The sequence below is a fragment of the Empidonax traillii genome, unplaced genomic scaffold, assembly GCF_003031625.1.
Source record: "Empidonax traillii isolate 1590-97213 ecotype Southwest subspecies unplaced genomic scaffold, ASM303162v1 scaffold9:size3134949, whole genome shotgun sequence".
Lineage (NCBI taxonomy): Eukaryota > Metazoa > Chordata > Aves > Passeriformes > Tyrannidae > Empidonax > Empidonax traillii.
In genome coordinates this window covers 2306779-2378867 of record NW_020955202.1, presented here as the reverse complement: position 1 = coordinate 2378867, position 72089 = coordinate 2306779, and the positions used below count along the sequence as shown (strand labels likewise).

At 40.4% G+C, this 72089-nt stretch overlaps 2 protein-coding genes across 4 annotated transcripts in view; one reads left to right on the top strand and one right to left on the bottom strand.

Annotated features, from left to right (window-relative positions):
* Nucleotides 1-12872: 12872 nt before the first annotated feature.
* CRYL1 (crystallin lambda 1) lies at nucleotides 12873-61317 on the bottom strand. Its single transcript, XM_027884517.1, has 8 exons — nucleotides 61230-61317; nucleotides 58713-58820; nucleotides 49841-49967; nucleotides 37763-37924; nucleotides 33459-33653; nucleotides 25015-25120; nucleotides 16056-16162; nucleotides 12873-14491 (listed from the first exon to the last, which is right to left on the bottom strand). Exons 1-8 carry the CDS (start codon nucleotides 61259-61261, stop codon nucleotides 14378-14380), a joined length of 951 nt encoding a protein of 316 aa, XP_027740318.1. The 5' UTR covers nucleotides 61262-61317; the 3' UTR covers nucleotides 12873-14377.
* A 6553-nt stretch (nucleotides 61318-67870) lies between these two features.
* The window catches only part of IFT88 (intraflagellar transport 88), a 43194-nt gene continuing 38975 nt past the window's right edge, over nucleotides 67871-72089 (top strand). The window contains exons 1-7 of one of the 3 annotated variants that reach the window (XM_027884495.1): nucleotides 67871-67911; nucleotides 68629-68722; nucleotides 69681-69743; nucleotides 70234-70290; nucleotides 71219-71272; nucleotides 71564-71633; nucleotides 71710-71779. In XM_027884495.1, coding sequence (XP_027740296.1) covers nucleotides 68633-68722; nucleotides 69681-69743; nucleotides 70234-70290; nucleotides 71219-71272; nucleotides 71564-71633; nucleotides 71710-71779 — 404 coding nt within the window. In that variant the 5' untranslated portion in view covers nucleotides 67871-67911; nucleotides 68629-68632. Of the gene's footprint in view, nucleotides 67912-67936; nucleotides 68522-68628; nucleotides 68723-69680; nucleotides 69744-70233; nucleotides 70291-71218; nucleotides 71273-71563; nucleotides 71634-71709; nucleotides 71780-72089 lie in introns of those variants that run through there. The other 2 variants (XM_027884479.1, XM_027884488.1) reach the window with 2 other exon arrangements.

Below are 72089 nucleotides of genomic sequence, written 5' to 3'. Positions count from 1 at the left end.
TGTCATGCCATTTCCTTGAGTCCTGTCACTGGTCATAGAGTAAAGAGATCTGTACCTGCCCCTCTACTTCCCCTTGTGAAGATGTTGTAGACTGTGATGAGGCGTCTCCCCTCAATCTCCTCTCTCCAGGCTGAACAAACCAAGTGACCCCAGGCACTCCTCATAAGGCTTTTCCTCCAGACCCTTCACCATCCTTGTGGCTCTCCTTTGGATGCTGTCTAATAGCTTAATGTCTTTTTTGTATCGTGGTGCCCAACAGTGCACACAGGACTTGAGGTGAGGCCGCACCAGTGCAGAGTAGAGCAGGACAGTCCCCTCCTTTGAGGTGCTGCAGCATGAGAAATGGCACTTCTTGCGTAGTACCTTCATACAGAACTATATAAAAATTATTTAGAAATGCTAAACAAAGCCAAAGGCACAGCCATGAAATGCTGGTCATGGTATTGCCAGATTTTACAATTGTTGGCTGATGATAGTTTGATTCCCTCTTTGAAAAGCCAGGGCTGCTTGGGTCGTCTGGAGTGCGCAAAGATCTCTGCAAACAACACAGGCAAAGAGAAATGCATTTTCCGTCCTGCAGATTGTGGAAAGAAGAAACAAAAAGTAGTCTTAAAGTAGCCAAGTGCTCTCATACAAAAAGCTAATCAAAAAACCCTCGCAAACTAATGATAGCAAATAAAAAGTGCTCTTGACAATGAAAGCCAGGCCTCTGACAGGCTGATGCTCTGGAGCTGGCAGTACTAAAGTGGTGCCAGGTGTGTGCACCCACTTACCAATCACATGGCTCCTCCCTTGCAGCCCGGGCAAGGTCTGTCCTGCCCCACCACAGCTGGAGTGTGGACAGGCAATGATGGAGAGCATCTCCCAGTATATAGCTTGTGAGTTTGAGAGGCTCAGGTGTTAGAGGGGACTCCCAATGGAAAGCTATGGCCAGAAACATGTTATTTCTAATGCTTAAAAGCTATCTAATGTTTAATTCCTCAGTTCAGTTCTCCCTTTAGGTCTGTGCCTCTGGCATTAATGCAGCTATTGTTAAAGTATTTGAACTTTCCTCGCTATTAATCAGTTCAGGAACTGCACCTTTCTGCGGGTTTGTAAATGCCCATGTCCAGACCTGTACTGCCTTACTCTCCATCAAGTATTAAAATGTCATGAGATAATTGCTGTTTTTCTTCAGACTTTTGGACCCATTTTTAATGTTCAAATTCTTTATGGCTAGACTGTTGATTGGGCCATGCTGCAGAGAAGCAGCAGGCATCTGCTGCCAGCAGTGACACAGAGGAGTGCACACGGGAGTCTCATCTGCCAGAGAAACAGGAAGGGAGCGCTGCTCTAAATGGGGCCATGTTTGTGCCACAGCAGTGGATATGTGCAGCAAGAGAGAATTCTTTTCCCTACATGAGTGGGGGCTTGGCCATAACTTGCAGTCGGCAGGGAACGTGCAGCTCCTGGCTCAGGGAGGAAGCGGGAGTGGAGGATGACTCACAGCCCAGCCCTGTCCTCCCTCCCTGGCAGCCACAAGTGCCGGGCAGCAGATTTCAGGGAGGAAGAGGAGGACAAAGCATTCATCATCCACTCCGTGTCCTCTGCTGATTCGCTCTCTGCTCATCTAGACAGGGCTGAAAATAACAGCGTGCAAGAGGAAGGGCAATAGGTGCAGGCTGAGTGGGAGGTCGGAGCTTGCCAGAGTTTGAATGGGATCACCACTGAGCCTGATGTGGGTTGCCCAGGCACAGCTGCAAATCAGTTTGAGAACTGGGAGAAGATAAGCATTACCTTTACTCCTCACAGTGTGAGCATCAGTTTGATGTGATTTGACATACGCTATGAATCTTTGAGTGAATTAACTGGAGTGCCGGGTCCTGGTCTGGGCATGGCGCTTGCAGACCTGGACAAAGTGAGAAGCATTCAAGGAGCACAAGGATTAGGAGAAATATACACCAAGGGATTCAAAAGGAAAAACTTGGGAACTTGGGTCATTTAGTCCAAGAAAAGAATATTAGGAACAGAGATGGAAACAATCCTCTAACACATAAGACCTTCTTGATCATTCTACATTATCTGTGTAGACAAAGACATGAAGAAATCAGTTTTCCTTCTGCAACAAAGAGTGCTTTGACAGCCTACTAGGGAACATTTCCAAGATGTACAAGGCATGGATTGTAGGGAGAGGTTGGAGAATCCCTTTCCAGAAAGTTTTTTCAGAAGTCCTTAGACAAACCTCCCTGTGATATTTCCCAGTGGTGTGGTGGGGGTCTGGCAGGGCTGCCTTGCAGGGGGGTGTCTCAGTGCAGAGGGGGGACCCAGCAGTCCCAACAGGTTTCTTCCTGGTTTACATTTTGTTGCCTCAAATGTGGCATTAAGTATTCTTGGCAAGAGTTGTGACTTGGCTTAAACAAGCATTTGATAAGATCCATAAAGTTAAACACAGCTCACTGCTCTATAAGAAAGTGTTGAACACCAAATATGCCCCACTTTCTATGATCTAAACCGTGTCAATTCTCTGGGTGCAATTCATAACATATCTGGAGCCAACTATTTCCATCTACTTACAGACAGTGTTAAGTGAAATACTATTTTAACTTTGCTGAGCTAGACAGAGATAATACCCCCAGGAAACAGTTTAAGTCTGTAAAAAATAAAAGGGAAAGCATTGGTTGCTATGTGATAATGATTTGCAAAACATAAATACTTACACAAAGGAACTGATTAATTCAGGACATTCTTTACATATCATCTTTATAATCTTTTCAGCTGCAGATCATTATGTACCTTTATCTCACAGCATACTCACTTTGTCTTACAGCCAATCCCTTTAATCTTTGTTCAAACTTACATCTCTAATTTACCCAGCCTTCTGCCTGCTGCAGCCATCCTCACTCCATGGAATGACACTTGTGGACTCAGGATTGGACATATTTGCACTTCAACATCAAAGTGAAGTTCAAAGAATGGTTCCATGCACCAGTGTCTGTTCAAGATGGGTGGATGAGCCACATCTCCTTTTGTTGTCACCATGGAGGAATTAGCAGTGTGGAGTCTGGCTCCTATTAAATGGTATCCATCTGTTCTTTATTATCTCCTGCTGGGCATGGCAACATTTTGCCCTTTGTCTTAGATGAAGACACTGGACATGAGAGCCCATAAATCTTAGATGGAAAAACTAGTGTTTGCAGGACAGTGGAGAGTGCTCTCAGCAATTTAAACATGTCAGTTATTTTTACTGCCTTACATGCAGTGACCAAGGAACAGCATTCAGATCTTCCACAGGAATATCTTTCCCAGACTCTGAATGCCAAATCATTGCTCATGGAAAGGAGAAGCACTGAAGCTCCACAACTCCTTGACTGCCATTAGCACTTCACCTCAGACAAAGGCCTAAAGGTTTGCTAATTCTTGGAAAACCGCAATCTTGTTTAAAACTGCATTTTGTTTTATGACAGGGTTGTCATGTGAGAGTCTTATTGTTTTCCCGGTAAAGTGCTGCCTCCTAAAGCAGATGCCTCCTGGAAGGAATGAGCATGACCAGCCCACGTCATTCCCAGCTCCCAGACCAGCTGTTGGGGTTGACTTGCTCTTCCTTGCTCACTGCTGCCTTTAAAATTATGTGAATCCACTGACAGCAACTTTCACCAAGGCTGCTTCCAATACTGACTCCCCTTGCATCCCTAGGGAAGCATTGAGGTGACCCTCCACAAAATCAGGAAAGGGCGATAAAACCTGCCAGTTAGTACCACTTTGCACTTTCCTGGTTTTGGAGATATTTTCTGATGTTCCAGTGGCCTTTCCCCACTAGTTTCACATCCATGTCCTCCTCAGAAGCTGTTTCCCTCTTCTTTTTCCTCATCTGTCACAGCCTCAGTGTTGACATTGATTCCTGATTATTTCAATACCCCTGTGTCTTGACTTTGTTTCCTGTTTCTTTCAGGACTTCCCCTTTCTAAAAGTTCACTCTTGGTGATTTCTTCATTACTTTGTGCAATGGTGATGTCTCAGCAGCCCTGGCTTATTCACACCCTTACGGAAATTGCCGTGTTGTGTACTGTTTGTGTAGCTTTACCATGCTTCCGTGATGTCCACCACCACTATTTTTTCACAATGACCTAAAATGCTCCCAAAATATCCCTTTGGGAACCACCTTCTCAGAGCTTGCGTGTACTTACTGTGATCAAGTGTCACCCCGCCTTTTCCTTCATCTTCCGCTTTGTCTCTTTAGATAAACTAATTTGTGGCTGTATGAGCATTGGGTGTACGCTTATATTAGGCATTAGGCAATGTTGTAAATTGTAATTGTTTTTAATTTGCATGTTTATAGGGATGAAGGATCTCTGGTTTGTACTAACTGTATCTGCATCATCTTCAAGAGATGTGTATCTAATCCTTCCTAAAAGAACTCAAAGACCTCTGCAACTGTTCCAAATAGCTTGTTCAGTTGCTTAACTTACCCTTAGGAAGACTTTTTAAAAAAAAATCTAAGCCGTGGATCAAACTCTCTTGGTACGTTTATCTTCATCTATGGTGAACTTTGTACAACCTTGGAAATGCTTGAAAAACAGTTTTTAATCTATTTCATAGATGCAGTTGAGCAGTGAGCGGGCTACTGGGAAATGAGGGAAACTGTAAGGGACCTCCAAACAGGCATGGATTAAAAAAAATTTAAAAATTGGGGTACTAGGGCAGGAACTGCATAAAGACACAAATTGGGGAGAAAAAAAAGGTCTGCTAGGAGAAAGCTCACTGTCTATGAACAAATGGCAGAAAGAAACAGAATGGACCGGGAACATTGCCCGTCTTCCCAGGCAGTGAAGGGAGATGCTCACACGAATCCAAGGATGACCCACTGCAGCCTCCCTGTGTCCAGGCTATGCTCAGGGTGTTATTTCACTCCCTGCTATCTGTTATGCTGCTTATTAGATTATTGCCAAGGGTGAAAATGTACTGTCATAAGATTCTCCCTAATAAATTCGCCTTCATTAAGTCAGCTGGCATTTTAATTGTGGAGACTATACTTTCTCCACCCAGCTACTGTGGTTTTCCCAGGTATGCAAGCTGGGGATTTTAGCCAAGGATGGAGTTTGTGTGAACTATTAGTGGTTCTGTATCCAAACTGAGAAAAGTTATCACAAAAGTACAAGCATGTATTGAGCATTTCATAATTTCCCTACAAAAGGGATAAAAAAGAGGGAGAGGTGTCACAGATTTGCTAAAGTTTTCTCCTAGGGCGATTGTAGGATATACCAAAAAAAAAAAAAAAGTGAAAATAATATTTGAAGTAAAAAATGAGTAAAGACTCCTTGAGAAAACCATGAGTGGAAGGAGAATATTTGCTAAACAGGCCTGGAAACCAACAAAAATGTACCCCATGGCTGGAAAATATAAAGATTATGAAGTGAGAGCTAGAGGGAATGAGGGCTCAGAAAAGCTGTGCCAGTGAGCACTGGTATGTCTATCACACATCACATCTGTGGGGTCTCTGCTTCTCAAAGAGGATGTAAGGAGTTGAAAAGGCAATAGGCAAGAGCCAGGAGTTGGAAGTACTGCTCTGGGAGGCTAAAAATGGGATATGCTGTCCCCTATTACAGGGACTGTGCTGACCACAAGGGTCCTGCTTCTACTGCCCTGTGCCTTCTAGGTCCAAACATGAACTCCCCTTTGTATAAAAAGCCCTTCTGTCAATAACTTTGTTTGAAAGCTCACAGAGCAGCTGATCGCCAATCATCTCAGCAGGCACCAATTCCACAAATAAATACTGAGTCAGCCATAAAATAGGGAGCAGCTTCATCTTCGAACCTGTCATGAGATTAAATCAGACAAGTCAAACATATCACCGTCAACAGAGAGGATTAGGAAAAGGCTGTGTTTGGCACTCCAGCACCTTCAGCACAGAGCACTCTCCTGGAGGAATGAGTCAGATGGGCAGCTGTGCTGTGCCTATGGAACTGCCATGTGCTGCTGGGAACGACCAACACAGGCCCTTGTGACATCAGCCATGATTAAGCAGAGTCCAGACAGCCAGAGACTGGAATTTGGATCCCATCTACTGAGTAAAAAAAAATCAATAGTCACCACAAAGAGTTTGCTTGTAGAGGTTGGAGAGGGAGGTTGGTACAACATCTGGGTAGCAATTAATCCCCATGTGTACCTTTGAAATCAAAGACGATCATCTGAGCAGCTGAGACCCATCAGAAGAAACGGAGTAGAAACAGAGGTGAATGGTAAATGGTGAATGGACAATTCAAAAGGAGGTTTAAAAAAAAGGAAAAAGAACTATAACATAAAGAACTATAACCATATGGCTACATGAGCTTGGAAATCATGCAAAGGATCATATATTTAAAAAGGGCTGGAAAATACAAGTTCCTCCCTCAGAGAAACTTCTTGAGTAAATGTAGCCAAAAAGGAGGAGTTATGAGAAGAAACCAGAGTAATGCTGTTCCAGTGCCACCATTGAAAATAAGCTCACTGAGCATTACTGAAAGTAAGGAACAGCTATAGACTTGAAACAAATCAGTCTTCCCATGGTAGGGGAGTTTTATTCAGCTCTGGTCTTTGTGCTTTCCTACTATAAACAAAGTGATTATGTGTTGTTCTAGAAGTCTCTCAACACTGCCCTAATTTGGCAGCTTCCAAATAATCTCTGTCGTTTTATGCCGTATTATCCAGAAATCATAACCATGGTCATATTCAAAGCTGTTCTTGTAGGCTCTAACATCCAGTGGTGATCACCTCTGCCTTTTAATGTAAGTTTCAGAACCTCTGATATGACCACCAGAGGAAGGTCCTACAACTATACAAGACTTGACAAAAGAGCCCCATGCTGCCGATAGATCTGTCTCATGGCAAGTTCTCAAGCTTTCCTCACACTGAAGAAATGCCATCAGGTGGGTGGCAGCTGGTGGTAACCTGTGTAAGGGGAAACTAGAAAAGCTGCAGCAGGTATCATGGAACAGAGAGCCTGGGCAAGCACAGCGATGGGGCACATGGACCTCACTTTGCTTTTACAGGTAAACTGTCTATTATAGGTGAATAGTCCAAGCTTCTTAGCCTGGAAAACGTGTGAATGAGGATGAGCTGTTAACATCCATTTCTAACTATGCAACAGGCTGTGGCTGGCCTTCCTATGAGCTGGGCAGACTGGCCTGTTTAGGCAGTACAAGCAAAACTCCTTTGCTACAGAAACAGGGCAGCAAGCCATGCTGGAGGCCAACACAGACGGATCTGGCCTAGGAAATGGAACAAACCCCAGGGTTGTGGGCAAGGCCACCCAGGTTGCCTGATCACTGAAACTGCATCAGCGCGGCCAGGAGTGAGGTGTTGGAGCAAAGTCCTTTTAGTGACATTCAAGAAACTCATTGGCAGATTACAGGGGAGGTGGCAGCTGGAAATTACACTTCCTTTTGCTCTTCACGGGCATGGGGACAGGACTGCCAACAGGGTGGACATGGTAGTAACTACTTGAGGCTACAATCAGCAGCCACTGTCTGGACAGTTGTCACAAGAAATTTTATGGCAGTAAGTGCAATGAGTTGGTCAGGTAGTGCTTCACTGAGGCAGCACTCTCCAGAGAAGTCTGGACTGTAATTTTTGTAAATGGAGACTTGAAACCAAAAGCTATATGCAGATGCAGTAAGCACTGTTCAGACAATGTAACAAGCACATACCTCACTTACACCAATGATTAAATATGATTGCATTAATCCCTATCTAATGGTTTCCTTATAACAAACTATTAAGATACTACAATCAGATTAAAACATAAGATCAGGTTACTATTTAATTAAATCTGATTTTATTTGTAATAGTATAAATAACACCTGCATCTTGATAAGAAAATTTATATTTTCTATTTTTCTCTGCAGTCATATCCTTATTTTCAATGGTTTTTGTTTTGTAAACAACAGACTAGAGTAGTGTGAGATGCTGTCTCTTTCAGCAATTGAAGCTATATTCAGACTTCTGTAATCACCCTTTAATATGCACTAGATTTTGATAGAAGGGAGATGTAGTTTCTAATTAACTTTTCTTCCCCAAAAAAAGAAAACCAAAAGCAAGCACAAGGAACGTTTCTGGTTTACAGAATTACACAATGTTACTTGGTGCTACTCCATAAGCTTCTGTATGACATGGACCAGGCACAGGCACTGCTCATTCCGTTAAATCGCCTGGTTTCTCAGTTTGCTGTCCCCACTAGCCCACGTTTGAAATGGCACAGTTACATATTTCCATTACTGCATGGCTTTGGAATCACATTGTTGAGTCAAATCAGAAAATCTGTTTTTGTGCTTGCAAGGTGCTCTGGAATGTGGAAAGCTACACACTTCTGTGATTGCTGCCTCTGTGTTATAGTGGCAATTCCAATTATATCTTTTAACAGGAATACTTCCTATTTTACTACTAAAAACTCAGTAGGCAGATTGAAGCCCATTAAATTTTTAAGTAGGGCTAAAAAAAACCCAACCAACAAGTTCTACAGCAACACAATTTGGAATAAAGCTGACTGGTAAACGACAATCTCATTTCTTCAGTAACATCAGAGTGACAGTGAGGATTTTCTAGCCTCATCACCTTCTCCTTGGGCTGCCAAAAGTGCCCCCTTAGGATCATTATCTTATTAAGCATACTAAGAGCAAGAAACAGTGGCTTTGTGTGGAAACTATATACCATTAAGGTATTGGAAAAATTAGTGCAAGACCTAAAGTTAAATTTTAAACACATCACAACTGCAAAGGAAGGTTTTCACAATGTTTTAAGTTACAGAGGCTTTTTAATGTTCTCTGTTGGAAAACATCTCCATGCTGTGATGACACGGAGATGTTGGATCCTTATGGAGACCTTGGGCAGTATGTTAAAAATATAACGGTAGTCATCATCTAGGCTTAAGCTAAACAGATCAAACATCCAACTGAGGACAAATTTACAGCTCTATTTTATATAAAATCTTCTAAAAAGTAAGTTCAGCTTCTGCACAAAGCTTTCCTACACCCACGTGAAAGTATGGACTCTTAACCTTTCCATGTTAGATTGTATTTTACTCATAGATAAAGGAAAACAAGTTTATGGATGATTCTGCATCTTACACGTCCCTGCTTGCAAAAAGAGGTCTGAAATCCAAGTTGCTGGAAGAAGTCTACAAAGCCACACGTTAGAATCTCCATTTCACACTCCGGTTCAAGAAGAAATCTCATGCATGTTAAGTGCTGTTTTATTCCAACTGTCCCTCCATTTCAGTGTTTGGTGAAGAGCAATCCATCCTCACTGAAGGAATAAAAATTATCAGAGAGGGAAGAGAAAATACTGAGGGACATGTAAGCCCATGGAGCACTTTTTCAAATAAATGTTAAGAAAATAAGTCAAGCTGTTCCCTAGCAAACTAGAAAATTTCTAGTTTCTTTTATGACCTCCCATTTACAGCAGAAGCAAGTAGCCTTTCTAGAGAAGAAAATTCTACCTGAAAAATGAACTGTCCATGGGTAACCCCCTGTAAGCAATGTGCTCTAAGCTGCATCACTGCTTAACTTTGAATAACAGGCTGAAGGGAAGAATTCCTTTCTGTGTCTGAAATCACAGAAAAGAACAGAAAGAAATCCTTGGCTGCTGGCTTGATACATGCAGAGCCTTACCAAATCAAATGTGAGTTTTCCCCTGTGGTCAGTTTTTGTCTTTCCACTCTGACTGATCTGCAATAGCATCCACACATGCACACACACACACATGCTCTGAAGCTCGAGGGAACGGGAGCAGATAAGCAGGCAGCTAGAGCAAACATATTCATTTACCCTTTTTTAACTAGATCTAAATTAATTTGTGAAACACTCCCTTTGGGCCTGGTAGACTGTGGAAAGCAAAAGGCTTTTTTTTTTTTCCTACTTACAGTAATTGCTAGGTTCACATCTGCTCACCTCCTCTTCTCACGGAAGACTCCTGTCCTCCGTATCTCCATCTCTGCAAGGGCACCAGTTACATATTCGCAAAGATCTTTTTGTAACTCCATACTGTGGCATTGCAATCCTGACACGTAACTAAATAGGCACCGGCAGCAGATCTCACCTTTTGACCGAGACTGACAATGACATAGTTTTGTCTCAAAATTAATTTTTCTCTTTTTTTGTAACAAGCACCACAAGCATTTATCCTGGTTCAGTAATGAAGCACAGTTCAGTCTTTGCCTAAAAGATAGGATGGATAGGATAACACAGTTTCTTAATACCGTCCAATTAGATAATAGGGCAATCAGAAAATGCTTACATTTTAACTTTCAAACTATTATCATGACTAGAAAAATAACTTCAGAATAGGGAAAGTAAATTCACATGGCTGCTTTGCAAGCTGCAAACTTCTCCCATTACATTCAAGGATTTAGGAAAAACAGAGGTATTGGACTTCCCTTAGTGAAGGAGGTATTTTCCTGCATCTGTCCGTTCTTTCTTATTTTACACGATTTGGTTTGGTTTCCAACAGCATTAAGTCAAAGGCTTTGGTATGAACACATTGGACTCTGCTTCCAATAAGCAGCAGTAACTTATAGTAAAGTACACATAATAAGGAAATATCAACTTGGTAAAACAGAGAAAAATACAGTGCAACAAAGACTTAGAAAATTCCATCTTCCATCACAAGAAGTTTATTGCATTTGAGAAGAAAAGTAATGGGATAAAAGGAGTAAGACAAATTTGAAGAAAAAATTAAAGCAATTAATTCAACACAATTGGAATTTTAAGTACATTAACACCATCCTCAATTTCATTTATGATTTGGGTAAAAGAAGTCCTCTCATCACATGTGACAATTCGAACTAATCTATCTACATTCTTTGGGGTTAACTGAACTTAAGACAGAGCAACATTTCTGATGCAAAATAGTCCAAAAACAAATAAAACTTGGAATCAGGCAAATGCAGGCTGGGATGGACCTCAGACGTCTGTGCTGTAACCTCCTGCTCACAACAGGTGAGCTCTAAGGTCAAACCAGGTTGCTCAGGGCTTCACCCAGTTGGGACTTGAAAACCTCCAAGTACAGGGATTACACCACCTCTGTGGACAACCTGTGCCCCTGCCTGACTATTTTCATGGGGCAAAGTGTCTTCTTACATCCAGACTGAAACTCCTCTCTTTCAATTTACATCCATTGTCTCTACCTTCTCCCCCAGCCCAAATTTAGAGTCTGACTCAGTCTCCTTGATGACCTCCCTACAGGCACTGGGGGCAGCTGGTAGGTCCTCCCAAAGCCACCATCTCTGCTCCAGGCCAGACAAGTCCAGCTCCCCCAGCCTCTCCTTGCAGGACCAGCCTCACCATCTTGGGGGCCTCCCCTACCCCATGTCCCTGTACAAGATATCTCCCATGTCTTTCTTGTACTGGGAGCCCCAAGCTGGGTGCAGGATTCAGACACCATCTAGCGACTATGAGTAAAGGGGATTAATTGTGAACAGGGTACAGGTCCCTGGGATGAGGACAGCCCATTTCATTCTTTTAGCTACCTTTTTCTAATGCTTTCCAGTTGTTACATTTACTGACTAATAATTGTGTGTGCTTCAAATCCTATGCAAATGTCAGCTAAGACACACTTTTTGTCAAGAATCTTCCCTCACCTTCAACTTGTAGCTGTGAACTTGTGTGGGAACTGATGCTCCAAGGTGAGCTTTGCTGTATGCTAGACCCTGTGGAGGAGCTGCTCACAACACAGAAGTGTTCTGGCTCTCTTCAGAGAGCTTTTCCCCCCACAGAAAACCATTCCCTCACAGCAGAGCCTCGTGTCTGCAGCAACTGGTTGACAACACATAAAGTATAGGAGAGTGTGCATTATTTTTTGTCTATTTTCTCCCACTGACTTCCACAAGTTATTCTACCAGGACACTGGTTTCCAAAGACCTGTATGTGTGTGTGTGTGTGTGTGTGTGTGTGTGTGTTGGCCAGTCTTCACGAACGAAGAACCGGGGAAGGTCTTTCCACCTTCCAGCCTGCGCATTGGATTTTTTAGGTGAGACACAGTGTGCGCGGAACTGAGCCCACCCTTTAATCCTGAGGTTCATCTGCCGGGGCCAAGCGAGCTTGGACGGTGGCAGCAAGGTCCTCAGGACGTAGATGGATTGCCTTACAGGGCTAACGAGCTCCATCTGCCCGGGGAGGGGCCCTGACCAGGAATCGAACCCTCGGTGGTGACAGCGCTGCGTCCTTAACCACTTCACCACCAGGGGCTCCCAACTAAAGCATCAATCACACTGGAGCACAGAAATTAATACCTTCCTCATTAAAATATTTTATTAATAAGCAAATAATAAAAACGGTGGCAAATCTTTCATGACATGATTCAGTTTTAAAATATCTCAGAACAAAATGAAGCAATGCAAGCTAATTAATTATGACAATGTCATATGCCCATAAGAAAAACAAGTCAAATCTTGAAAGTAATCAGAGCCTTCTCTGGCCCTGTCTGAAGTGCACAAAATGAGGAAATCAGCCTAATAATTAATTTACTATTGTTTCATAAGGCCTCAGGAGTGAGGATTGACCTCTCCAACTTCAGATATCTAAATGCAGGTTGAGCCAGTCGCTGTGGCAGTAAAAAACAATAAGAGAAACCTGACAATTTTAAGTCTATATTGGAATAAAATAATTTGAGCTTACAAATTTTCCTTTCTCTTGGCTGATTATACAGAAGCACAGGACAATCAATCTCTGCACTATGCCTCCCATCCTATGTTTCGCATCCAGAAATGTGTTCTTGGCCCACCATTTGTGTCAAGCAATACAACTTATCCTAATTTTCTTGTACTGTGACCTAAGCAGAAATAAATGGTATTGGTATGTTCATGCAGACATTTCCGCTGTTCAGCTCAAAATGGTAACTAATAAAACTTCAACAGCTTGTTTGTGTCCTCTATAAAAAAACATGAGAATTAGCAAAACGACAGCTTAAAACTTCTGCACCTGTGCTGTGACTGAAGTTACATGACCAGTTAGCACAAATTCAGAAACGCATAACTCAAGAAGGGTGGGTGCAATGCACTGTTTCAAGTTATTCTTACTATTTGCATAACAATAATGCCCCAAGGTTCCAGTTAAGATCAAAGTCCAACCATATTACAGGGTTCAGACATTCATAATAACACTTTGCTGTGGAAGAAAACCTGCCACGGTAGCACCTGAGGTTGATATTAATTCCAGGTGTATCCTGCGTCCTTGCCTGTGGAGGAGATGTTATGTCTCCCAAAGGGAAGGGCATCAGTAAAGCCGAAATGCTACATTTAAGTCACTGTATCTTTCCCTCTGCAGGGGAGCAAAATAGCAGATCACGGAACCAAAGAATGGCTTGGGTTGGAAGGGAACTTAAAGACCATCTAATTCCAACCCAGATCCCTGAGGTCCCTTCAGCTGCAGCTGTTACACTCACTACAGCTGAGTCCTAAAGAAGCAGATCTTGCTTCAGCTAATGGATAAAACAGACCGGGCATGAGAGAGGTGAACTGGCTTCCCAAGATCATTTAGATGGTCACGGAGAAAGCCCAGACAGACCCACTACACGGTCCTGTCTCCCAAACTAGCTACTAAATCAAAATCTCTTATTTCTCAGAGACAAGTCTTAAAATGGGGCACATACTAATGCAGCAATGTCTATGGCCAGCACCAAACATTGGTGGGAAAAGCCACGGGGTATCAAGTGCATGGTCTTGAAGACCAAGTAGGTCTCTGGTAAGTCTAACAGAACCAGGGGTAGGGAACGAAGGGGGGAATTTTCTCTATTTACTTACATTTAGATCACCATACAGATACAGAAGTGCCAAAGGGTGGGAAAGAAGGAGCAATTCTTTCCCCTACATTGTGGTACAGTAAGAGAGATGAGTTGAAGTGACCCTTACTGCTGCTGAGGTCTCAGCTTACTGGCCAGTAAATCCACTCTTTACTCAATACAGCCTTCTCCTATCTGCAGCCACAGCCTCACAAATAAACCTCACTGGCACAGTGATTGGTGGGTGAGGGATAATTTTCTCCAGTGACAAACAAGACGATGTTTGCCTGCTTCAGATCCCTGCATAAGCAAATATTGTTCAAGTGCTGAATTCCTAAGCAAGCTGAAAAATGCATTATTTAAAACATGATTGTGTTCCAGCATTGCACAATATTAATATTGCTAAAGCTACTTAATGCTTGCACATCTAATGCATTTATACAGTAATTTGATAAATTTTAACTGAACTTTTTAATAACTGTTCCTAGTTATTCATTAATTTGTCAAATCTGGACCAAATGTTTCATTGGTCTCTACATGTGCACATATCATTGGTTGCACATTCAGTCTCCTCTTCTGCACGACACAAAATTTCCACTTTTTAATGAAGATCTGCTCTTCATTTGGTCTCTCCTATTAGACAAGGTGCACCTCAGTTGGATTTCATTTGTGTTTTCAGTTTGGCAAGACCACTGAGACATTCATCTCTCCATTTTCTCCTGGCATCCAGGACTTTTGGCACCACTGGAATTTTTTCAGACATTGCCTGAAACAGAAAATTTAAGACGATTAAATCTCATGTTCTGAATACAAGGTTTCTCGCCAGTACTGTTTTCCTGCTTTCCCTGTGTCAAACCAAGTCAACATCCACACAAACTATAAATTAGTTTCACAAGCAATAGGTCACTAATTCTTTACATGGGTGACTGGAAATGAGCCAATCCATATGAGAAGAAAAGTGTTCCCACTTGTATAAGGTTATCCTGAATGTGACAATGAAGATGACTACAGAAACAACAAAACATCAGCTTCTTCCCTCATTTTGCTCCATACAGCCACTGTCTAGTCTCTTTGACAATAATCTTTTTTCAAGCAGGAGGAAGGCAACCTGGCCATTTATGCGGCTGAAAATGTGCTCTAAACCAGATTCCTTGTGTGTTTTTAAAACTGTGACGTCTCTTCTGGTTCCAAATAAATGTTTATTAAAAACATTTTGTCTTAAGAGTGCCAGTTATATTAAAAATGATAGAGTGAGACACATAAACTCAGGGAAATAAAAGGTATTTCTGAGTGCACAACTGAAGTTGTCTTAGAAGTGCCAAAGAAAAAGCAGTTGTTTTGAGAGAGCAGGTAGAGATTATAAGGCCATCTTTGCCAAAAGAGTACCTGAGGTCTTAGGCTTAAAGTGTTGAGAAGCTGGGTAAAACTCGGACCTGCTACGAATGACTGGCAAGCTGTGGTCACTCCAGAAAAAAATCAGCTGGAGGGACAGAGAAGTAAGATAAGAAATGTCTAATGATTTACTCTAAGAAGGAATTCTTGCAAGCCTATCTTTGGCACTGAAGACTGAAGATAATAAAGAGACACAGAAACAGATGTTGAAGTGGAATCCAGCTTTCTAGAAAAAAACCCAAAGTCTTTCATGCAAATTAAAAGCTGCTAATTGTGAATGACTCCACAATTACTAGTTATTATAAGCAATCTATGTTGCTAAAGCATACAATAATTCTTTTCCTTTTTAACATAGCTCATGTTGAAATTACATTAACATAACAAGGAAAAAACCAATGCTATCTTCCAGACAGACTGCCTCCATATTTGGAATTAATCTCTGATAGCTGATCAGAAATGATCCAACACATACATATGTTCTTTAGTGAAGCATCTGAAAAGGCAGAATTAGGAAATACTTCAGTTAATTCCTATGGTCATTCAAAATAGTCTACATAGTGAGTATAAACAAATAGTGGGCTTAGAAATGTTGATAGACAAACTAGATCCCAATCCAGAACAGCACTAAAAAACATCTTTAAACATGCAAGTAACCTTACCAGACTGCTCACATGCTTAACTTAAACACGTATTTGCAGCACTACAGACTGGAACTCTAGTTTGTAAAAAAACACAAAACCAAGAAAAAGAACACCCAGAAGGAAAATAGCTACAGGGTTTATAGAGGAAGGAATCTTCTTCCTTAATGTATATATTCACACAGTAAGCACAGACTATGGACACCTACATCAGTTAACTGAAATGGTACAAATGTTAAAATAAAAGCTAACAACATTCTTTGTTCCGAGTGTCACTGTTTTTATCAATTCCATATTTACCTGATTGACTTTCTGCACAATTTCACCTGAAAATTCTGGAACTGGCCCAAAGGTATTCAGAACAAGTCTCATTCCTTCAGAGTATCTTTCACAATAATTTGCAATACCTAAAAATAAGAGTGAAAAGTTAGATTTCAACAAAATTTCCTAGTTAAGGTCAGTGAGGCTGCCTGTACTTAAGCACTGTCTTATATCAGAAACCCAAAAAATGGTCTGTTCCTATGATTAAGACACCTAATTGTCAACAAGGAAAAATGGATTCTATCCACCACATTTCCATTAAGGTTCATGGAAAAATCATTTAGGACACACCTTCATTGCAAACTGGTAATAAGGGGTAAAACAGCTGTCAAGAAAACTTTGGCTGAATTAGAGAAAGACCTAGCTTCCATCAGCTCCAGTATGAATCTCAAAAAAATTACTGTTGAGGCACTAGAGAGGAACTCAAATGATAAATACACCAAAAAGAGAAATCAGTCATTTAGCCAGACACACACATCTAGTAGACTTTTTAGTATTATAAACTACCACAAAATCAAGAAAGGATAAGGCAGCCTTTCCCAGTCAGGAAATCAGGAGTTGCACCACAACAGTAAATGGAGCAATAATTGCTTGGCAGTAAGTAAGCCAAGAATGTGATTGTCCTAATGATCACCCTAGATCTGAGAAGTTCTGAATATCCACTAAAGGCTTGTGACAATCTCTCTTTTCTGAGAACCATAGAGAAGAATTTGCATCCTTAACTCTTTTTATTAGCTAATTATCAAAGCAAATAGGTGAAATGTGCAAAAAACAAAGGCAAGCAGTTATAGTCACCAAGTTTTTCATGAAGACTCAGGACATTGTACAGATATAAAGCATAACAAAGAACTGCTCATGGTCTTATCAACCACAAAACGCAGGAAATATAAGTGGGTGGGCCTGACTATCACACAAAAGAATGCAACTCGGGTCAAGAGTCATTAAGCAATCTCTTTCCTACACAGCTTGTAGACAGTTCCCTGGAATGCAATACTGTGTGATATCAATACCATAGAAGTCACACCTGTCTAACTCTACAATGGTCATGGTTGAAATGAATGAATGGAAACCTCTGACTACTGACATCTATGTATCATGAACAACAACACTTCAGACTGCTCAACACACCTGTAATCACTCAAGAAAGATTTCTGAAAGGCCTCCAAAACTCTTGTTTCTGGACAAAAGACAAAAGAACTTTTGAAGGACAGAGGCTCAAGGAACTATAAAATTTACTTCAGCACTCTGAAGTCATGATGACCACCAGACAAGCAACTGAAATGCCACCAGGGGAGAACATGTCCATTGCATAAGAGCAACACGGGGAGATTTGAGAATATTCAACTTTCTTAAAAATGGACTAGAAACATTCTCCAGTATCTGAAGAAAGGACAGTCTGAGAAAAACAGGAGCCTTGTTAAGTAGTCTTATAAAGAACCTATATTTAGTGCCAAGAGTGAGACAATCAGCTTTCAGTCAGCCTGTTTCCTTGTGTTATCTACCCATGGAGCATATGTGTTCTTAGAATACAATCTGGTACGTTCTGGCCTTCCCCAACACAAGAAGGAAGGTCAGCTAGTCATACAGGTATTCTGATTATATGGAAAATTAGTATTTTGCTCAATTTTCTTGACTGACACACAGCCAAAAACCTCCAGATTGCCTAGTGGGCTTCAAAACATCACTGGCAGGAAGTGAGATTCAGGAAGAGAAGCATTACTGAGGGATGTGGAACAGGCTGTGATATGGTCCTGTCTTTTCACTGAGGGAATAAGCAGAGACCATCATCCACTTCAATAAACACTCTGGAAAGGACCACTGGTTATCAGGGTTTATTGGCCATACCCTGTCATTAGCATAAGTGTTTGCCTATTACATCTTAACAGCTGGGCTCACAAACTTTGGCACCTGAAGCCAACCCAGGCTGACCTACAGGGGATATGGTACCCACATGAGCAATCTTGAGAACCTGAGGCAATTCTGGATGAGACTCATGCACCAAACCACAAGACAAAGATAGTTACATTTCGGCTTGTTCATGTGAGCTTTTTCTTCTAACAGTGAGGAGTCTGAGCAAAAATGTCCCCACATCATGCAACATCACTGAAAGTTCCCAGATGTAGAAGCAGAAATGACTGAGGCTGAAGAGTGCAGAACTATGTTGGATACACCTTGGTAACCCCCAGCTCCCAGCAGCAGCTGCTGCGAGCTGGACAATGACAAAATAAAAAATGGCAACTCAGTTGAATGTGGCAATTCAAACAAATCCCCATGAGCAACTGGTGACAGAAGGAATGATAAACAGAGCAGTGTCAGCTACCAGTTATTCTGGTGCTTACCCAGCTGACACAGGTCTATGACACTTAGACCAGCGCTGAATAGTTTGGGTTTGGTACTTTTCCGTAAGTCAAGGGATACCTTTCAAACATCTGGCAAGCTTGTGTAATAATACCACAGATCTGAGTAGTTATGATTTTGGTACAGTCAGGAGAAGTTAGAATCGAAGACTGTGTGCCTGAAGTCTTCTTCACAAGCCTCAAGTTAAAGAGATAAACTAGTGTCTTAGGAATGCTGAATGGATACGGCTGATCCATTTACCTGGTGAATGTGAACTCCTGAGCTGGACATGGCCTTCAAAGCTCACTCAGCCAGCTAGACCTGGAAATTGAGCTCCTACTGGTAGCTCACCTTGAATGAATCAGAACAATTTCTGGGTGGGTGTAGCTCATCAGTTCAACAGAGACATGCCAAATGCAGGCTGGGTAATACAATTTACTCACTGCACGTAATATGTGAATGAAAAGAAGCCTTACACAAAGCCAGCAAAATAAGAAAAGGTGGGGAAAAAAAAGATACATGTCTAGAGAAGAGCAGCAGCATTAGTGCAGTTCATCTCAACACTGTGGCTGCAATGGCAACACCCAGGCCTGTATGCTGCACACCAAGCAGGGAGGGGGCACCACAAAATCTTTCAAGTCTCAAGTGAAGGAAATAGAATTAGAATACACACATAGTCTCAGCCAAGGATTAAAAAAAATAATAGTTTCAAAATAACTAACCCAAGATAATACTCCCCCGTGTGAAATGTCAGTGGAGACAACTGCAATTTTAATTTGGTTTCAGAAGTCAGGATCAACTGTACGCTGCCAGCTTCGAGAAGGTACTTGAGCAACGGGGAATATTGCTCAAAAAATCACTTGCTTTTCAACTGCAAACTCAAAATTAGCAAATATTTGACTCCAAGCCTTTAGTCTTGGGAGTCCTTTGGTTCAAAGGTCAGGGCTATTGCAAAGGTGGATGAGAAGGGCCCTTGACTGGAGCATAGGGATGAGAAGGAGGAAAACAAATATGATTGAATCCCTTTACCTTTAATCCTTGTTGATACTAGCCAGGGAGCAGCTTAATCTGAAAGAATTAGCATTGGTAAATAGTGTGAGACAGACAGGAGAGCACCCGAGAGATGGAGAAACAGGAAGAAGATGGCAAATGTGGTTGTTAAAAACAACCATCTCTCCTTGCATCCAGTTGCTGTGCCCACCCTGCCCCACTATCTCTAACTGAAGAACAAGAATGATGCAAGATGCATCTGCAACAGAGAAAGAGGATGATAGCTTCTTCTTGTCCACGTGGTTTGTTGGCTCCCTGTCTAAGCCTCCATCTTCACTGCACACACTCACTTCATCAACTTCGGAGGAAAGAGGCTGTGGGAGAAGGCAGATGTTGCAGCAGTTGGGAACTACAAACACAGAGCAGAAATACCTGCAGGGAAGGCAGGAGTTCCTTGAATCTTCCTTCTACCACTTAGTCACATCTATGGCAGAGAGGGAAAGAACCTCTTCTTGAGGCAACAGAAAATTCTAAGGGAGTAATGGATTACAGAGAAGGATTATAGAGAAGAAAGGGGAATACCCTATCTTCCTTTCAAGTCCCACACCCATCTCAGCATTTCTGACTTCTACAGTACAGTTACAGGAACATGTTATCACAAGCTAGACAAGGGCATTGATTCAAGGCTCTTCAGCTGCCCATATGTATCCAGGACACACAAGGCCCTTTATACCACCACCAAAGGAATAAGCTGCTAATTATTCAGCTTCAGTAAGAGTCCGGGCAGTTTTCAAAATGGGTAATGAACTGTCCCATAAGAATCTGTCCAAATAACCACACTTCAGGTTTACAGGTCCTTACCTGAAGGACTTGCACTGGTGTTGTGCAAACTTGATTCTTGCTGAAATGCTTCTAGTTGCAACATCAAGATGAACATGGCATTGATGAAGAAAAAGGAACTGAGAACAGATATTTAGCTTAGAAACATGCATAAAATGCTTCACTGCCCTAAGACCTCTTCACAAGTGAAGTTCATAAAGAAAAAGGTGATGGGAGTAGGAGGAAGAAAGGGGAAATGCAACAGTATAAAATATAGTATATTCACGCATTATAGTTTGTAAGCATCTTGAAGTATCTCAGCTTCTTCCTTTCTCTTCCTAAGACAGACAACAGGCATGAGAGATGCAAGCAAGCAAACTTGGTAAACCAGTCTGACAAGGAGACTACACATGGGGCAAAACAAGGAAGGCACTGAGATATTTTTGAGAGAGCAAGAGACAGGAGCAAGTGTTACTGGCATGGTCAGGGAACATGCCAAAGAGAGGGTGCTTCATGATACTGAGCATTAACTTGATGACTTTCAACCTGATGAGCAGCATAACAAGATATTGTAATGACTCAAAAAGAGCTGGTAAGATGGTCAAGCCACTGATGCAATAGCATCAACAACTTGAAAAGATTGGGGTGGGGTTGACTTTAGCACATAAAATCTAAGCAGCTGCACTGAAAGATGAGTATGGATGACAGTAGAAAAGAAGGGGCATATTTTGGGAATACCATGGAGTAATCTGACATGGTTAGGTTATGTTTAGAGAAACAAGAGTCCCAAACTGTTTTACTGATGGAAGAATTATATTTCCAGACATTACAGCTCCAAAGGAAACTTTCCGCATGTAATCCTATCTTCAGCAAGGGTGTGTCTGAACACAGATGCATGCTCTTAGTTAGGATGTGAATTCACAGGACACTTCATATGCTACATTAATTCCCATATGAATTCACTTCAGATTCTAGTTGCATGAATACTTTTGACTACCCTAAGACAGCAGTAGCACCTAAAAATTTTTATTCTCGCTGTCCCTATATTATCACCTCAACAGCAATGCGCAAATGTTTCTGCACGTCTGTGAGCTGGATCAAGGAATTAAATTGAGTCAATATGAACCACTTGGATGTGCTTCCCCCCCCACCCCGAAGCAGTTTCCTCCCTGTCTGTTGCAATTTGCTTCTCAAAATGCTGTTGGTGTTCCTACTTCTTTTGATGACTTGACGCTGTCATTTTATTCCATGTTCAAGGCTGTTGGCTCACTGCCATATATTCAACATTCCTAATACCCTTGCATGGATTAACTGGTAACCTAAAGTGGCCTGGATAATTGGTTTGATAGGGTCATTTATGAACTAACACAGCAGAAACATGGCACTAGCACATAGGAAGTTCATGGGAAGATCTTGATGTATGCATCCCACAGGGAAAGAAGAAACACTGATTTCAGAAAAAAAATTAATAATATTCTTTATTCAAAACGAAACAAAAATGTCACATCACCCTCAAAAAAAAAAAAAAAAAGAAAAGACAGACTCTCCTACAAATAACACTATTTTTCTCTCACATGCCTCCTTTATAACTTGTTTCCTGGGAGAAGAGATCGATCCCACACGGCTACAACCTCCTTTCAGGTAGTTGCAGAGAGTGATAAATAGTTGCAGAGGCTCATCTACTCTGAGCCTCCTTTTTTCCAGGATAAACAACTCCAGCTCCCTCAGCTGTTCCTCGTAAGATTTGTGCTCCAGGCCCTTCTCCAGCTTTGCTGCCCTTCTCTGGACATGCTCCAGCACCTCAATGTCTTTCTTGTAGTTAGGAGCCCAAAACTGAACACAGGATTCAAGGGGTGGCCTCACCAGTGCCGAGCACAGAGGGACAATCACTGCCCTACTCCTGCTGGCCACACTATTGCTGATACAGGCCAGGATGCCATTGGCCTTCTTGGCCCCCTGCATACTCTGCTGGCTTATGTTCAGCCACTGTCAACCTAGACCCTCAGATTCTTTTCCACTGGGCAGATTTCCAGCCACTCTGCTCCCAGACCGTAGCACTGCATGGGGTTATTGAGACCCAAGTTTGGGACGCAGCACTTGGCCTTGTTGAGCCTCATACAATTGGCCTCGGCCCATGGATCCAGCCTGCCTAAATTCCTCTGCAGCACCTTCCTGCCCTCCAGAATATCAACGCTCCAACTCAACTTGGTGTCATCTGCCAACTGACTGAGGGTGTGCTCGATCCCCCTTGTCCAGATCACCGATGAAGATGTTAAATAGGACTGTCCCAAATACTGAGCCCTGGGAAGCGCCCCTATTTACTGGGCCCCAGCTGGATGCAACTCCATTTCACCACCACTCTCTGGCCCTTCAGACAGTTTTTTTACCCAGTGAACAATACACCTGTCCAAGCCATGAGCAGCCAGTCTCTCCAGGAGAATGCTGTGGGAAACAGAGTCAAAGGCTTTACTGAAAGTCCAGGCAGACAACATCCACAGCCTGTCCCTCATGCAGTAAGCAAGTCATCTTGCCATAGAAGGAGATCAAGTTAGTCAAGCAAACCCTTGGCAATTAAGAGCAGGTTCATATTATTCCATATTATGTGAAGCAATAGTGGACAACTAAAGAGGAGTTAGCACTGGAATTGAACTATGAACATAAGCCATCACATGTCCTGACATCAGCAATTTTGATTTAAACTGATGAGGGCAAGAACCTGAGTCAGTCTGTGAGCACAAAAACAGGAGCAGCTCGAGACTCAGAGACAATGCATCTGCAAGGGCAAGAATGAAGCAATACTTCTCATGATGCAAGTTACTGAACAAGCCAACAAGGTGTTTTTGTGGAAGTGGTCCAGTACACAAGTGTACTAATGATGTTATTTTAGGGTTGTTTTTAATCGAGAATATTATTTAATGTTAAAATAACTACAGGTGTATTTTGGTTTTGTATTTTGCAAGCCCATCACCAGACTACTCTTTCAGGTTATCAGTCTCTTGGATTGTATTTCCTAAGTTTTCTTCCTCTTATCTGCAATATTAATATGTTAATAGAAGGAATCATTAAATCTAGAAGCTGGATAATTTCTGCCATTAATAAACAACCTACCAGTTTCATGTGTTACCTAAAATTGCTTTGAGATGGGAAATTTCAGAAATGTTTTTGTAACAATGACTACTTCCTGATGGGAAGAAGGAAGCTAAGCTGGATCATGCCAAAGAGCACTCCAGGAGGAGCCTCAAAACCAACCTAGATGACTTATGTGATTTCATTTATCTCAAGTAAACACTGTTTTAGAATTCAGAAGTGTAAAATATGGATTAAAAAAAAAAAAAAGGATTCACGATCATGATTTGATCTCTAAAATGGATTGCAATTTCTTTGGTATTAACAAATAATCTGTTTCAATTTTATGTTTTAGTAGAGGCAGTTCAACAAGTTACTCTGACAGAAGACCCTGGGCATGGATGGTTCCTGCAGAGGATGGCATGAGAGCTTAGTGGAGTGGTGGGGGTTGGACTGGAAAACCCTGCCCTGCCAGACTCCAAGTAGTTTGCTGTGCTGAAGGCTAGTGCTACATGCATCCATTTTATGTAAAGAATGTATGTGGTTATACTGAGTAAGTCTAAAATCACTAGAGAGAATGGAAACTGCCAGATATCAATAGATTAGAAGAGGGAAACTTTTAGAACAGTGCCTCTATTTAGAAGATGAATGTTGCTCACCTAACAATACACAAAAGCAAACACTCTGTGACATTTAATTCACTGATATACAACCAAACTGACAAGCTGAAAGACTCTGGTAAAGCATCCGCAACTCCACATTCATGGCAAATTGCTTAGTCAGCCTTAAGAGACATAAGCTTCTGCTAAGTAACCAGCAAGTAGAAGTATAATAGCCCTTCAATTGTACACTGGTATTTATGATCTTGGTTTCTTATTTTTATTTTACTATTGTATTTTACTTTTGTTTATTTTACTGTTGCAGAGTCCTACCATGTTAGGGACCATAAAAAACCAGAATAAAGGCACAGCCCATAATGTAACAAGTTAGTGTTTAGTTGACCTTCATTTCTTGAAGTTTTTGTGTTTTGCTAAAGTCTTTGCTCAGACCTTTGTAACACTGATCCATAATTTTTCTTTCCTTTTATGAAATTCACTTTTTATTTAGCTAGGATTCACATATACTATTCCAAAAACATCTAAAAATCTGTCTTAATTAAGCAAGGCAGAACCTTTACTTGAACCTTTACTTGACTGCTTTGTCAAGTCAACTTTGTACGCAAAGTACTACGTGACTAAAGTAATTTTACTTCACTCAGGATCTAAGCCAGCATAAAGCACACCAGCTCCAATGATATTTACACCAACTCTTTGCTACAAATTCAGGAAGGGGGGGCACTTATCTGTGGAAAGTAATTTTCTGTTGATACTGGATTATCAGGTGAACTTTCTCAACACTTCCTTTTCCAGACACTCAGACAGTCCTGAACTACGGGTACAGCAATGCTGTCAAAGCACTGGGATGAATCTTGGAAAAAATTAATTACACAGCTAGTGTTTTAATGATTTGTCATCTTTCATCTGATCATTTACAATAGAATAGTCAATATCCATTTCCTTCTATCAACCTCACCTTTAAGGTAAGTTTTCCTTTTCTTACCATCACAATAAAGAAACAGACAAGTCATACTTGCAGCAATCTTGACATGGTTTTATTACACAACATTTTCAAAGTCTTGTGCAATGTAAGCCTTCCCTTCATATTCATAACATCTTAAACTACCTACCTTCTGCATTAAGATGCATGGTTTCCAGAGGTCCAATAAATGCATATCGCATTCCCAATCCGTCAGACATCACAAGGTCTAGATCAGTAGGAGATATTACTCCTTCCTAAGTAGCAAAAGTAGAACAGGAAGGAAGGCTGGTGAATGCTTGCTTTTAATATAAAATTTCATGGGTTTTGTATATAACTAAAAAAATTAAAGAAGTAATAAAATCTAAGGCCAGAAATAGCAGTTAGCTTGCAAAGAGAAACAAAACTGCTTGCCAGAAACGCCCATCTATTATACAAGCCTTCCTATGGCTCAGTATAAGCACTCATTCATATCTCTAAGATTGCTGTACTTCATAGTCCAACTACGCTTGTTACATTTTCAAGTATTTTTTTTAATTTATAAATTAATATACTTTTTACATACAGTATGTACTATTTGTACACACTAGTTTGCCTGACACTTATTACTTTCAATAATTTGTGTACTAAAACTAAACTAGAGATGTGTATGTTAACCAATATCCATTTTTTCCCCACAGAAACTGAGAATCAGAGAAGCAAGCGAGCATGACACTCTTAATACCACATGACCAGAAGAGCTTATATCAAACCTAAGTACTGTACTAACCCTTTCAAATAAGGGAGTTTTGGCTGAGTGTTACACCTTCCCTCATACTCTCTCAGTTTTGGACTTTGGGACACAGTCATAGTTAGCAGAATGGTAGTGCAGCAGTGGGTATTACTCCTGAGGCCACTTGCAAAAAAGGCTGGGACCAAACATGCAGGCAATGCAGTTGCCACTCCCTCCCATTAAACTCATCGAACATTCAACCTACCCAGCCTCAACCTGCCCAGGATTCTCAAGTTCATTGCCAGCCTCCCATTTCAGAGCTGGCAGGATACAGAGCATGCAAAATGAAGCATTTTGGTGCTAAATGCTAAGCACTGCTATTCCACCCACGTGGTAGCACTTACAAGAAAGCCAACGCCTCCATCAGGTTAGGGCAAGCACAGGAAAGCTTGTAAAAAAATGAGTTACAGTTCATTACCTTAAAAGATTTATTTGAGAAGAATACTATTTATTATATGAGGTTGTTTTCACCTACCAGAAAGACATGAATTAACTAAAACTTGTTCTAACCACTTCTATCAGCTAAAGTTTAGTTTCAAGAATTTGTCCTCTTTATTCACAGAGACATAAAAATATTGCCTTCAGGTTTAGGAAGGTGGAAGAGGTTCTGAACTGCTTCTAATTTGTCTTCTCACCCTACTCTGAGGTGCTGTCCTCACTGAGTGCCTCTTTCCTAACAAGCCCCTTTGAGCTGCAGAATACAAGTATGTATACTCATTTGCTTGGCCAAAGACACACCTTCTTCTGTTAAATTTCCCTCTTGCAGGGCCTGAATGCCCCTTTGTAACACACAGGCATCAGCTAGAGTTACAGGCACACAGGACAACAACCTGTAGTAGACACTGACATCTGAGCTAGACATCTAGACTCTCTTTGTAATCACTAGGAAGAAAAAGGAAATCAGCATCCTAAAGCAGGCTCCTAGAATAGATAAGATGAGTTGTGTCCTAAAAGGGCCTAATTCTCCTCACCGATTGAAAGATGAGTAAGGATCTTAGATGTCAAAGTCTACATTGTAGACATCCCATCTTAAGTGACCTTATTCTCACCCCACAATGTCTTCCTGTGTTCATCATCTACATCATCTACTGCTGCTTTAAAAGAAAGTTATAAGCCAAGAACCAACATAACTTCTACAGCTGGCCACAGACATCGTTTTGTCATCTCAGGCTTAAACAGGGACTTTTATAATATGATCTCAAGTCTCAACTTGTCAATTGCTCCTATCAAAAGCAAGCCTGTCTGAATCCCTGTGGCAGTTGGCTTTATAACTCTACTTTGAAAGAGAAACATTACCAGAATTATTAAGATCTATGCACCATATATGGAACACATGGTTCTGGGAACAATTTAATTAGACACTAAATAGCAGGGATAAAAAAGCATTATTTTCTTCAACTTAAAGGTAAAGCACAGGCACGGTAAAGTAACTCATCTAGAGGCAGACAGAAAGATAGGACTAAATGAAAACCTCAGACAGAATTCAGATTAAAGACCAGCATCAGTGTAACTAACACAGGCACACAGGCACCACAGGTTCTGTGAATGCTTTTTCTCCTGACGTGGCAACACAACTTCTCTGAACAACATCAGCAAAGTCAACAAAAGTGCTCTTCTGTTGGGGGTGCTTCATTTAAACAATGAGTTGTGCTGGTAAAGCTGTGCTTGACGAGTGTTTGTTTCCCCCCACCCCCACCGCGGTTGACAAGGATTTGTGGACAAAAGATTAACCACAAATTCCAGACAAGCATTTGAACCACAGCAGCAGTTAAAAACTGTAAACATGGAGTTAAAAGAGTTAACAGCCTCTTGAAGCACTTCAGAATAATTGCAAATTAATTTTCAAATTAAAAACTTATTTATTTATTTTGATAGCATAGTCCTAAGCTTTGATACTGACATTTGAAGACCAGGTGCCCTCTGAATCATGAGATGAGTGCTTTGCTCTTGGTCTTTTGACCATAGCTGCAACTGATGTTTACAGGTGCTAAAAGGCAAAAATTGTTGCTACTGGAAGGAAAACATGACAGATCCCTTCAGCTGAGAGACATAGTATTTTATACACACGAGCTCAGCTTCTGTCACATAGACCCTCTTAAAGTAAAGGTTCTTGCTTTTCCTCTTCAGATATTAAAAACACATAAATGATTAACAAGTTAGACCGTCCTCCCCTAGGGAATAACCCTACACCCACTTATGTTAAGGACATCTTAAGTTGGTGCAATGATTCAGCAGGGTGGGTGCAAGGTTAGCAAAGTGTCTTCCACAAGGATTGGTATTTATGCTAAGCGACAAACAAGAGTTCCAACCCAGTTTCATTAAGTCTAGGTGTGAAATAATCTTCCCAAGGGGAGTTTTCATCCTGGATTACCCTTTTTGTAAGCCCTCGCCTCCAGCACTTGTCAGAGGGAAGAAGAATGGTATTAAGAGTTCACTAGAAGCTCTTGAACTTCAGAATTAAGATCTTAATTTAAAATAAATTCCACCAAAATCCTCAGTGGTCCCAATGGCCAGTCAAACTTCAAAATCTAGACCAGTTCAGAATTCTCCACACTTCTTATGACACCACAAGCTCATTTTCCTGGAGATTTTAATCTCCAGTGATGCCACAGTACTGTCCTAATGAGCCTTTGGTATTCTATTAGAGCTTCTCTCTATGCAGGGACACTTTTCACCTCTCCAAAAACCTGTGGCGGTTCTGAAGTATTCACCTTTGGGCTCTGACCCAACCTGCTTGGTTTTAATCAACAGTCTTTACATCTGTGACTCACACCCACATCGCAACTTCTGTCACTGACTTGGTTTGTAATTATATTAGATGTAGCACGGCCAAAACCCGCCAATCTCACTTTTTTTCATTCTACCAATTCATCATATTCTCCTACTCACTCCACTTAGTTTATAGAATTATTTTGGACTCCACTGTCTCCTGGACCACCTAATTTCTGTCTCCAAATCTGCCACTTCATTCTCTGTATCTCCCAAATCCGGTATTCTTTTTTTTCTGATTGTCACTAATATATGCATTCTCTCTCAGCAGCACTTGTTACACCCTTCTCTTCACTACCACTTCAATCAAGTCCCTTACATCTACACCCTGATGAGATCTTTTTCCAGTCCTGTCATTTTGAGCAGATAACTTTTCTCCTATATCTCTCCCCCAGCTTCATCTTTGTGCATCTCATAATGTTTGAGAAACTTGTTGCCCTACACACTTCATACCTACTTTGCTGGCCTTTAACTTCCTTCTTCCATGGCACCTTCACTCACCTCACACTGTAAGAAACACTTAATATCAACATTTTTTTATCCCTGTCCCTTTAAACTTCCTTTTATGATGTTGCCCTTTTACGGGGCACTGTAACTAGATGTTTAACCCTATACATTATCTTTGCTCTTCTGGAAAAGTCCTCTGGATAATGCTATATAATTAATAGTAAGGAATTTGAAATTTAGTAAGCCTTGCCAGCATTTAAGGACTGTTAAGCTAATCACCTGAGAATGGAGAGGTACATAAACTAAGGATTTAAGCAAATGCATCTGACTTCTGTGAAAACAAATCAAAATGGACACACAGCCAAACCATGACTTTATTTTCCAAAAGATTAACAAAAATGGCAGGCTGCCCATTCTTCTGGTCTTTTACAGTGATTACAACATATAAGAAAACCCACCTGTGAAGAAAAAAACCACATTTAAGACAGTATTAAAAACTTACATAGAGGGAAGCAGAGACTCTGAAGACATTTACACAATCCGTCCTGCAAAGTAGTTTTAATGGGTTCTCAAAAGCAGTTGAAACTCCTAAATTATATCAAGGCTAAAAAACTGTCATGTTCCCTTTGCTATCTCTGCTGCTGTATTTTATGATCTCCTTGCAAATTCCAGGTGATGTTTAGAAAAATATTTCAAAAAGTAAATTCCACTCAATAATCCACAGTTAAAGGACAGCCCTAGATATTCAGAGTAAGGCTTGAGACATCTGGACTGAAGTGTTGGTGAAACTCTCTGGTTGTTATTTTCTGGGTTATGTCAATCAAAACTGTACCTTCAGAACAAGAAAAAGTCAAGCTATTTAAATAACAAGCTTTTGCAATGTAATCCCAAACTACTATAGAATGTATTGGTACTGGTAAAAGTACAAAAGTAATAGTGTCTGCAGTGCACAGGGTGCTTCCCAGGCAAATGAAGGCATTAAGTCACTGCTCCAAGGAATTATGAACACAATCAGATACCTGTGACCACTGCAAATGGAGATGTGAGAAAGTAAATAAAAGGTAAGAGAGACTAACAGAGAAAGCAGTTTGAGATATTTTTTGTTATTGGCTATAGGGTATTCTAATGGTTCCAAACTGGTAATATCAAAATTTAGGGTTGAGAAGAGAGGAATAAGGATCTTTGACCTCAAGACCTCACAGTACATCTTTTACTGCCATAATTATCAGCTTTGCAACACTTCTACCAGAGACCTAAAGACCAAAAACATAAACAAGAAACCTACAAGAACATCAGTCTCACATAGGCTGTGAGGTCCTGCAGAAAGTTATCAGCCCTAAAGAGACAGACTGGAGTGTTCCTGGTATCTGCTTTTTCATGGAATAAGTGTGGAGCATGAGGAGACAGAGAGAACTGATGCAAGAAGTTCCTGCCACAAACATCTGCACTGCCCATGTGCTCATGACGTGCAAGTCAAAACAATGCTCAAAAAGACATCTTGTCACAAAAAGAGTAACTTACATCCAAAATGAAAAATCTCTTTGTAGCACTCTTGCCTCAAAGGAAGCACTTGCTTGAATTACATATTTTAAACCCATAAATGAATCTATAGACTTCGCTTCTAAATTCTTGTAAAATCAAACTTCTGCATCCCTTAACCCTAATTATCCACATGACCAAAGTTCTCAGCACCCAACTGTATGTCTCCAAATCAGTTTTCATTCTCCTACCTTCCTACAATTCGAATCTCAACTTTCAGGCCTCTTAATCTTTTACCATCTGAACTCCACACTTCCTACTCCCGTATCTAGTCCAGTCCTACATTCATAGGATTAATTAGTGCGGTTATTTTGGTCAAGAATGCGTTATTAGTATGTCCCTCCTGTTATCATTTGCAGTTGATCTTCCACCCCCAGGTTCTTCTTAGAGTAAGGAAAACATTTGTTTACTCACATAGATTATAAAATCAGTGTGAGTAAAACTTGATTTTTAGGAGTCTCTCAAAGACTGAGAGTTGGGGAGGCTGATGTTTTCAACAATAGGATCTGAAAAGTGACTTCACGGTTAGAAACAAGAAGTATTCCTCTCCATTTGGAAAGTGGAAAACACCAAAAGAACATGACTTGCAATAAAAATTACTGTGTTGGCAGCACAACAGTGGAAACACACAAACTGCCCCAGGCCTGCAAGCTCTCACCTATCTGCAGTGATTCTCCCCCCATCAAAGGCACTGTGCAGCCTGAAGTCATACAGCTGAAACTACACAGCTTTGACAGCTGCTCTTTGTTCAGGCTTCCCGAACCGAAATAGAGCCACCAAAGTTGTTACAGTCTAAATGTACATTTGCCTGAAATGCAATAAATTTATAAAAGAACTGAACGACTTGGAAACTTCGATGATGCACAACAAAAGCAACTTTAATTATCTGTCAGTGCTCCAAGCCCTATTTTATTACTACTCATATCACCACCCCCCATACAAAAGCATCCATAAAGGTTCATACTAAAGGTTCACCTCAACTCAATACCTCCCTTCATAGTAACCCGTGAAGTGTTCTTGCACTCTTTCCACAGCTGAAGACCAAACACAGATTGATACTTTCAATGATCTGGACTGCTGGGAACTGAGGCAGTACCTTCTTTGAGACTCTGACAACTGGAGGTTGCTTCTGCACAGTCTAACATGGATGTGTCCAAGTGATCCTATTCAAATTTAGCATCCTAGCTTACTATGGCAGCAGCCTCCACAAGTGAGTTTGCCCTCAGAGATGTAAAAGAATCCTACTAGATTTTTGAGGCATTACTGCCCTGAATACCTGTGCTGACCAAGCATGTTACCAGACTTACTGGTCCACAATTTCCCAATGATTCTTTGATTTTTTTTTTTAAAAGAGCTACAGCATGCTGACTTCCATTTCTACAGTATTTTGCTAGACAGTGTGTAAAATGGTGATTAAATTAGTATTTCATCAACTTCATATTTCATATGATCCTCAGAGAAGTTTCATTTCTCTTTCATGGTCTGTCATTACCCATTTACTCTTTCCTCCTCCAAAAACCTTATTTTTAAAATGACTTATTCTACATCAGAGTTCTCCCTTTTAAGGAGAGGTTCCCACTGTGTAACTTCTTTAACAGTGAATGTTGCAGTTCAGCTAGCTTTCTCCTCATGAACTTACCTTCCTTGTCCACAATTTGGAGTAGTTGCTTTACATTTTTATTCTCAAAAATATTTCTTTTCACCAGTATTTCCATGGTTTCAAAAATAATATAGAGGTTAATTTAGATAGGACCAGACTCTTTTCAGTGGTGCCCAGCACACAGGACAACAGGCGACAGGCACAAACTACAAATTCAGAAAGTTCCATCTGAATAGGAAGGTAAAATTTTTTACTTTGCAGGTGATGGAGCACTGGAACACGCTGTGGAGTATTCTCCTCTGAAGATACTCAAAACCACCTAGATGTGATCCTGTGCAACCTGTTTAGTAAGGGGGTGGGACTGGATGATCTCCAGAGGTCCCTTCCAACCCCAAGTATTCTGTGATCCTGTGTTGCTACCGTTTCTATCCTCTGACTTTCAAACATGACTACAGCTTTCTGAAGGGGTTTTTCTTATCATAAACTTGAGACTTTGTATTAAATGTTTAATAAAGAAAGCCATTTTTAAAATTTAAATAAATATCTCCAGAAGATAATTTCCTTCCTAACGATATTGTTTTCCTTATTATTATTCACGACCTCCTTTATATTGTTGTATTATGTTGCTAGTGAAAGCCAGCCACAGGTAAGCAAAATCAGTTCAGCAACTACGTTGAGATACTTCTTTGAAAAAGAGATGCTTTATTTATGATAATATTACCTTAGTGTTAAGATCTTTACCTATCTTTGTGTGCACGGTTGTTTTAAACAGCTTGAAAAGTTAAAACACTTCCCACAACAAAAAAGTAAAGCCCTATTCAAGCCCAGCTGAAACTCATCTCAAGAGAATAGCAACAGACTCATAACTCAGCTCCTGATGATGAAAGATCAGACTTTTCAGCACAGAACAGGTAACTGTGAGAAAACCTGAAGGGACACAAACAAGTGATTCTCGGCTAGAAGTCTGAATGGGCAGGAGGAGGAGAAATCTGTCTTTACCTACAAGTATCAAGTAACAGTTGAACTTATGAGTGCAATTTCTGAAAGGCCAAAGGGAAAACCATTTAAAATATTACTTTCATAACCAGTGTCCAGCAGGCCAGCAACACTAATAAATAAAACAAAATGAGAAGACAGCCTACAAAAAAGAAAAATCAGTATTTTGATTTCTATGCTTTTAAGATTTTTCTTTTTATTGTTCTGAAAATAACAATATTCTGAAAAGAAGGCAAACAAAGAATAGTTGTTATGCTCACATCTCACTTGTTTTTGCCAGTCTTTTCTATTTATAACTGACATAACTTCCGACTGATTTTAATCTACATGTTAAATATATATTTTATGTTCACAAGGGACAGCTTAACAATGATTACACAGATTTATAGGAAGTTTAAATATACATCTCACTTGTCACATCCACAAAACTGACCAAGTATGTGTGTAGATACCAGAAAAAATATATACATACACTCACAAGTCTCCAGGCTTCACTTATCACTGCATACTGTAGTCGATTCAGAACAAACCCTTCAATTTCTCTGTTTAGTTTGACAGGAGATTGACCAATCTTCTTCATCAGGGCATATGTTCTCTCTGTAGTAGAAGGATCTGTTTCTGGATGAGGAATAATTTCAACCAATGGCACAAAGTAAGGCGGATTTACCTCAAGAAGAAACACAAAAGAAGAATGTCAACCATTAATGGAACAAGTTAATATAAAGCATCTTTAGAGAGGCTACTAGCTTGGATATTTTCCAGTGAACACAGCAAGCATGATATTCTGATCCTGAAAGACTTCACCAATCCAATAAAAGCCGGTGCATTATTTCAAATTAAAAAAAAAAATAATTAATCTTGCACTAAATTGATCTCTGTTTAACCCCAGCAAAGTTCATGGGGCTACACTAAAGATGACAGCACTCAAACAGTACTACAAGACTTTATATTGACTTGAGTAACTGATGCTTTCTCAATATTCAGACTGCTTATTGTTTTAAGTCATATGGTCATCTTTGTGTAATGTATTTTTGAAGTAAAAACCAAAAAATCATTAAGAAGATTCTGGAAACAGCTATAAGCTCTTCAGGTCACAGTGTTATAGAGAGAAACACTGCCTTGCACGCTCTTTCCAAAGTAGCAGTCCTTCAGCCCTACTCCTAAGGTGTTAAACTCAGCTTTCCGTCTAGTTTCCAGGCAATAGAAGGAGCTAGCACGTCACAAATGACTACTAGGAATAACAAGGTTTAAAGGATGGTAATTAAGTACTGATTCTTTCATCATGCTCCTTTATAGTCAACTACTCTTAACTGTGCTCATGTAAATGTAAGTATGTGATTTAGTCACAGCAACGTGAAAACAGTCTTTCCTCTCTGCATGTTCTTTCTGGTGACCAGTGACAGGACCCGAGGGAATGGCCCGAAGCTGCGTCAGGAGAGGTATAGGTTGGATATTAGAAAAAGGTTCTTCACCCAGAGGGTGGTTGGGCACTGGAACAGGCTCCCCAGAGAAGTATTCATGGCACCAAGTCTGACAGAATTCAAGAAGCATTTGGACAGTACTCTCAGGCACATGGTGTGACTCTTGAGGATGGTCCTGTGCAGGGCTAAGAGCTGAACTCGAATGATCCTTGTGGGTCCCTTCCAACTCAGAATATTCTGTGGTTCTGTGACTCTTCTCAATATTTACATGGTTCCCTTTAGGGAACCCCTGTAGGGTCTGACCAATGCATAATCTGATGTATGTTACACCTGCTCTAACTACTGATGTAACACACTTCGTTCCCTTTAAAGTGCCTCCTGCCCCACATAGCCTTTCTCACATCAGTCTCTTTGGCAGTGCCACCACTGATGCCAAGAACAGCACAATGGACACCATCGCAGGTGAAGTGCCAGGCAACTGAGCAAGACCCAAAACACTACAAGCACCAAGCCATTATCTGAAGGCTTTCCTAACCCATAAGTATATCACAGGTTCCAATCAGAAAGAGGACAAGTTAATTATCAAGGGAGACTGGAGCTATTAAAAATTTCTTCCAAGATTAGTGTTGACAATGATCTTATTGAAATATTCCATTTCATGAATTTGGCATGGGGAGTATATGGGTGTGCTCGTGAGCACACTGAGGAGACCTGGGAAGACAATTTTTCAGGAGTGAGGTAACAAATGTTGGTAAAAACTAGAAGTGGTAAAACATACATGAAATAAGGAATAGGGGAAGATTTCTAAAAATAAGAAGCATTTCAGGAAACAAAAGGTTACCTTAGTCTAGGAAAACAAAAGCTGAGAAAGGATACAACAAAGAAAATGCTAAAAATAATTAAGCTGCACAAAAGCTGTCTACATATATAAAAATTAAATTTAATGGACTGTTAATTAGATTGGAACAAAAATTAGAAGACACAAACAACTTCTAACAGGACTAGTGGAGTTAAAAGAAAAACTAACAGATAGAGTTTAACATATATTCAGGATTATTTGATTACAGGGTTTCCTGTATAACAGGGGACTTGACTCAATGGCATAGTCTCCTCTAGCTCAATATTTCCATCATGTGACCTAGCAGGTGTATATAGTACATGAAAAGAGAACAACTCTGCAGCAGACTTCTACTGATACACTGCCTGAAACTGCTCTCAGAGAACAGCTGTACCTGTTTTGTATTGTATTGTAAGTATTGTGTGAATTTCTATCATACAGCTGTGCTATGGGATTTAATTTCTTTTTTTAACATTACTGAACCATGTTAAGCAAAGGGATGAGCTGCTTCTGCGCTTCGGGCACTTCATTTTATTTCACCTCAACATCCTCACCTGTGTCAGAGGCTCTACAACTTTAGCTTTGAATTAATTTTCAGATTCTACATTTGTTTTCAGTGTCTTCCAGAGCTGCTTGCTTTCTGCAGCCACCAAGTCCTAGTGTTGTGTTTGAGATCTTATTAATGGCAAAAACACCCAAAAACCAAAATCAAATAAAAAAAAAAAAAACACCAAAAGACATTATCTACAAAGCAATTACCTACATTACCATTACACTACAAAGCAAATGTATTTCCTGATATAACAGATGCAGAAAGGCCCCTGGAAGAGTACACTGGCTTACAGGTTCTCCAGTATAGCTGAGATTACTAAGAAAATAGTCTCAGTTGGACTACAAAGTCATTTCAGAACAATTAAGATATTTTAAGGCACTTCAGAGCACTTGCTTTGAAAAACTACATACATTTTTACAACAGCAACCTAGGAAATGTTTATGCAGAAACACCTTTCAAAGATACTTTTCAAATATATTCATACCTTCCCAGATCTGACAAATCTGATTTCAGGAGCAGTTCCTATAAAGACTGCAGTTCAGACTAAACAAAGTCAACTGGTACAAACCAAATTAGGAAAACAGTAAGAGTACAATAAAATAAAAGACTGACAAACAGGCAGGCAGCCAGGAACTGGTTAAAAAAAACCAAAAATTGTATAGTTACTTAATACAGAAGTCTAGAAGAAATGTTATCTCTTCTCTTGCACTACAGAAAGTTATAGCCCTGGAAACATGACACAAGGAACTTCTTAATTTCAAACTGGAGAAAGGCTCAATCTAGGCACAGACACATACTTTGAAGTTGCACTTTGTTTTTTAATTAAAAGGGATCAAAACCTATTTATATAGAAACAAAGCAATCCTTTTTTTCCCTTTGCCACCCAGTCACTTCAAGGTACAAGGATGTTGGTGAAGGGGTGTCAGAATGGCTCTGATCAAATGCTTTGACACTACAGCATTAGGCTACAGGTAGCTGTACATACACTACAGTAAAGTAGTGCTGTATTTTTATGTTCTTGAGCATGCCCAGGGAATTGACATTTATTTTATACGCTGAGGGATGCCCTGCAGAGACATTATGACCAAATTGTAGAAACTAGAGTAGTAACTTTCTCCAGGTACTGTACACCTTCACAACCACAGTCCTCTTAAGAGATCGGTCAAACACCAGATTAACATTGGGCTAACAAATTCATTAGCTTATTAAGTAAGAAAACAAAAGCAGTAGGAATCCCAGTGATCAAGATAAAATGCTCTTCCATGCTGAGAAGAGATGTGATAAACTGCTGTCTGCAAGTTTTACATAGACCTTTACAGAGGCTCACAAGTACCCTTCGCAATTTTGAGGTTCTGCTGCAACCTCTAGTCATGCCATTTCTGCATCACTGCCCTGTCCCAGTTGGTCGTGAAGCATGCCAATTCAGCTCCAAGTCCAATTTGTTCCATTTCATCATTCCTTCATTCCTCTTTCAGGTATACTTCTGCACCACAAATGTGAAGAAACCAGAGTTCAAACATTTCCATCTTTCATCAACATTACCCGACAAGCACATGCAGCTCAGTGTTTGGATTCTTACTCTTGCCCAAAAGCAGCTGAAAAAGGATACTACAAAAGACTAACCATGGCACAAGAAGAAAGTAGGCAATGTTAGAGGTTTGTATTAAAAACACGGAATTCCAACATTTTGAAAGCCAATAGTTTGAGAAACGCACAACAATATGAGCACAACATCTTACACAGGACATACTGAGCCAACACTATGAAATGTGCATATATTCTCTCAATTTAGTAGATGCTGCTGCTCACAGAATGAACAAACTACACCTTTTTTGAAAAGCTGGGTCCCTGCACACTAACAATGGCACAAAGAGACTCCAAATACCCTTCTGTGTCTTTCAGTCTACAGGAAGGAGTTTGGGATGCAGTTTATACAAAATCAAAAACCATGCCATCATACTTACAGGATGTGACACAATACACTGCTTAACATGTTTAAGGCCAGTGAACAATTTGCTGGGTAAGAGGCAAGAGGTCGAGCTGCTCAAGATAACATTGTCGCCCACAATAAGATCCAACTGACCAAAAATCTTCTTTTTTAGTTCCAAGTTCTCTGGAGTACATTCCTGGAATAAAAACAAATGTGGGTATTAGGAATCATCTAGTTCAAGAGTATCTATCCATATATTCCAGACTTCACTGATCCCATCTTGACACCTAGGAACTCAGCACAAACCATTTATTTTAATCAAACTAGATATACCAGTGAGCCATAACACAAAAATACCTTCCCCATTGATAAAAAAATGGAAATCTTGAGAGCTTCTCTACAGCAGAAGATGGACCACCACACACTACAGGAAATATAACACAAAACAAATGATACTGCTTTATCTAAAGTGTAGACATTTACTCACATACAGAGATAATACAGTGTAGAATAATACTCCTTTTTTTTTTTTTTTTTAAAGAGAATCTCACATGATAGTAGTCAGTGTTCTCTCAGATAAGATAGAAATAAAGAGGTGTATCTCAAAAGAAGACAAACTTACAATCTACAGAACTATGGCAGGAGATACCAAGGTACAGCTCTGCAACCTACACTGAAACAATTCTCAGAGTTGAAATGAATGGAGATACTTAAATATTTCAAGTGTGAGGAAGATTTCTGAAGTAGAATGCATGCTATCAAAACTTCTCCCAAAGCTACTGAGCATCTTCAGCTCTACAGTATTGTGTGAAATTTCACATGTATGAGCCAAGAGCCACAATCTACAGTAACTAGATTTCCAAAGTTATTTCCAGAAGCTGCCTGAAGGAGAGAACGCAGAAGTCCACTAGTCTGAGAGCAGCAAGGACATGAGAGAGTAACTACAGTGGATCCCACAATCAAGAGATCAAAGCCAGTTTGTTTTCTGGGTTTTTTGGAAGGGTTTTAAAAAAACCCAAACAGCATCCCAAAGTTGCAAAACCTCAGCTTTCCCCTTAAAACACAGAAAATACCCACTCTTTTCCAGCTCTAACCTTCTCCCACCTGTCAGTACTTCATTCTCTCTTTCCTGTTATGCTGAAATGCACATGGGAGCAGGGAAAAAGGCCACACATTTGACATAATCCAAAATTTACATTTAATATCTTCAGCTTCAGACAGCCTCAGTGTCAGGAATACCCAGAGCTACAGTTTTTAACTGAGTGAAGGGGTTAAAAGTAATTTGAAGTCTTAAAAAATAAGTTTCATGGAATGGCACTAAAGGTTCCATGATGCAAAAGAAATAAACAGGGTCATTTAAGAACTCCAGATAGAGCCCAAAGTATTAGACGGTCTTATCTAAACAAAATGATACTCTGCTCATAGTTCCAGAATCCCTGCTTGTTGGTTAGGTTTAAATAGTTTCTTTTAGCAAAGCCAAAGATGACGAGAACTCTGCAGATACTGTTCAAGCTAATAAAAGAGCTGTTCTGAATAGGTTTGTGAACTTGAAATTCTAAGCCTGCTCTCACATCAGATGATAATCAAAAAGGCAAACTCAAATCTGCTGGAAACTCAAACCTGCCATGGTTACGTAAGGTTTCTGAATGGGCCATTTGCTTGAAGTTTCTTGTATAGTGTCACAATTGTTTTCAGGTTGTTGGACCACTGCAATAAAGTTTCTGTTCTCAAGCATGCCATTATTTTCTCAGAGACACCAATTCCCTAAAGAACACGGGGAAAATTAAACTCTAAACAATTCATTAAATAGGAACCTCACTTGCTGTCAGTTATGGAGCCTGGAGAGGTCTGAAGCTACTCTGTTTACCCTGAGAAAGAAAAGATCAAACAGAGAGCAGGTAAGATACGGTTTTAAAGCTGCCACAGTCTCTCTCAAACAATCAGTGCAAAAAGGTTACATGCACCTCCCCGCATTTTAAGTGACACTGTATATTTCTGTGCCCTTTTCTTAGGGAAGATCATACTTCTCGTTTGCAGTGAACCTTTCCAAGGACCGATCACTTAAACAAGGTTGCTACTAATCTGACTTCCAATTTAAACTTTATTAGACTTAACAGCCTAATCAAAACATGACAGTTGCTAACTTTTAAAACCCACTTCCTGGAAGAGTTGTACTGAATTAAAGGCTTAAAGGTTAAAAGTAACAGGCATTACACTATTCAAATACATGTTCAGAGAACACATAGGAGTTACTTGACCAGCGTATGAACTCTTAAAAGAGTTACACAAAGATCAACACGTACTAGACGCACTCCCCTAGCTAACAATGATACCCTGACAAGGTGATCGAGGTCTAGTTGCCCCTAATTAAAAAGTTGCACTCATATGACACAACTCCTGGAATGCGTGTATATGGAAAGCTAGGGAGTTTTATGTGTTTAAATCCAGTGTCTCTTTGCTTCTGTATAGGCCTTTCTCACCATGCTATCCACCATCTGTGCTCCACACGCACCCACACTCATTTAAGTGCACAGCTTCATTTATCTATATTTAAATGTTGGCATCTAGTCAGGTTCTTCCCACCCATTCTCAAATGTGCCAAGATAGCAACTCACCTGTACTTTCTGGGAAAACACTCTCCAAAACACTATCTTGCAAAATACCTTTTCCTAGGTGTTTAGCAATAAGAATCGCTGCCAAGCGATTTATTAGTACTGGAAGGCAAAAGAAGTGAAGCACGGCCTCAAGCAAAGCACTGCAATACAGTGGTATGGCCCTAAAACAAGTGATACCGTCTCCACAAACATGGTAACACATAAGATGAAAGTCACATATTTAAACTAGCATGCAGAAGGGAAAACATTAGCAACCATTCAGCAACAAGCAAGTCACTTTCTGTTAGATCATCTGGGGATGCTGTCACAGGGCACACATGGGGCCTTCTCAGTAGTGAGTATGGAGCCTGATGGTAGTCACCAGCACAAGGAATTGCTGAATAAAGAAGTCTGAGACACAGTTGCGCAATGATGAGTTCCTACCTCCTTACTAGATTCTGGCTGCTGCAAATTCAAAATCTAATCAAGAAAGCATTTCTTCCCTGGCAATCTTAATATGAAGATTTATGATAATATAAATTCCCACAAGTGAAGATTGATCTATCTTGAGCTATCCTAGACTCCTCTTCGTTCCAGGACTGTATCCCATACCATGGGATTCCTCCAAGCAGATTTTGGCCTGAATAGGCCAAAGTTGTCTCCCCTGAAGTCAAGGGCTGTGACCCCACTTTTTGTCTTGCTTCTCCTCTCGGGATCCTCAACTTCACCATCTCATGGTCACTATAGGCAAGACTTCCCCCTGACTTTCACATCTCCAACCAGCTCTTCGTTGTTTGTATGAGATCCAGCACAAACATATTCTCTCTTCTGTTCCTCAATCACCTGTGTTGGGAAGTCAAACGAACACATTCCAGAATCCTCCTGAATTCTTTGTGCTCTGCTGTGCTGTCGCACCATCGGATATTAATGGGGTTGATGCCCCACCATGAAAACATGAGTCTGTGAATGTGAGACGACTTCTAGTTGTCTGAAGTCTAGCAGACATCTACCACAATATCTTGGTGGTGGTCCTGTTAATCCTGACCCATAAGCACTCAAGTGGCTCCCTCAACCAAATGAGGGCAGAGCTCTGTCCATCCTAGCTCACATCATGGAACAAGCACCCAAGTTCCCCTCCAATCTTCGCCTTGCACCACCTAAGCCCCAAAAGCTGCACTTCACTGTCATGCAAGAGCATTCTGTAGCCTTCCCCTAACCGTAACTAAGGTAGAAAATTATTTTCAAGAGTTCTGCGACTTCCCTCTTCCCAATAAATTCAATAGGGTTTCAAGTAGTAGGGAAACTGCTTAAAAGTCATAACCAGTCTGACCGCAACAGGATGCTCTTCACCTTCCGCAGTTAAGTGAGGATATCCAAATGCGCCAGAAGCCCTGCCTCTGCTTGTCTGTTTATACACATATAGCTTAGAGCATTTTAGGCAGCCTCAGCTTTTCAGTGCTGTGATTTAGCTGACAATTTTCAGGCACTTTTGTAGAACAGTTCCCAGAGTCAAGTGACAGCAATTGTCTCTTCTCATAGAATGAGGATGTAGCAGCAGTTTCCAAAGCACCAAACTATCTCACAAGCTTGACACAGACTGTCAGCACTCCTGCAACAGGAACCACATTATATCCAGCTTTTTGTAGGAATATAAAGATCTTCACAGGATTAGGAGACAAAGAGTTCTGCATCTGAGAAAAGCAGCTTTTCTGAAAGTTTTGGTGCCTAATACAATTCTACAAATACTTCCATTATCTTCTATAGTTATAATCCACTAGAAAAAGAACTTCAGAAGAGACAGGCATAACTGTTTTATTTTCAAACAAGTCACTTCCAAACTTGTATTTCTAAAACAAAGCCTGATTAACATAAACCTACAAAAACCTGGGACCTGTGGATTTTTATAGAGATAACCTGAATTTAGGATAAACATTAAAAATACCTGAAGAAGAGACCTGCAAATTCAATTAAATGAAATACAGATTTCAAATCACTATTACTATCTATAGATAGCAACTGTACAGTCAAATACAACATAGAATATACAATCCATAGAATTTTACCACATCTAAAAATAAATTAAAAAAAATAATAATTCTTGTAAAAGCCTAGTTGAAAGAAGTACATATGTTACAATAAGCTCTCTGCAAACTAAACCCTGCAATTTTACAACCAGTTCTGTTTCCCCCAATATCACTGTCAAAGTTGAGGTTACAAGATTGCATTTGTTTGCTCCATCTTGCATACAGACTGCTGTGCTTCTGTCATTACCACCACTTTATTGAATCCGTATCAAAGTCAAATTATATTTTAAGTCAAATAGTGTTTAAAGTGCTCACTACTATTTAAGTCATTATTATTATTATTATTATTATTATTATTATTATTATTATTGTTATTTCTATTTAGGCTTTTGTATTGACATGTCTGCTCCTGCAGAGTTTAGGTGTATATTTCCATTCAATGCACCTTCTATTAAGGAAACTGGAGCTTTCTTCTTTTGTTTTCCACTGAAGTGAACTCTACACAGCAAACAAGAGTCACACACACGAACCCGGGGAACTATACCATCTGCAATCAAAAAATGTGACATTTTGACTGCAGAGTTTTGGAGTTCAGCTACTGAAACAAGCAGACATATAGAACTGTATTTTTAATATCAGAATAAATTATTAAATCAGAATATCAATTTTTCTTCTGATATTTTTGTTAAGCATTACAACTTAGCTCAAACATCTAATTTTTTCATACACTGAGTAGGTTTGGCAAATCATTACAAATACTTGTCTTCAAATATTTTGGGCTTTTCCTTCATGGTCCCCCCTGAAAATAGTTTCAAACTGAGGCATTTTAAAGATGGATAGCATGTGGATCTAACAGTATACCAAAACATTAATTAAGGTGACAAATAAAAATTCATTATTTCAAACTGCAAAGATGGTGATGGGAAAACATATTTACTTCAGTCTCCTTTTATAAAGTGCTGTTACCCTCATCTCAGGTTAAAAGCAGGGACAGCAGCTGGCCAAGAGACACACACACTCTTGTTCACCACTGCATGGGTTTGGGATGAGACACATACACACAGCTGTGATTGAAGGAAGTCCCCAGGCTGCTACTGCACACCTTTCACTGCAGTGTCAGCATTTTGATCAGTTAAAATGAGGAAGAAGGAGAGAAAAAAAACTCAAACCAAAATGAACCACCACAAAAACACTGAAACCCATGGAGGTGATGCAGAAACCAAATCCAGTGGGATACACACAGGAGAACAGAAGCTCATCAGGTTGTCTGCCTCTTTCCCCCTTTAGAGATAATCGTTCCACTTAAGTGGGTACACAGCTTCCTCCAAGATGGTTTCAAGCACATGTCCAAATACCAGATCATTAACAAAAATATCTTAGGCAACAAAAGACTCCTTAGATGCAAACCAACTCTGGTTAGCCCAAAACAAGCCACACAGCCTTGTCAACCAAGACTTTTACTTAGAAACTGAACTATCTTACTAACCACTGCTGTCCTGTAAACCAAAGGTAAGAAAGCATGATAAGGACAGCAGCTCCTTTAACTGAAAAGCAGACTGGCCCTTTATCAGGAATGACAGGGCCACATTATCACCATGTGACACAATTATAAAAAATATTAATAAAATAAAGGTATGCAGGCTTCACGTCCTGGGACGTTAAAGATTTTCTACGAGTTCTGTATGCACTGAAGTAAAATGCTTAACATGAGAGGAGAAGGAATCACACCACAAGAGGATTTTAGGAACAGGTTAACACATTTTGGACACACAGTTGTCTAGGTATGATTGATCCTGCCTGACTTTGGCCCGAGGTTGGCCTAAGTAACCTCTACAGTCCCTTCCAGCCTGATTTTGCGTAACTCAGTAGCCAGTATGGCAGCAAAGGTAAAGGTGAACCTTCTGATAAAGGTGTAGGGTTTTCTCAAACACTGTTCTGCTGAGGAACAGAGCACTGGGGGCTGGCGGGGACACACAGACCCCCAATCAAGTTTAACTCTTATTTACAGCATTTAAACCTGTTTAAATTTCCATTCAAACCATAGTTATAAAAATGTCTTAGAGCAAATCTACAAGTGCATGGCTTTTACAACAGAATTAAGTTCATATTCAGGAGAGCTTTAACAGAATTCAAACCCAGCAACTAAAAGGACAGTAGATCAGTAAGCTTATTATGGAGCAGTTGTAAAGGCAATAGTTAAAGCACCAGCAATTTCAGGCTAATCTAATTAAAAAAAAAAAATTAGGGCTATAAATCACTTTAGATCTGAAGTGATAACTTCTTATTTGTCTTGAATATATGAGCTCATACCAGTGTGAAATCTGATGCTTCTCAAATCACTACCTCTTGAGTGACATGAAAGACTGTCTACCACATGATACTGTACCAGTAAACAACATTTTGGTGAGGTAAAATCCAGCGTTTGGATGGAAACATTTAGTACTTTCCTGCAGTTCAGAAACATACTCTGTTAAAGAACATGAGCAATAAAAATATCAAGTTACTGCAATTTTATACCGTTCAGAATAAAAGACTGAATTACAAGTATCTGTTCAATGTTTACCAGAAAACACAAAACAGGATTTGAGGAAGTACTAGTTTTCAGAACTACATTTTCTAAAGTCAAACTCATAGATTTGGGAGGGTTGGGTGGGAGGGAAGTGGGTGGCTTTTTGTTTAAAACAAATACAACAAATGAAGACATTTTGCTTCACCTCATGTTAGTATCACAGCATGAAGAGATCCATCTTTTTCCATGATGTTTGCATGTCCTGTAAAACTTTCAAAAGACAGACAAGATCATCAAGCTGCTACAGATGAAGATCCTTTTTGCTCCCTCAACCTCCTTGAGATCTTACTGCTTTCTTGACTGACATCTCCTCCCCACATCTCAAAGAACTAGATCTTCTCTGTTTTCTTCTACCCTGATCCCATCCACCCTGAGAAAACAGGGAAAGTGATCTAGGAAAGGCAGTGGAAACATAATACAGCCCCAGAAAAGAGACCAGGGAGCACTGAAAGAGAATCTGAAGAGCAAGATTAATTGTTAGGCAGGATGACAGTTTTGGCAATGACAACCTTCTGAAATAGGGACCAAAACCATATTCAAGACTGTAATGGCAGACAATACCAGCTGTTATATGCAGAGAATAGACGGAGAATGAATGTTAGGAAGTTTGGAAGGACATAAGTCTATTCAGCAGCAACACCACTGCAGTGACACTGGCAAGCTCTTTAGCTAAACATCATCCTTCAGCTCAACTCAAACACTGACTTGATAAAATGTTTCACAGCAAGTCCTTGAGATCAGATCATTTCAAATCCTAAAATGGGGAAGAGTTTTCTCAAAACATCTACAGAGACAGCAAGTCAGGTCACATGCTTAAAACCTGTTCCCTCAGAAGCCAAAACACAACTTCTGGTGCCTCAGGCTAGTGTTTAGGATAAGTAGGGTAAAGCCAGGCCTAAGGTTATATTTACCCAGCTGAAAGTAAATAGACCCATGTTTGTCTGTCCAGGGCTCAATCCAGAAGAAGCCATATTACTGCAATGCTTGCACACTCTGCCTTCCAGCAGTTTTGTTTCTACAGAGGTAGAAACACTAACACAGCTTCCAAACCGGTATGGTCTTCTAGCCTACGAGCTCAGGGCAGCTGAAGACAGCTTCAATCACTGTCTGCAGGTATTTCCTCATTCTCAGAAGTAAAGGGGTTCTTGAAAGCCATCAGGAAAGCAAAACAAAAGCTAGGGATAGAAATTGGTACCAGATAGTGAAAAAAACTAATTTTTATAACCAGAGACATGAGACATCTACTGCCAGAGCTCCAAAGTCAAAGCTGGTTTTGCATTCTGAGGCACCACCAGGCTTTTTGAAAGCTGTTAACACTGTTTTTCTAAATATGTCTAACTGGGAGAGATGAACAAGCCAGCAGTATCTAAAAGACACCAGGTTGAAGATCTATTAGTGTTATCATCACCAGCTCAAGAGAGCCTGCAGATGTAACGGGGTAGGATACAATCCCCCCACTATCCCATAACCCCTCTTCTTTTAAAGGAGGGGGGGCAGGAGATAAAGATACTGTTCAAAGGCTTTTAGAACAGAGTTCTTTTAAAAGTGAAAAGGATAAATACCTCAAGAACACAAGGTATAAGTTAAAAGCTTAATTTAATTCCCTTGCCCAGTCTGCTCTGTCCCACGTCACAGCACAACTGAGAGGTTTGGAGTGCACATCTCAGCCACCTCCTCCGTCCATCTGCAATTAGCCCGGCCAGCCCTCACAACTCACCAGAATACACAGCAACTCAGGTGTTGAGAGTAAGATCTCACCAATAGTTAGTCACCTTATCTTCCTCTAAGAACCAGTAAACTTTATTATTCAGTTAGCAAATTGTTCCATTTAACTGGTTTTGTTTTACTAACGTTGTGGCAAGAGACCATACACCGACTTCTATTCAGTTTATATTATTTAGAAAATAGACATACATGCACTTAGAGGTGGTTTTAATATAGAAAGACATAGTAAGATGTTCGGTACCCAATAGTCACACAAGAATAAAAGACGAAAGTCATCACATATTTATGCAGGAAATCTAAGAGAATGATATTAAGAAACATTTACCTCACCCATGATAGTCCCATGCCAGGGACATTATAGTATAAACATATCCATTAATCTGTCTCATGGAGTTTTCAGCTGATGGAAAACTTATTTCAGAATTAAAGCTTCTAGTGACAGAAGAGCTTGCAAAACATGGACTAACTTCCTTCTGAAGTTGATGCAAAGCACACTAATCAAGACAAGTTACTTCATGAGAATGTCAGGAGAGGGAATATATAAAAATATGCATCAAGACATACTTCGTTTTTAAAGGTTTGTCACATTACAATTACAAATTTTCTTCTTACTGAGTCCTAATGATTTCTTGCACCTTTTTCACTTCTATATCTTCACTAATAGAATTTAAGAAGTTCCACTTTTTACTGCATCATCCCACCTGTGTTATGTCCCATGAAAATTACACAGAAGGTAACTACCTGAAGAATTTACTCATGGAGTGCAAACATCCAAGAAAATTTTTAAAGCTTGAAGTAGACTTATCTTACAAAGGCCAAAATTTGAAAAGAAGTTAAGATTTAACCACCCGAAATCCAGGGTAAAGAAATGCAGTTCTCATGGGAGTTTTCCAACAAGTTAATCAGTAAGTTATACCATTAAGCAAGAAAATTGAGTCTTCTACATTCAACTAACATTAATGCAACCAATACCTTATTTTTTAAGTAATCAAAGTCAGTACACTTGCCTTCATAAGTTACAGTTAATACATTTTGTCCTTCCAGGTTCAGCTACGCTAGGCAATGTTTCTGAAGTCTAATACGGTTCAGCCAGAAAGTAATCTGCTCGTTGCTGAAATAAGGTTGTGAGTCTAGAATCAAGATTCTTTCATTATATTCCATCACTCTCCTATAAAGAGAAAATTAAAGACTAATTCAAATAAGTTGCCTGCCCACTTCCATTGTGTATCAGTTAACACTTTGAATCAAACTAAAATTTAATGCTATGGTTTGATGAGCTGACTTAAATAGTGCCAGCCATGTTTCACATGTACAATTTGTTATCCATGGGCATGCTGCAGCAATTTAGTTTATTTTTATTTATATACATAACAACTACATGTTAAGAGACATCAAGAGGGCTAAGGGAACATAAAATAGTACCAAAAAGCTCAAGGTACAATGTTGCTGTTCGGAGACTATCAACACAACACTGCTGTCTTCAACTACCTGAATGGAACACACTCTCTGAGGTCCGCGTGGAGGACAAGAGGCAAGAGACTGAAGCTGCAAAAATAAAAATTCCAATTTGGTATTGGGAAAGAAGTTGCACAATGAGGGTAATTAACATTGTAGCAAGTTACCCAAAGAGACCAGAAGTGTTTATCCAAAACTCAACTGCACAAATCCTGAGCAAGATGATGTGAGTGGGTTGGGCCAGATGACTTCCACTGATCCTTTCCAACTCAAAATTACTTTGATTTTGCAACATTTGCTCAATGCCCATTTCATAGATCAACTGATGGCGGTGCGAAAGGATGCTGCCCTCAATTTAATCTGAAGTGGCATGTTCAAAAATCTTACAGCCAAAGACCCTCTCTAACAGGACCAACGGCGTTGGACTAAACATTTCTGTTGAAGCAACAAGAGCCAAGAACTCCACCACAGCTGTGTTCAGCTTCAAAAGAAGATGGTAAAAAGAAGCGAGGATGCTAAAGAGATGCAAAATTGGCATTAAGAAGGATCAGATCCTTACAGGTAGCATGCAGAGAAAGCAGAGACGCCATACAGATAAACCAGGTAGTAATGCTTGAAAGAGCAAAAGAAAACAAGAAGAACTACAAGATTAATGGAAACCAGAAAGGCAGCCTTCCCGAAGTTGATATGGTACTCAAATGGACATGGCCATGTAGGATTGTTAATTTGTGAAAATAAGGCACCTTCTCACAATTTGCTGATAGAATAATTGAAAAAAATGTTTTCTCTTCTTTCTTCAAAATGCACAAAGAGGAATGCTCAGGACCAAAAGATGTGAACACAAAACAGTATACGACTGTAAAAATCTAGAGTACATTCACACCTTGACTTCTGTGTGAAGCTTTGCCCTGCCTCCCATTCTCTCCCCCTCCACCTCACCAAATTGTGAGGAAGAGAAGGTCTAGGAGTCTACCCCCTTTCAGTTTGATTTGATATTAGGGTTGTGTTGGATCTAAACAGACTGTGAGATTTACTGAAAGAGTGTAACCACTAGCTGAAGCTAATGGTACAACACTGGAACTATACTGGGGGACCATGCAGGGTAGAAGATGCCAATCCTAACAAAAACTCATTCAGACCTTATCCCAGAAATGGTCTCAGATTCACCTATTCCCAAAACTGTGCCCAATCCAGTGAGCATATTAATAGCAGCCACAAACTATCAGGTCTAGTACTTCAGCTTGTGTCCCATTCCAATTTTACTTAGCAGCACACATTCCAAGCCTATATATTTACCCTGTTTTTAATACTTCAACTCTGAGATAGCAGTGTTCAGCTACAGTACTCCCTTCACAGTCAGAATAAAAGTCACCACAGACATAGTCATATTCCCTTCCTTCATAGACACCAGGACAGGAAGAGACATGTTTTAGTTTCAGCTCAAGAATGTGTGATGTTCCCTAAGAGATAATTTCTCCCCCAAGAATCTCCTGCCCACCTGCACCTTACATTCATCTTTCTAACAGGTACTGTGCCTGTTATATACGGAGGTCAGCAATTCCCTCTCAGCTTAGTTGCCAGCCTCTCCCAACATAACTCAGAGAAACTTGCAAGGAGTCTCGAGTAGGAAAATCCTGCAAAGAGGCATGATCTCCCATGTCAGGACACAAGGCTAGAAAGAACATAGCACAGTTTTTGATCATCTTTCTGAACTGTTTGCTAGGAGGTGGCAAATCTTTGCTTACCTGAATGAAAGTAGCACCCTCTACTGCTGCCTTCAGGTCTGTACAAATGCTAATGAGAGCAAACTGCTGTTCCGCACTAGATGATCCTTTCAGGAATCCCGACTTCTCCATCTCTTTCATTTGGTTGCTGACAGAAACAACACAGACACATTTCAATACTTTATAATTGTTAAGCCACCATTAATTTTTTAAAAAGCTTCTTAACAAACCAGTAGTACTATGCTATTTGCCATGCCACTGCATATATTCAGAGCCAAAAATATAAAGGTTAATTTCAGTGGCTTCCCTTTGCTCCCCCCTTTTATAAGGTGGTTTTTTTTCTTCTCTTCAAGAAGAGACAGCTCTAAGATCTACTCCTAGATGCAGGATTGCCTCTTTGTAGGAACAGCTCTTTAACTGTACATAAATAAATAAATACATTACACACAGTCAGGAGCCCTTCCTAAAAAACCTGTATCATTACATGTTTGTTTTTTTTTTTTTTAATATGTAACTAACAGAGCAAATGTCAAAAAATTCAAGTACTTCTTAAATTGAGTGGCCAAAGCTTGAAATGAATGTTTGAGTACACACCACTGCTAGGTGGTCACTTTTACACACATTGCTTTTACCTTCTCAGTAGAAGTCTCTACAGTCTGAAGCCCTCAAACATCCAGAGCAAGCAAGCTATTTTTCAAAACCACTATAAGTCACTTTGAGGAACAATTACCACAGAAATTAAGTGGGATTAAAATGTCTGATTGCAATCAACCTAAAGGTATTTGGTGTAGCCATTATCATGCTTAAATCTGTTCAGTTACCTCAAGCCAGAATTCCTCTGAGCCTTTGGTTATTATTCAGCAAAAACTGCTCATCCTGAATACAGGAGGAAATTGAACTCATGAATAGTGGCAGGGCAAAAATCCCTTTATTCTCCCTACCAACCTAGTTTTGAAGCATTGGCTTCTATTTGGATGCCTTTTTACATGATAAATAAACTGCCCTTGCCACTCGGAGGGTAGAAAAGCTGTAGTGATTAAAAAAAAAAAAGGTATAGAAAAAGTGTATTTTTGTACTACACAAATCATACCTGAATATAGAAATAACCAGTGATCCATCATGTGTTTTGTAAGTGACAGTGGCGCTGAAGCACACGTGACAGTCTTCATGAGGGGCTTTACAGAACAGTACACATTCAATGGGAAGAACTTACTTATATCGGCCCAGACAATCTCCACTCCCAGTCACACCTCAGACCTTTATACACCCACCCAGTTCCCTCAAAGCATCCAGACAGTAACACTGAATTTATCTTTGTACCTAGAGACTCAGGGGATATACATGTTTGTCACAATCTACAGCAGTCAGACAGACACTATTCTTATGAAGCAGCACAGGCAGCCAGTCCCAGGGTCAGGATAACATCAGCCCCAGGCCGCTTCTCCATTCCAGCTCTTACACCCTGGGGCAGACCTTCCTCACTGCCTGCCAATGACACCACTGCAGCCACCAGCAATCCTAAGCACACAGACAGGGAGCAAGTGGATCCCAGATCTCAGCTGCTTAGTGAAGCTGTAGGAGGTGTCTACACTTTTCAAGCAGCATTTAAGTGAACTGAGAAGGGAGAGGACTTACATCACACTGCCTCTTTTTCTCTCTACACCTTTCAGACCATCTGCTGAGCAATGTGTGATAATGCACTCACACTTTGTCAAACCATCCTTTTATTTAGAACTCTTTCCTCTCAACAAGTATTGTTGACATAGGTCAAACAAAAATATTAAGCTTCCTCTTCCAGACTGTCCTGAACAAAATGGTTGAGATTCATCTCACCTACTCTGTCAACACGCACACCTGAAACAACCATCTTCAGCTCTCTTTTAGAGAAGGAACAATTGTTTCAGGTGCATTTGTCTGATGTTTTTTAGACATCCAAGTAGGCAATCCATCTTGTCTTACATTGGAATTACCTATTTTCCATCCCAAGAGAAAATAGTTCAGAATGAGAATTTAGACCATAGTATTCCGAAGTCAAAGATGAAAATTTGCTGGGATTTATTTAAAGATAATCCAGTTCCTATTCAACTATACAGAAGCAAGTCACACCTCAGCCAAGATTCACCAAGCCCTCCGATCTTTAGCTTGAACTGGCTCACTATATCTATCATTCAATTCCAAAGAATCAGAATTTTACTTCAGCATCCATGTGGTTGTGCTGTATCCAAGAAAATAGAGCAAATATAGGTTATACTAGTTGTATCATGGCTTTATTAAGAGGTTATAAACACCCACAGCTCTGCAAGTTATTCTGATATCCTTTCTCCTACACCAAGTATCAGAAAAGAGAACATTTGTTTCCCAGCAAACAAAATAGCTTTGCAGCAATATGTTATCCTGAGAGCAGCCCCACTAAAAATTACACGCATTCAGGTCACTATGGACTTTGCACATTAAACTCAAAGTATTTCAAATAACTTGGGAGCAGGTAAGATGTCAGCAGAGGTTCAGTTTGAAGTTCTGTTGAAGTGCACCTTACAAGCCAGAATATACACCTATATTCCAGACTGGGAAAAATAAAACCACCACCAAATATCCACATGTACGCACACACGCGGTGCTAACTAATACCGGCATTAACTTTCTCCTCTTCAATTAATCTCTTCAGCAATTAACTCTAACTAATCATTTCCATACTGCAAGTCCTAATACTTCCTCTTTATTTTTGTAGTGGATGATCATGGACAATGATATTTTACTCTTTGAGGCAGAGCACACCTTGGTAAACCATTAGACAATCCATTTCGTTTAGATTGGACAAGAGTTTTGAAAAGGTTCAATTAATTCTAAACTGGAAAACCAAGCCAAGAGTCATATGCTTTTTAGACACTGCTCAGGTCTGTCCTGCTTGCTTCCCTGAAGTCCCTTAGACTTGGCACTAAAATTATTTTTACCAAGTTATGCAGTCCAAAACTGATGAAGAGTTCCACAAATATCTTTCTGCCTCTTTTCTCAAATACAGATCTAGACTCAAAAGCCTAGACCTTTCCTATCCAAAGCTAAAGAAGCCAGAAATTCCTTTTCGTAAGTTCTGTTTAAGAGCACTTCAAGGTAGAAAAAGAATATTAATAAAATGTGCTCAAGCACACATCCCTCCCTAGGCAAAGCCACAGAAATCAGCAGGAAATCCATCAAGTGTCTGGAGGAATTCCCCATTTAGTTTCTTACTGACACAGCAAATGAATGGCTGGAAAGCACACAATTCTACCTCTTAAGCAATTTGCATGGCAAGAATTAGGAAGCAGGAATCTTCAACTCCATTTCCCAAGCTCACAAGGTACATACACTACAGCTTGCTAGGCAGAAACTTCACCCAACACTTAAGGTTTCTAGAACACTAAAGGTGCCAGTGCTTCATTTGCAAAAAAATGGATGCACCTAACATAGAGTATCCAAACTCCTAGCTACCTCACACATTGTGAGGCAAGATAAGGAGACAAAAAGTCTTAACTATTGATTCGTCTGAAGTTCATTTTCCATGTGCTCTTGCCCAAATACAGCATACTCTTGTTCATAGGCTATATATATTGCTTAGAAAAAAAAAAAAAAACAAAACACACCAAAACCCCCCCAAAAAATCCAACCAAACAAATTTCAGTTTGAAGAGACCACAACGGAATTATTTCCTTCTTGGAAGAAGGAGGTCAAGTTCTTATTCAGCTTCTATGCAATACAACATTTATCTCATCCACTCTGGTTCTCCATAATAACAGTACATGACTGCTAACTGAGGGACTCAAAAAAAGCTAGAGTCATAGACTAAGAGATCAAGCTTTTATTTTTCTTCCTCAAGCTCTCACAGAAGTTTGTAGCACCTGTCTCCTGTTCTGTATCTTTCCTTCTCTGCCACCGGTAATCATCCTGTCAATTCACCTTCTCTTTCATAAGCCATTACACACTACACTGTGCACTGATACCATTTCTTAATTAATCTGCAAAACTACCATCTTTATCCTCTGCAACTTAAGGCTGGATTTTTGTTTATCCCTCAACAAAAATCTTCCTGCTAATATCACTAATCTTCATGTTAGCTATTTATTTAAATTAGTATAGTTGTAGGGAATACGTGCTTTACTTTAATTTTGGCTTTCCTTCCCAGTAAATGCTCTTCTTTGGCAACCCTTTGACAATATACTTATTGACATTTTGGTTGGTTTGTTCCACAAACGAATTTTAAGTCTTCCAAATGCTAATACATCTTGGTATTCCCCTAAGCTATTACACTGCCACAAAAGTGTGGGAAAAGTAAGAGAGTGTTCCCTGACACTTATACATTAAGGTAGAAACCAGACCAGTTTGTACATACAACAGTGCACCACTGACCTCTAGTGGATGGCTTTTTATTCAAGGCAGCCTAGACTTTTACGGGCTCGTCCCTAGGATGACCAGAGACTGAGGTCATTGCAGCCACGTCCTTAGCGCACAGCACAAGACTTCACTCTGCAGCTGTATCGTGCACACAGCTTGGAGAGTTTCACTCAATACCTGTAAGGTCTTTGAAAAATTAATGTCCATGAGAAAATACTACTTCCTTTTAGAGCCCACACCTTTATTTACCTCCAGAGTTTTACTGTTGTACCTGTCTCCCCATGTCAACAGTACTCATGGAACTGGGCCAGAATTTGCTTCAGGTTAAGGCACCCAATCTTTAGGAACACTGCAGATCACATAAAATGCCTGGAATGCTCTTGGTTACAACTCCTACTCTGAGTCTTTACAGGAGGACCCTGCAAGCAATGCTAACACTTAACTCATCTTATTCACGCCCCACTTGCCTCACTTTTGCCCATAGCTACTACTGGGAAGTCACAGTATTCAGCACATACTGTTGCAATAAGCAAGTACATACAAGATTAAAGACCACCTAATCACAAATATATTGCCCACACCAGCAAGAAGGAAAGGAAGAGAAGAAAACACCAATACTGTTCTTTACAAGTTTAGCCAGCCACTGTTGGCTGAAGACTAGATCCATTAACCAGTCATAGCACTACAACCTAGTGCTGGCTGATACCCAAACCAACAAACCAAAACATCACTGGTCCCATATATCTCATCTGAGACACAAAAGAACAAGCAGGTAACTGAGAGCCTCTGACACAGGGACTAGGCCACTGTTCACAGATAAAATGGCCAGACAGTAAGCTGCTAAGACTCAATTGCAATTGGCCATCTGAAAGCATTAGCAAACACTTTCCTCTTCCTGCTTTCCCCAAAGGCAAAAACACAACACATCACCATGGAAAAGTCAACACCCATGAAGTCTTCTTGAAACAACAGTACAAGCTGAATCACTAAAGTATGTATATGTCCAGACAAGAGAGGTCCAGAGCTGTCAAATGCACTTCACCTATAGCAACAGCAGTACACTAAAGAGGAACAGATGCCCATGTGCCTTTGACACAGCTTTGAAGAGGTACAAAGCAAAGGACTACAGAAGAGCTGGGACACAGTATACGAGTGTGCTGATGCACAAAACCAATCAAAGTTCTGAGATCACCTGAAGCTATCACACACATAAACTGTTTTCCAGCCACAGCACTCTCAGAATGTCTACACTGGCACTTCACAAACTGGATGCTCCAACGAGAGCAAAGACTTGGTAACAGGAAAAGCAATTATGGTCATTATGTTTTTCCATGGTAAACACACTGTCATGAATACTGGAGAGTTTGAGTAGAGTTTGCAACTCATTACAAGTCACTTCTTGTTTTCTGAAGATCAGTGCTGTCTCCAAATCTAGTGACCTAAGTACGTTCACTGGTTAGGGCATCTAACAATTTAGGGCATTTAATCCTTTTGGCATCTTGGCATCAGAACTGACAAGTTTATGCTGGGAAACCTTTCTGCTAAATACATTCCAATACTAAAACAAAATAAACCACAAAAGCCTCTAAGCCTAGAAACTTCCCTAAAAGTATTAGCTATTTGGAGGCAAAAAGGAGAGCAAATCACAGCAAGTCCAGGGAAAGAGTCATCAGCTGGCTCAGTCAGGAGCTGCTGTTCTCTATGAGTCCCCATTACCTACTGAAGCTCCAGCTCTCACGGAAGCAGCACATCAGTGTGATTTACTGCAGGTTGTGTGCTATGAAATCAGTGCAAAGAAGTTCAAGTTTAACCATATTTTGATAGATACAATCATTAAAATAGTGGTTGAAGAAGCTGCATAGTTTGTATTCTTATCACAAAAACTATGCTGTCCTGAGACCAGGTTTTTTAACTAGAATGTTACAACAGCCAAGATACACAAGTTAATTATAAATTGAGTTAAGAACACCTTACGTAAAAGGCAAAACCTGCCTTGAACTCAGCTGAACTTGCCTTGAACTTATCAATGACTTGAATGAGGGGGCAGATGCCTCCACAGAGTTCACTGATGACACAAAGCTGAGAGTAGTGGCCAATACCCCAGAGTGCTGTGCTGCCCTTCAGAAGGGCCTCAGTAGGCTAAAGAAATGGGCAACGTGGAAGTTCAACAAAGGTAAGTGCAGGATCCTGCACCTGGGGAGGAATATCCCCATGCACCAGCAACAGGCTGGGGCCTGACCTGATAGAAAGCAGCTCTGTGGAAAAGAACCTGGGGGTCCTGGTAGACAACAAGCTATCCATGAGCCAGCAGTGTGCCCAGGCTCCTCAGTACAGGACAGACATGGAGTTCCTGGAGCACATCCAGTGGAGGGTGACAAAGGTAATTAAGGGAGTGGAGCACGTCTCTTACAGGGAAAGCCTGAGGGAGTTGGCCCTGTTCAGGCTCAAGAAGAGACAGCAGAGGGGACCTAAACAATGTCTAAAGTATCTGAAAGGAGGGTGTCATGAGGATGAAGCCAGGCTCTTCTCAGTGGTGCCAAGCAATACAATGAGAGGCAATGGGCAGAAACTGGAATAGAAGTTCCACCTGAACATGAGGGAGCACTTCTTCACTGTGAGGGTGACTAAGCACTGCAACAGATTGTCCAGACAAGTTGCAGCCTCTTCTTCCCTGAAGATATTCAAAAGCTGTCTGGATCTAACATGCTCTAGGAAACCCTGCTTGAGCAGGGAGGTTGGGCTATATGACCTCCCTTCCAACCTTACCCATTTTTGATTCTGCAAACTCCTATACGGCAGCACATACAGGCACAGAACAGTACAGACCCACTCAAATTGTACTCTATCCTATTATGCATGACACGTTATGCTTCATTTTTTCAAGCTGAAAACCTTGGAAGGCTAAAATCCTCATTCCGTGATTGTTTTATTAGAAAAAGAAAAAATTAGGGGTAAATGCTGTCCTTAGTAAAAAAAGTTTTGTAAAAAAAGTTTAGTAAAATAGTTTAATAACATAGTTAAGTAACACAGTTTAGTAACATAGTTAGTAAAACTGCCACCTCCACAATAATCCAGAATCTTATCATATCCCTATGACAGCAGTTGTGAAAAAAACCAAAAGCATCTGTCATCTAGAGATGCAACAGAGATGTTTGGTTGGACTAACATCTACCTGGAAAGAAAAAAAAGTAAGAGAGAGATTTTCCTCTTCTTTTGTTATCAAGCCTTTTCTAGCAAATCTCACTAGATATCACATACTGCTTCACTTCTGAACTCCAACAACTGAACTGACCTACAAGGGGCTTCTCAAGTAATTTTTTTAGCTTTAAGCCCTGTTACAGAAAGAAATGAGGATGCAACACAGCATAACCCTTTTTTAGGTGCACCTTACACCCCACACCAGCTGACATGTCACTCCAGGGCATCAAAAGGGAGAGCTGATGCATTTAGGTTGATGCTGATGGTGAAGCAATCTGAACGTTAGCATTAAATGCTGATAAAGCAACGTAAGTTGCGCACAGAACAACTCTATAAATGCACTCTCTCACACGCATATAAAAGCTGTATTTCCAGGACCAGCAAGAAGAGGCTGCATACCCAATCAGATACCATCCCTTCTAACATAAGAACTAGGGGTCAATCAAAGCAACTGAGGTGTCAGGTTCAAAACAAACAAAAAGGAGTAGCTCTTCATGCAGCAGGCAGTAAACCTGCAGAACACAAAGTCCCTGGGCAAGGAGGCCATGGAAAGATTTACATGGGTTCAAGGGACAGTTAGAGAAATACTTAGATGAAATCTAGTTAAGAGTTACTAAACACATTAACTAAAGAGTTACAACTGAGGCACTGAAGGTTGGGGGCAGGGTGCACACAGGCAAGACTTTAACTTGTAGCTCTTGTAATATGTGAAGCGTGGGGCTTTAGTCACAGTGCCACAGGGTGAGAGAAGAGGGCTGGAGGACTATTGGCCTGAACCAGCGTGAGTGATCTCATGTTCACACCCTCAAATTTGTTCTCCCTCTAAAGATGCTTCTCAGCTTCAACTACAACTGATTAGTACCTGTATCTTTGGTGAAAGCGGCAACTTGTTCTTCTAAGACTCAAAAATATTACTTTTAGAGTTTAAAAAACTCCAGTTAAAAAATACTAATAACTGTAGCAGAGCTCCTCAGTAATCCATTTTAACCCACTGAAACTCTGAAAGCGTTTTTGTTGCCTTTCTGTGCAAAAACTCTTATGTTTGTATATTTTAAACTTAGCCTATAGATAACCTAATGGTGGTAAGCATAATTAAACAAAAATAAACTTAAGCTCTTGAATCAGTTAAGAATTAAATTTCTCTTCACAGGTGTTAGTGACACTTGGGAACACAGGCCTTCTGATCTTAAAAGGACCTGTATTTCTAAATTAAAGCCTTCTTCAAAGCTTAAAATCTATGCTCCCGTAATAAGATATGGCTGTTCGTTCATAATTACAGCAATTCCACAGTTTCATTACAACCCCGGTCATTTCAAGTCAGGTGACCTACCGAATATTTTCCAGTGCACTTGTTAGCTGCTGTTGTGCAATATCATAAAGTTTCACTTTGAAGCCTCCAGCAGCAAACACCATGGCCCAGCTGCGACCAATGAGTCCGCTGAAAAGAAAAAGAATAAATATCAGCCAATTCATACACTAGCACTTATAGCACTTATTTGGGGGAAGAATGTCTTGCAAGCACTGCAAAAAGGAAAAAAGAGCTTGGACTCTTCAATATTCAATTAAAAGTTAAGTTGATATTGATAAAAAACAAAAGTTTCTAACAGCTACTAAAGTCACAGGCCCTCAGCAATTCAGAAAGTACCCATAAGCATATGAAAAGGGAAAAAGCCCTCACCTAACCATGGGTTTGATACTACTTTTTCATCTAGCCACCTCTAGCACTACCTTTACTTTTAGATGAAGCACTTTAACATGCTGAATACACACAGAACAGTCTGTCTGCATCTTTTGGTGAAAACATATTACTAAGCACTACATAGAGAAAACTTGTAGTAACCGACAATTTTATCGTGCCTCTTGAAACAATGCAGGTTTTAACTTAGTTAGATGTATAGCAGGCATCAGCCTTTTCAAATGGAAGCCCCAAGTCACAGTGTCACAAGCTTAAGTAACCTGAGATTACAAAAAAAAATTTAAAAATAAAAAAAAAATCCATAGTAGAGACAAGATCAGAACTCCATACCCATGACTGTTACAGTGGGGCTTTTGATAATTACTTGCATTTCCTGTCATTTTCAAGATCACCTTATCAGCATTAAACTTAAGTGATCTCTGGCAACTGGAAAATGTAAGGCCGCTAGGGCATCAATAAAAGATTAAAAAGGGAACAAAAGTCAGAGATAAAGCAGCAGGATAGATGAGAAAAGAAGGAAGAGAAAACAGGAATGTGTTCAGCCTTTGGTTTAAGTATATATTTTAAAAAAGGATAAAAACAGGAAGCTTCAGGAAATAGCATGAATAAGTGGAAATAATTGGGACCAAAAAAAAGAAGTCAAGCTTTGCATTTAGTCTTGTTAAGCAGACAGTAAGGTCTCACTAAAAATCTACCATTTAAAAGTAAAAACACAGAACTTTCATTGTAGTAAGTCTAGACCTCTTCAGTTCTCAGGCAAGTTACAGAATAGACTTATGGAACAGGTAAGGTATGGTCAAGGTTTGTAAGCTACTGTAGTCTCCTGGCTAGCAAGTATTTATAAAACTTGAATCACTTAAACCTTAAACAAGTAAATCTGAGCTGCCAGTATCTTTATAAACTTGCATCATCTCTCTAGATTGCACTCTTAAATTAAGTTTTCTTAAAACAATGTTTCAAAAACAACAGAAAAAAAGAGGTTTATTTCAATACAGGTTTTTAGGTCTGTGGGTTTTTTTCTTTTGAACTACATAGAACACAAAATAAGTCAATGGTAGGTATCAGTCCTGCACTCTTACATCATTGTACACAACAGCATCATTACAACCTGATGTTACCATATTTGACCCCAAGACAATGTTTTTTGAGACTTTAAGTACTGTTATTTTGAGTCCAGTGATAGATCAAGTGTTAAGGACCAGATCCGCTCACATACCTTCTGTGGGTGCTACCAGAAACACATTTTCTGCCTTCAGTGCAACACTGCCACAGCAGCCACAGCGAGCAAGAGCCCAGCTTTCCCAACCCTTCACTCATGGGGAATAAAAGTTTACCAAGTGCCAACAGTAAGAGCTACTTTTGTCAGTGTCACACAACAGCACAGAGACTCATGTCTTGAGGCTTCAAGTGGTCTTGCTAGTGAAGTTTGCTGCAGCCCACACTTCCACACCAAGGTACAGCAGACTGCTACTGTCTGGCACGTGTTTTCTCTCCCCTCCAGATCATCGTTCAAGTAAAGAACTTCAGGTTCAGCTCACAATGAGAGCATGAAACAATGCATTCCCACACAAGCCAGAAATATTGCTGTATCTTGTGGCAATTAAGTATTACTTCAGGAGCATCTCGGAGGAACTTACAAGTTTCTTGACACAGTTGGCAAACAGGACGTTAAAGCTGTGCTTGGATTTCTCCACTCTTGCACTTACGCACACAAAGCATTGCAATGAAAAAGGCCACCAGTCCTCTGCACCTCAAGAACGACTTGCTTCGGTAGAGATGCCGTGGATGTTTTTTTGCTGTTTGTTTTATGGTAGCACAGGGCTGTCAGGGCGTTATGCAAAGGCACTCTAAGGAGCCCAACAGGTGCATCCCCGCCCAGTTCCCGAGATCCAGGAGCAGCACGACCCCGCAGCTGGCCAAAACCCACCGACTGCACCGACCCAGCACCTCGCCGACACATCCGACGCCTACAGCAGCGGTGACATCTGAAGCAGAGCCGTACCCGCCACTGAGTCACCAAACCCACCACCACGCAGGCCGGGCCGTGTCGGGACGGCGCCCGAGCCCCTTCGCACGCCGCGGGCATCCGTCCCCAGAGGCGCCGAGCGCTGCCGACCGCTTCCCCCAGCTGCGGGAGAGGAGAGGCGTTACCTGCCGATGATGGCAACCTGCGAGTGCTCCATGGCCGGGAGCGGGAGGAGCGGGAGATGCAGGAGATGCGGAACCGTCCGCAGAACGCTCAGCCCTGCCCGCGCCGCCGGGGACACCGCTGCCCTGCACGCACCCGCCCCACCCCCGCGCGCGCCAGGTCGCGGCCGCCCATTGGCTCCGCACGCCTCGGCCACGCCCAGGGGCGGGGCCTGACACTGCTCCCGCCCCAGCGCCCGAGTGCCGCCCTCGTCGCCCCGAGAGCTGTGCCCGCTCGTCCCGCACCGCCCGCTCTCGCCGCCCCCTCCTCCTCCTCCAGAAGCCAGCGGTATACTAGAGTGCATCCAACCCCCTTGCTTTTGACAAAGGCACAAATTCATTTCAAAGTTCAAATTTGAAAGGAATTCCAGGCTTCTTTTTTACATTAAGCAAGGCCTTATTATTCTCAAAAATGGCTTTATCCTCTAATTCTGAATTAATTTTCCTTTTTTGCTGTCCTTGATTTTCGCACAAAATCTCTTCAAAGCTGTGCAAAAATGTGACGATACAATGTCAGTTCTTCAAGCTGCTCTGTAACATGTACTGTTCGTGTTGGTGTGCTCACCATTACTCATTTTTTCCATTTTGTTGTAGTTCCTACTCATCTGCATATTGCTCTGTAGTCATGCCAGATGTTCCTGAACAGAAAAAAAATTTAGCATTTTAAATGCCTACTTATTATCAAAGATTATATTACTATGCATTTAATATAGCTGCGAGATACTTGCAAGTTCTCCTTTATCTCTGGCTTTCTGAAAAAAAATAAATCAATTGAAACTTAATACATTTGTTCCCAGAATAAAGGTTTGATAGTTACTTATGAAGCTCAGTGAACAACTTTGTTTGGCTATCATTTCTTCTAGTTTCCGAGAAAAAGAAGACTCACATAATCATTTGGTACATCTGCCCCCCTCACTGGCACTTTGCTAATTCCAATCACATTCAAAAAGGAGACAGAGATCTCAAAAGTATGAATTCCTAAAGGCTTCATGAATACCACTCAACAGGTAGCAGGTGGAAAACCAAGCTATCTCTTTGACTTCATGACCTTAATACCACCCACATAAGCTGAGACATGCCAGTAGCTGGGAAGTGTTAATGGAGCTAAGTGGATGTAACTGGGCCATGGAAGATTTAGGGCAGTGGGACAGAAGAGTGCACGATGCTGTGCCAGTTCTGCTGCTCAGGGTTTGTGTAGGCTGGTGTAGAAAGCAGTGTTTTATGATTTTAGCAAGTACCAGTTTTGTTCCTTTGAAGACTAATTCAAAATGCATGACTTGACACATGTTCTAAACACAAAGATCTTTGTCTAGCCAATCAATGTATATTTATTTTGTGAACTCAAGTTTTTAACTGCAAAGAAAAAAAAACATAAAACTAATGCTAAAACATAAAACTAATGTCTCCTGGGCTTCAGAAACACAGTTTCCAGAACAACTTCACCATTACTCCCATTTGGAAGTAGTTATCAATTATTTTAATACTCCTTGACCTCCTGAGATGTGTATTTATACTTAAGTTGCTGTTAACAATAGACTATAAGAGACAAAAGACATTACACATAGACAAATGGATTCAGCAGAATTAAAAGCTCAGTTAAACTGTTAAAGGAGTGTATAGGGGTTTGAGAGCTAATCACAGTCATGATAAAAGCAATTACAGAACCTTTAAGTTCTAGGGGTGAACAAAACAAATATGTGGAAATTAAATCTGAATTATATTATTATTATTAATAATATATTAGTGACAAAGCCACATGCATTACTTAATCATAATTAGGGTATGGCAGGACAGCAGCCATATTCCCCATTGTTTACAGTGATGAGACACACGGATAAGTCCGAATTGAATAGATCAAAAGAGGAGAGAGAAGTTTGCAAGAAGAAAGGAAAATATAAATAATTAAATTATCAGAAGTATAAGTCAAGGGAAAAAAATATGATTTAAAAACAAAGTGGAAGTTTGAGAAACAGCAAAGAAAGGACCTGGGCTCCACTAGGGAATGAAAAGTAGGGCTTGTACTGCCAGCAGGAGGGGCCCAGGCAGAGCAGACATGTATTCACCAGCATATTCTTTCTTCTAAGCCCAGTAGCAGTAGGAGCAGATTTGACTTGTGTTGGGAACAGTATAGTTGATCTCTCCATGTTTTTAGTCTCTCTGCTCCTCACGTGTGGAGCTGAAATCTGCTACTGGCCATGGACAAGGGCATGGGAGGAGCAGGGTGGTATAAAAGGGTCATGTAATAAGAAAGGGGAAATAACTCACATTAACTGGGAGCCACATGGAGGCAGAATCCGAAGGAGATGTGAATTTCCCTTTAGAGAAAATAAAGGAATTGTATGGTTTTAAGATATAGAGGGTTCTAGACTGAGTTTTTTGGCATGGGATGAAAACCGAGGCATAGTTCACATTTGTTAAGTATTAGGTCTGTTTAATACATTACTTGCTCACCAGAGCGACCAGAAAGTACATATGTTTGGTAATAGACTATGGCACGTTGCTACTATGATCCTAACAGTTTGGAAAACATAATGCCTTAAAAATTATAGCTTTAATTAATAACTTTATTGCTATTCTGTAGAGTCCTAACTAACAAGTTTGCAAACTGTAGTTATGTAGTGAAATTACACTACAATTAAAACTATATAATTTTAATTATCTTAGTAGTTTGTGCTGTTAATTTACATGGTCCTTTACAGTGCAAATGGTCTGATGCAAATACTACCAATAGTGCTAAAATGCTGATTCTTAATGAAGCAATCTGCAGAAATTGGAAAGTAAATAGTAGTAAAATAGATATTACAAAAGCATGATTCAGCAAAACTAGATAGAGGTATATCCTTCAATAGTAGAAATACCTGTTAACAAGATAATTTTCCTGTTGCAAATGTATTTTAAACCAAACTACAACATATGGTGGGACATATCAAAGCACTCCTGGCCCTGGCACAGGACCTCCCTCCCCAAAAATCATTCATTTAGTTACTCAGGTGGCTTAATGATTACAGCATACATTACTTGGACTGTAAACTAAACTTGCTACACTTCTTTTTGGCATCTTCCTATTCCAGCTTGCCCTCTGGATTTTGCCAAAACAATTACATCACCTTACATCATTGCAGGGTTTCTCCTGCAGCATCATCTTGTTAGATCAAGTCTTATAATCACAGCCCATGAGTGAGGTCCTGTGTTGCCACAAAGGATCCCTAGGGTTTCTGTTAAATCCTCGTGCATTTTTATACTTCACAGCACCAGGAAAAAAAAAATCGTAGATTGATACAGCTTTTAGAAACATGAAAAAAGTCTTTGAGACTCTCGTGTTGCTGCAAGGATGTCAAACGTAACAGCTGGACTGCAAGGCCTAAGGGAGTGCTTCCAAGCTCCTGACCACTAAGTATGCTCCAGCAGCATAGGCAACATGCAGCATTGGGAGGGGCTGGACTGAGCGACGGAGCTAAATGTCTCTGAGATTAAATAGCCCATTGAAGTGTTGACCCATTACCATTCTCCAGTATAATTTCCAGTATGCTCAGATTCCACACGTGCCAGGGACCACTTCCAATAACTGGTTTGAGTGTATACACCCAATTTTGGAAGGTAAGAAAATTTGACAACACGAACATGGTCAGATTCCGCTGGTGCCTTGGCACCACCGCATTTACAAAGTAGATGTACTGCCTCCTTACCACAGTGCCTCCTTTCCACTGCCCTAGGTATTTGGGGGGAAACATCAGAATAGCACTGGGCACCAGTATGCCCAGATCTCGGATATGGACAAGAGGAATAGCAGAGCTAGGGCTCTTGCCACAGAATCTACCTACCACTCAGATACATATTGATGCATCTGGGGACAGGAGAAAATTTTTAAAAACATAGGCTCAATAATGCATGAGGAATCACAGGCAGAAAAAGGGGTGCTATAAATGTATATATTTCTTATGCTGAAGTTTATAATTTGAGGTGAGTAATGCAACTGAAATTTTTTCCCACCTTAAGTCTGTTATTCTGCAAAATACTTGTACTCCAGAAATTTCAGGTATAAATATTCTCACGTCCAAAGGTCTCAAGTCTGAAGTTTCTATGTGAAAGTGGTTCATGCAGGTTAATGCAAGAAGTGATAATGTCTTAATACTTCTTTATGTTATCTTGGTTTCTCTTGATGGGAGACAGAGTAGAAAGGCCTTTCATTCATATCCTCTGCACCTTATCTCTCCAAAAAGGACTTTGAGGCTGAAAGGTGAGCAGCAGAAGGCCCTGACATTGCATAATGTGCACAATCTCTGACCATAAAAAGGGTGTTCTGACTGACTTTGTAATGTATATTGTCTTTGCAGCCTTTTTATGCCATTAGCATAAGGCAGTAGGGGTGGGTTACAATTAGTCTCATAAAATATTTTCTCTCTCAAAAATACTGTAGGCTTGTTCAGAGATCCCTGCTCTATTCTGTTTCCCATTTAGGCATGTGAAACTTTCCCCAGAGTATGATTTGCTGTGAGCAAATCAGCTGACACTCCTCAGGGTTACCAAAATACCAAGAGAAAGTAGTAAAAATGATTGGAGGAATCATCTTTTTTAAAGACATTAGGGATTTTAACTTTTTTATTTTTTTTTCAGAGACTGGCATATGGGAAGCTTCAGCAACTATTTTTTCTTTTTTAATTGAGCTTTCTGATTTTGAGAGCAGATTTCTCAGCTTATAGGAAAAAATGGTGTGGCTGAGCACCTTGACAGTGAGTGGTGACAAGGTCTCTGCCCAGATGTGCTGGATGCTGCCTGAGAGCTATCCCTACTGGTGGAGTCCTACTGTGCTCCACAGGATACATGCCAGCAATAATTTGGAGCTTGAGAAACATGCTCTCAGATACTCTTAGGTAGGGGGCACATGCGTGAGTGCAAGCTTTGACAGCTATGCAAGAAGCCATTTACTTTATCAAAGTATATTTGCTTTTATTCCCTGAGGAAATCTATAGCAGAAAAGAACAATTTGCACCATAAAATGACAGTGGGTTGGCTTTGTTACTGGGAAGAGACACTAGGTGTAAAGATGGGAGAGATGTCCTGAGGTCCCTTCTACAATCCTGTAATCCTAAATTCCCTGCTATGGAGAACCATAGATTTTTTTTCACCCATTCCAAACTTTAGTTGCTCTCTATTTAATATTTCAGAAACACCGACTAATTTGTTCTAATAATTTTCCCTTTAAAGTCAGTAAATATCACCCATATCACAGACTTTTATTTGCACACAGCAAAGCAGTGCCTAGCAGACAATAGATCTCATTTCCATTCTTTTTCCTCATCCCATGGACAAAGGTAGGCAGTCTGATGAGCCTGCAATCCTTCACAGCTGTTTTGTGTTCCTCTTCCATAAGACAAGAAAAGCAAAATTTTATTTGTACATCCATCACGTGACACAACTTTTGTTCCTTAGCACACTGGCTCCCATCTGGGAAATGTGGATAACCTAACACACAGAGTCATAGAATGGTTTGAGTTGGAAGGGGACCTCAAAGATGATCTAGTTCCAAGCTCTCCTGCCGTGGGCAGGGACAGCTTTCACTTAGACCAGGTTGCTCCAAGCCTCTCCAACCTGGCCTTGAACACTTCCAGGGATGGGGCAGCCACAATTTACCTGGGCAACCTGTGGCAGTGCCTCACTGCCCTCCTAGGGAAGCACTTCTCTAAAATATTGAATATATTCAACTATAATAACCGACAATAAAGCAATTCTGCTTTAAAATATTGACATGATGAAAGGAGCATTCAGGTAAAGACCCGCATCTTATGTGGAAGCTGGAAGCAATGGATGGAGTCCACACATCTCCTGGAAGCAGTGGGGTCAGATGGCAAAAGCAACTTCACAGAAGTCGGTAGTTTGAGTGTTCGGACTTAAAATCCCCCTGGGGGACCGAACAGTGCAGGTTTTTTTTTACTCCAGTACGTGCGTTGTCCTAGTTTACGCCACCAATACAAGAAATGGAAGTTTTATTCAAAGCCCACTGCAGTCAACAAACTCTTCTCTCTGCTTAATCCGAGTTGTACCCATGGGAAATACATAAACGCCGTAAGCACTAGCGACTCGTCTGCAGTTTTAGGCGATATCTGCAACCTTCTGGATTGTGATTCGGGAAAGCAGGCATACGCTTAAACGCCTGACGGGGCTTTTTTTGCTGTTTAACTTGCAGAAACCGGGTGAGGGCGGGCTCTTTCCGCCTCTCCCCGAGGTTTAGCACTCCCCGGCCGAGGCGGGCGAGCAGCGCTGTCCCTCACGGCAGGCGCCGCCCACCCGGGGGCCGCGGCTTCGGCTGCGCCCGGCCCCGCTCGCTCGCACCGCCCGGCCGCGGTGCATGCGGGGACCGCCGCCGTGTCCCGGAGCAACGCCGCCGGCCCGCTGTCGGGGCGAGGGTAGCGGGCCCGTCCGTGCCCGGAGCCGCTCGCCCTGTGCCGCCCTCGCCGAGGGCACATCGCCGCCCCCCGCCTCGGGCGCGGGCCGAGGGAGCCCGCACAAGGAGCGGTTCGGCCGCGGTGGCTCCGCGCACGGCGGGGAAGCGGCGGGGGACATCCTTCTCCTTCTCCTCCTCCTCCTCCTCCTCCTCCTCCTCTCCTCTCCGTGCGCTTCGTCCTGGCTGAGGCTCGCTTGCTGAAGGGCATGTACTTCATGTTATTGATGAAATCAAACGCTGCCTTCTTAAGATTTTTATGAAAACAGGAAGCCAGGCAAAGAGAGACCTCCTTAGTGTCCGTGCTGGAGGGGCCACCTAGACGAATGCAGCCGTATTAGACAGTGGAGTAGTGTTAGTGAAGAAAGACTTTGGAACCTGGGCTCCTTTAGTGCTGGCGTCTAAAAACCTTTTTGGCTTTTCCACCTGTGTGCAGCATCCTTCATGTATGATAGATTCTTCATATATGATAGATTCTATCTGCAACATTCTTCCTCTCTTCATATCGGTATAATTGCTTTGTCTGTGTTGATATAAGGACAGGTAAAGGAAGATTTGAAGCTAGGGGAGATAGATACCGTTCATTAGACTTATACTATGGTTTGGCCTAATAAAGACAAACTTTGGAATATGAGAGAGTTGTCTTAAACCTGAATTAGCTGACAATGGAAAGATACTATTGGAAAAGTAGTAATACAGTTACAGTTATAATCGTTTAGTTTTCATGATAAATATGTTTTAAACAGTTTTCATAAGTGGTAAAAGTACAAAACAAAATATGATTCTGTGAAATGGTGCTATTTAATACTGTTTATAGGAGAGTCCTAGCTCTTTTGAACTTGTAAACCTTATATTTGTATTTTACATGTTTAAGGATTTGTATAAAACCACCGAGGTAACATTTGGCATGTTAAATGTTTCACAGAAAATGATGCAAAATGTGCATCTGGCTCCTGAGAACGATGAAGATGATCTCTATTCTGGCTACAATGATTATAATCCCATGTTTGATACAGAGGTAAAAATACTTGCTGTTTTCCACCTTTCCCATAAGTAGGATTTAGATGTACAAGATAAGAACTTGTGTACAAGTGTATTACTGCTTTGAAATGAAATGTACTTTATTTACCAAGAAACATAAAAAGCTTATTTATTCAAAAAGGATCTTTTTGAATAGTTAGTTCTTTGATAGTTTCCTATTCCAGCAAAATAGTTGCGTACACCTCAGGAAACCTAATAGCTATAATAGTTAGAATTTATGCAGTATAAAATCTTAGTTATTTTTAGGTATATTCAGTGTGGCGTTTCCCCGATTACATGCAGCAGGACGTTTTCTGACAAAAGAGGCTACTCATTGGCCAGTCGGTCATTGATCTCTTGCTGAGCTGCTGCTGGTGGAGCTCACAGTGGAATGGAATACTCTAGTCTCTGTGCAATCAGCAGAGCACCTGGGATGTCTTAAGATAGCCCTGCAGACCACCTTCTGGTAACTGCTGATGTGATGGAATTGGAACAACAGTGGGCTCATTTGATCAAACCCACTAGACATGGCATCTTGTATGAAATCCCAATGCCAAATTCACAGGAGTTGCAGCATGACCTGAGAGACATGAGATGTCCTAATGTATTGGGGTGGCAGGTCTTAACATTAAAATTCAGAAGTAGTATGAGTAGTAAACATTTGGATGGAGATAAAATTTCCTGTTTTATCACTTCTGCTTCCTCAGTGTGTTTTTACTTTTCAGAGAATAATGTGTTTACATTTTCTAATCTAAAATACCAAAAAAGATAGACAAATACTGTCATTGTAATTTAATGTCAGTAAAACGTGTTATTTGGTTATCTTCAGGTCAAGTATTTAGGGAAGAATTACTGTGTTTTTACCTTTCTGCTTTAAGTAGTCTGAAAGTTCTGGAATTGTGGCTTTGGGTTTTGTTGTTTTAAAAAGGTTGATGTTTTTATTTTATCTTTTCTAGGATTTAGAAAATGATACAGCTTTTCAACAGGCAGCAAGAACAAGTCATGGAAGAAGACCCCCTGTAAGTACCTTTGAAAATACACTGCAATAATGTAGCCTTATCTCTAACTTTGGCACTGATACAAACCTGTCTTGAGAATCTCTTACCTTTTTTTTTGAAATATATACTAGATAGTGGGATTTAGAAAACGTGCTATTTTTCTGATAAGTTTTTCCTCCATATTAATGTAATTGACATCAATTCCCTTATTTTCATCTAGCTTTGACTTACTCTTACTCTTACTCTTCCATCAGTTTTCAAAATCAAATATGAAGCTGGTACCTGAACTTTAGAAGTACCTACTGAATGGCTAAAGAACAGCTGGAACTGTCTGATTAATGTTACTTCTTTGCCAGAATAATCTGCTACTGCAATGAGAATTCTTTCTGTAACAGTTGAAGTGTTATATCTATGAAATCACTACAGAACTTATATATGAAGACTAATAATTGAAACATATGGTTGTTAATTGGTGGGGATTTTTTTTTTGGTTCTTTTTTTTTTCATCCAGGTGACAGCCAAAATTCCCAGCTCAGCAAGTTCGAGACCTTTAGCTACTGGATTTGGGGTAGGCTTTTGTTCTGTTATATCCTTAATGAAAATGGCATTTACCAAAAATTAAATGTAACATTTAATTCCTTGCACAAAGTGAGCTCTTTTTAATTAAGGATTTCATTCCATTGAAATGCGTGAATTTGTTAATTTTAATTCACAACTCTGTACTTATCAAGGCATTGTTTGTTAACTAGGTTACTGTTTCCTTTTTTCTCCCAAACCATACTGTAAATCTACTTCCATACTTCATAAGGCATTAGAATCCAAGGAATTAACCAGGTTCTCTTGCAGGGGGAACTGAATAGCTTGTTATTTTGGCTTGGGAAAATTTTCTGGAAGTTAAGGTGAAATACATCTTAAAAAATACGGCTCTGAAACACCTCCAGTTTAATTGGAAAAAATTAGTTGTAGTCTTAGGTATTCTTAGCTTATTGTAACTCTTAACAAACCAGACTAAACCATATTCCAATAAATTATAAACTTATTAGCCTGACTCAGTAAAATTAAAAAAAAAATAATGCACTTGGATATAACATTCCTTAAGTTTTATGATAAATAAAAGAGGGACATCACATGGCTGTAGATCTCTTGTGTAAGTTAGCTGGCTAACAATTTCAAGAACACCTAAATTCTATTACGTCACTGAAACACAACCTTTGCTCTGAACCTTCTGTTACCTGCTTTGGATGTAGTAGAATCATGGAATGGTTTGGGTTGGAAATATAAAAAAGCTTTATTGCAAATTTGTGCTGACAGAAGTGTTCAACATCTTTAAGTCTGCCAGGCACTGGCAGTATATTGCTTATGAATAACATAAATGGGAACTTTGCTATGAACTTCTGTGAGAGCTCAACTTTTAAACCTCAGTGTTGAGAAGACTGTACATAGGCTTCTTATGCTTTCTGAATGCCAGTTTCAAACAATTTACTTATTTTTTGTAGCCAAAAGCAACTTTACCTTCATCTATGGGAAGACCAATGACAGGAGGTATACAGGTAAAAGTTTCAATACGTACATTTTATATTCATTTGGAACAATAAAATTTTCTGTTAAGTGTTTGATACAATTTTTAAAAGATTGTAATATTTAAGCAGTAAAAACACTTTAAAAATATTTTCAGTTTAGTGAGGTGGTAACTGATTTTTGTATTAAAAGGTTTTGTAGTATATAATTTTTATATAAATTATAACATATCTAAAAATTATATCTTTAAATATATACAACGATGTCTATATTGTCCACAATATAACTTTCAGTAAGGTTATTTTAATATTTCTTCTTCTTTGTTTGAGGATGGGGTTTCTCGACCAATGACAGCAGTGCAAGCGGCAGGTTATACTAAGACAGCTATGAGAGGTATGGTTTGTAGAAACTGCCAGCTGCCCCAAGGAGGTGTTATTTTACAATTTTCAGTAAGGTGTTAATTTTGCAGGTTCTTCATTTGATCCTCTTGGCCAAGCAAGAGGACCTGCTTCACCTCTGGAAAAGAAAAATTCGGACAGGTTTGTTCAGTTTTGCATTAAATTATTTCAAAGCATTAACAGCAACAGAAAGCCAAGCATGCATAGAGTTCAAAAACATCCAGGCAGTTACAAAACCTTGAAGGGCCAAACTCTTCACTTTGTGGAACAGTGCCACAAACAGTATGCATGTGGTTAGCTGGCTTGATGGAGCAGTTGCACTGACTTTCGGGAACATTTGATTTCAGTGATTTCTGGTTCTGAATAGCTGAGCAGCCTGGATGTAGATGTTGCCACAAAAATGCTGTTATATAGAATTGTAGAGGAACACGGAAGTGTGTGTGACAGGCAA

Bases quoted from the DNA above. Each gene is read 5' to 3' on its own strand.
- CRYL1 (XM_027884517.1), bottom strand. From the start codon at position 61,261: ATGGAGCACTCGCAGGTTGCCATCATCGGCAG. The intron at 49,968-58,712 runs GTAGGTCACCTG...TGTTTCTGTCAG, and splicing joins AGTGCACTGGAAAATATTCG to CAACCAAATGAAAGAGATGG. The intron at 33,654-37,762 runs GTAAGTATGATG...TTTCTTCTTGAG, and splicing joins AGTGTATTGTGTCACATCCT to GTAAATCCGCCTTACTTTGT.